We start from the raw sequence: 57056 nt of genomic DNA, 5'->3' as shown, positions 1-57056 counted from the left end.
CGACACGTGGTCCGCACTAGGGCCATGGGTCAGGTCAGGTCAGGTGCGTGGAGTCAGCAGCAAAGCCGTCGCATCGCGTCCGCGTCGGGCAAAGGAGCTACTGTAGCTGTATGTGCCGGTCGGGGCACATCTCTCGCATGCAATGGCAACATGGCCAAGCCGGCTTTATTAACTGTATGTAGGCAGCACATGAAACAGTGGGGGCCAGATAGAAGTAGTTGCGATATGGAGCTACGTACCATCGGGCTCTACACAGTACTCCTACTCCAACACATCTAGGTTGTGTTTAGTTCAGCGTAAAGTTTGGATTTTGGTTGAAATTAGAGATGATGTGACTGAAAAGTTGTGTGTGTATGACATGTTGATGTGATGAAAAATGACTGAAGTTTGTATCCAAACTTTGGATCTAAACACAGCCCTACTTTTACTGGCATTTTCAAACATACTACTATCTTGTTATAATTTGTACACGTAGTACACCTCTTTAATATAATCAGAAAAAATAAGTTTATAATGAAAGAGGTATAGATCATTTATATATGTACATCATCCATAAAAGTAACAGTAAGCCATTTCAGTTTTCCACGGTACCAATTTTTTGACAGTGCCTTTGGAACATACGTAAGGTTTGGCGTCACATATTATTTGGTAGCATAGGTAGAATTCTTAATTTGTTTGGATTGCAGTGTGCCAAATCTAACTGGATTGAGTTGGTGAAATGTCGCGCTTGAGTATAGTTACAATGATTTGGCTCCAATCCAAATATGCATGTTTACTTATTCGAAGCTACTAAATATTTGATAGGGTACATTTTTTAATCAAGACAAAATGGTCCTATATATACTTCTTTTTTATATTGTGTATTCACTAAATATTTATTGATTTATTCGGTTATTCCTAACCGCGAGTTCAATGGCAGACATGTGAAATCATATATGTTCCCAGAATGAAGCACATAAAATGACACCAGACGTGCATCGATCTATATCATTACAATTAATTCTTGTTACAAACATGCATGCGTGCCTAGCTAGCTGAACTGCACTTCATTTGGTCTACCTAGCTGTTAATAATTAATTAACTCGTGCAAATACACAGTTCAGATACTCAAGTTTCTTGTCTTTCAGCTTCCTTCCAACCGGTCATCTAGCCGGGAGAGTTAAGCTCTTGTCTCCCTTCCTTTCTGGGGTTTGGATCAAAATGGCCATAAATTGAAGCTATCATTCCGTCTTAAAATATAGCAAACTAAAATAAGGTTAGACATAACCTAATACAATAAATGTGGATATGTCTCATATCTAAATTTGTAGTATAAGGATGTATCCCATCCGGTACTATGGTTTTTTTATATTTTGAAACAAAGATAGTAATATCTATATATCTTTGCAGTTTAGACTTTTCTGAAAACTTATTTTACAAATAGACATTTGAAAAAACTTATTCTAGAAAATATACCTATTTGTGATAGAAAATATTTACAAAATAGATCCTTGGCGCCAATAACACCGACACAGAAAACCTATTTTTAAATATAATTTTTACAAATAAGTTCTCGGCGCTAATATTGTTGGCGCCGTCCTAACTTTACCACTCCTACATTATTGACTTAGCTTTTCCGGAGAGAGGAATGGTGTCGGCATGTTGGACCATGACACTAATGACGTTGGCGCGGTGAAAATGATTCACTTTTGAAGTAAGTTTTTTTTTTAAGATCTACTCCATCCGTCCTAAAATAAATCAACTTTTATAGTTCAAATTTGTTCCAAAATAAACCAACTTCTACCTTCTTTCCTACTTACCCCTCACCTACCCATCATTCAATATAACATTATTCACATTAATTAAGGGTATTGTGGTCTTTTATTTCTCTCCTTAAAAACTCCTTGGAAAGTTAGGGCTTGGGTTATTTAGGGACAGAGGGAGCATATGTGAAATAAGTTTTCAAAAGAAAAAAAAAGTAAAAAACCCTGTAGTAATACCGATTGGATTTTCACGAACGGCGAGAAGCGATGTGACGCGAACGTATCTTGCACATCGTCCCAGCAGAGACTCGAGAGCCCAGTGAGCCGTCGACACGTGCCCCCTACGTTACCCCACTGCTCAGCACACAGCAGCGAGGAGCACGTAGCCGAGTCACTGACATGTGGGCCGCTCGACCGCTGGGTCCCACGCAGCCCTGAGATGGTAGCCGGCGACCAATCGCGGGCGTCGCCAACACGCTGCCTTTTCTCAATGCATGGCGTGGGCCCCACCAGGGGCCATTTTTCTCTCTTTAAAAAGGAGAAAAGCAACCAGAGTTGAGACTTCCGAGCGCGAGACCCAACATCTATCCCTGGGCCCGCCCAAAATCCATTTCCAGGTAGTTGTAGCCAAAGAATCAAGGATACTCCGATCGTTTGAGTGGAAATAATAACTCCTACATGTAAAATTAATTAAGGCCTCTATTTGTATGAAAAACATAAAAAAAGGATTTTTAATCTTATTGAAAAAAAATCCTAAGGATAACTTCGAATAAATGATTAAATCTTAACATTTTCTTTGAAATTCATATGGAACAAACAATGCTATAGAGACTTTGGAGGAATTAAAGTTATTAAGAGCTCTAACCTTTTAAAAAATTACCAATGAGTCTATATCACTCATTCAATTCCTACGTTTTTCAAATGGTCTACATACTCAAATGGTTGTTCTTGTATTTTTTTTCTCTCTTTTGCAATTACAATGGACCTGTTCGCAACTTTTGCAATTTGTCTATGTTTTTTTATGTTTAGCAGCTGCGCTGCTGCAGCTGAAAAAAAAACATTGTGACGATTGGCTGCAACACAGTGGAAATGAGTGCAGCTGAACAGAGCCAATATCTTCAAAATCTTGTTTTTTTCATCTTCCATTTTTCAATCATTTATTTTAAAGGAGCCCTTAATTAATGGTTAAGAAATTTTATATCTTGCATTTTAAAGGATAATGCTGATAATCAAATAGACTACGGTGAAAAAAACTTTAAAACTAAATGTAAGATTAAATTTCACACTTAAATTTTACTAGCTACGGCTGATAATTAAGCTAACAACTTACTGTGACTGACTTGGTCATAGGGAGAGAGAGAGACACACACACAGAAAAGAGAGAGAGAAAAGAAGGCAAGGAGCACTCCGGCCAGCACAGCCGATGGTACGAGAGCATGGCTAGCTAGCCGAGCTACTTAGCTACTACATCCATGATCCATCCATCCCCAACAAACGGAGCAAGACTGCAAGGGAGAGGGAGAGAGAGGGAAGCTTGCAGGCTGCAGCTAACTAGCTAGGCAAGGAGAGAGAGGAGATAGATCAAGAAGAGATTTTGAGACCGAGAGAGAGCTAGAGAGAGATCGATGGGGCGAGGGAAGGTAGAGCTGAAGCGGATCGAGAACAAGATAAGCCGGCAGGTGACGTTCGCGAAGAGGAGGAACGGGCTGCTGAAGAAGGCGTACGAGCTGTCCGTGCTCTGCGACGCCGAGGTCGCCCTCATCATCTTCTCCACCCGCGGCCGCCTCTTCGAGTTCTCCACCTCCTCCTGGTACTAATTAATAATTCTCTCTTGCAAGCTCTCGCCTCTTGCAGAGAATTCATATATATCTCGCCCTAATTCTAATGCAAAGTTAGTTAATTTGGCTAGTTTTCTCGTTATGAGTTTTTGAAGCTCCTTGTGATTTCTGGGCTTGCTACTGCCCACCTAGATACCATGTTCTAATAAATCATCAGTCGGTGTGTTTAATTAACATCTCACGTTTGTCCAGGAAGTTCTTACACCCAGTCTTTTTCCTGCTGCCTTGTTTGTGTTTAAAACATATATATACCAGTATTTCGTTTGTATTTGTTGGAATTTTTACCAATCTTTATCAAAGATCCTGTTTTTAGTTAATTTTTACCACCTCGTGATCATAGACATGCTCATAGCTGATTAACTAACATGTTCCTGTTGCTGTTTTGGTTAAAGAAAGAGAGAGATAGGACAGCCGTTTTAGTCACCTGCCGGTTGCCGATCTGTGTGTGTTTGCCTTCTACTAATTCCTCTTTACGGTTTGCAGTTGCCATAGAGACTAGTCTGTCAACAGAATCGAGCATGCAATCTCTCCATGTCAGCGTCAAAAAAAAAATTTCTCTCCATGTTTGCTTTCATTTGTAGGCTAGAGCTGCATGCTAGATATCTCTAAGCTGATCTCTTCCATGCTTGTCTCTCTCTTTCATTAGTGCATGCAATTTTCAGAGTGAAGTGGATGAGACCCCTCCAGATCTGCACAAGAACATGGCATATACTACTAGTACGCATATTGCATCTTAATTCTCATATTGCACAAGCACATATACTACTCCCTCCGTCCCAAAAAAAAAAGGCAAACCCTGGTTTCCGTGTCCAACGTTTGACCGTCCGTCTTATTTGAAAAAATTATGAAAAAAATTAAAAAGACAAGTCACGCATAAAATATTAATCATATTTTATCATCTAACAATAATGAAAATACGAATTATAAAAAAATTTCATATAAAACAGACAGTCAAAATTAGACACGGAAACCCATAGTTTGACTTTTTTTTAGAGGGAGGGAGTAGGCTGCAGCGACTTTTCCAATGTCAAGTTATTTTTGTCAGATCTTAATTAGGAGCATCTTTTCTCCGTGATCGATCTGTCCCAAGTTGGGAGGGTTTCTTGCTCTGGTTTTACTGTTCCATTGGGAACTACAAGATAGGCCGGGGTTGTTCTTGGGTTCTACTGTTCCATTGAGTCTCTCTCTCTCTCTCTCTCTCTCTCTCTAGCTAGGTAATTTCTCTCTCTGCGTCTTGTCAAATGTCAAGCTAGCATGTTCGGGGCTGTACTAGTGTGCATGCGACTGCAGCTGCAGAAGCAGGAAGAAAAGTAGTAATGCAGCAGCAGGAGGAAAAGTCGTAGGAGTACTCGTGGAGATAAGCATCTCTGTATCGATCGTCTCGTCGGTTGTTATCCTCCTAGTTGTACTCCTATGCGAAAGATCGAATTGATTTCTAGCTAGGCGTGGCCGGACACACACCCAAGTTAATTCACTGCATTTGTAATTTCATACTCCTATGCGATTCATAATTTCACATGCGATGATGCGAATAGATTGATTTGATCATTTGAACATTGTCATATCGTATGCAAACAACTTATCGTGCGAGAGGCGTGCGTGTCGATTGCCAAAAATTTCTGTCAGCGCACAGTACAGGCTAGCTAGTCTGGAACGAGGTTGTGTCGATTTACAAGGCACAGTTACTAGCTAGCCTACCGCTAGGGTATGTAGTAGGAGTACTTGTGTACCAAGGATCTCTTTAGATCCAAAGTTTGATCCAAACTTCAGTCCTTTTCCATCACATCAACCTGTCATACACACACAACTTTTCAGTCACATCATTTCCAATTTCAACCAAAATACAAACTTTATGCTAAACTAAACACAGCCCAAGAGTTTGGATTGGTTGAATTTTCCAAGCTCCTGGTCACAATGTACTCCCTCCTTTTCCCTCCCCAAAAAATATACTCCTTCTATCCAGTATCCACAAAGAAATAATGTAACTCTAGCATTTAAAAGACAAATTAGCAAGAAGTAAAATGATTGGGAGTGAAATTGTGGTTGGGGGTAAAAAAGGGATCATAATTTGAATGAGGGGGTGGTTGTAGGGAAAAATAGTACTGCACTCCTTTAGAATTGCACTTATTTTGAAACAAAATCTGAATGTTAATTACAATTGTTTTTTTCTAAAAAAACAGAGGAGTACAATTTTCTAATAATTTAACACAAATCAATCAAATATATACATGTTTGTAAGTGATCGTGTTTATAGCTCCAAACAGGGTTTGAAATTTCGTCTCGAAATTTCGGAAGTTTCGCCCCCACCGAAATGCTCATATCTCGCCCGAAACTTTCGGTTTTTTGGAAATTTTTGTGAATTTGGTAAAATTTTATTCAAATCCATTCAAAATCAGTCAAAATTTCAAAAAAATTCGTACGGAAAAAATCCAAAATTTCGGTTATATCGCCCACCTGAGGTAGAAATCCTTCTTTCGAAATTTAAAACCCTGGCTCCAAACTTTGGGTGCGCTGTGCACATACCCTAGAAAATATAACTGATATATGCTCCATTAATTATGAAAGGCAAAATAAACTGATCATACATATGTAGGAAAATCAGGTTGTATATACATGCATTTAAACAACAAAGTATAATATAACAACTCTAACTGATACTACATTGAAAATAGTTTTGTGGTCCACTGATTTTCTTTTTTGTAACAGTATGTACAAGACACTGGAGCGATACCGCAGTTGCAACTACAACCTTAACTCATGTGAAGCATCTGCTGCACTGGAAACTGAACTAGTAACCATCTGATTCTGAATATGATTGCTGCATATGCAATTCGATCACCTGTAATAAACTATGGTTCTTTAAACCTTTTCAAAGAATTGAACTTAATTTGGTTATTAGTTGAAACATGATCAGGATCTATGTGGCCGAGCATATTTATAGATCTAATGAATCATCTCTATCTGTGCAGCAACTGCTGCTAGCTGTTAATAAAGGAGAATCAGGCTTGTTTTGGATATAAGTTATGTAATTAACACAGTCTGGTATACGTTGTGGTAGGGGCTACAATTATTGTTTACAAGGAAATATCGATGTGTACACTGCCAGACATAATATTTAATAAAACGTATGTGATGTCTTAAAATTTTGCATAATTCTCATGTTCGTGCATGATAGATGTATAATATGCTAGACATGATAGGTTAATTGATGTATATTTTAAACAGACTTGTCTTTAAAATTACATTTTAAAAGTACATTCTGCGCAGGGTATATTCCCCTTTTGAACTGCAGCTATATATGTATATATCGAGGACGAAACAAGTATTATCCATGCATGCATGCTACATATCTACTCCATCTGTTCCATATTATAAGACTTTTTAGCATTGCCCATATTCATATAGATGTTAATGAATCTAAACTTATTTATGTGTCTAGATTCATTAACATCTATATGAATGTGAATAATGCTAGAAAGTCTTATAATATGAAACGGAGGAAGTAACAAATAAGTTATGTTGTCAACTAACACAACAATTAGCAATATGCAGTATGTATATACTTCATGATATGCCATTACCATTTTAAGTTTTGTCTATTAATTAATTAATTAATTTCTCATGTCCAATTTAATTAGTTCTATGCCAGGCATATTCCAACTCATCAACTTTTACATAGTAATCATGATTTTTTTCAATTAATATTTGGCTGCTAATTTGGCATTCATATAGAGCAATTACCAAGAGTACTTAAAGTTAAAGACAAGAGTTGAGTTCCTACAAACAACTCAGAGGTATGCACGTGGGATCTTCTCAGAAAGCTTTTCTACATGTTACACACATGGACTAACTCTGATCTTATGCAGAAATCTTCTTGGAGAGGACTTGGTTCCACTTAGCTTGAAGGAGCTCGAGCAACTTGAGAACCAGATCGAGAGATCCCTCATGAATATCAGGTCATCAAAGGTAATTACATAGTGAAATGAATCATATTAATTTCGATACATATTTAGCTTGATTCCCGCTTGACACAGTACTTTATACATCATATACACCATCTTATATGTTATATATTACCTATGCTCTGTTTTTTTTTTTTTTTGGTTTTGTTACGCAAGTATTACATGAAACATCAAATTTTAACTTGATCAAACTTTGCTGGTAAATCATTTGTATGTACATTTTTACAGAATCAACAGTTGCTTGATCAAGTATTTGAGCTCAAACGTAAGGTAATCCGTGTGTGTGTGCTGTCTTTGTTTGATTGGGTACGTTTTCGTTAATCTTTTGACTACTATCTAGTCCCCAGAAATAATAACTGATAAGTTTTGCAGGAACAACAACTTCAAGATGCTAATAAAGACTTAAAAAGGAAGGTAATATATACAGATTAGTATATACTCCATATGTGATAAAACTCCAAACGTTAATTATATTACTCTCTCTCCGGAGCTGCTAGCTTGAGCATGAGTATGTTACATAATTTCCATGTGCCTACGATCGAGTCATATCCTACATGTACAAACACATAGAAAAAAGATGTGATAATTTTTTTTTGAGGGAAACTATTTGTAGCTTCAATAAGAATGAACAATAAATTTCTCTTAGCATATACTCCATCCATCCCCAAATATAACAACTTCTCCACCTAAATTATCTTCTCAACATTTTCCGATTTAATTTCCTTACTTCCTTAATACCCATATCCAACCCTAAAAATTCTTATATTTTGTGACAGAGGTATTATTTAATACATCAAATGTATTTATGAGGTAGAAAATCCAACTAATAAATTAAGAAACTAATTACTCTTTTCTCGAACTAGCTCCGATTGCTGTCGATCTGAAGGCTCACATGAGCGCAATATAATAATCCTTTGCTGCTCGGTTACACGTTATTTATCTAAAGAAATATAGACGGTGCAATCAAATTAATAATGGCCTTGCTCAAATTCAGTGGTATTGTGAATCCCCATAGCTGTTAATTTGATATTAATATACTAGTCCTAATAATATTCTTAAATTTTCAAGGCAAAGGGATGTGTAGTGTTCTTAAAAATTCATGGTTAAATATTGAAGTGATCTGAATCATTTCGGTTGTTTGTGTATATACTTAAAAAGGGAATTGCAGTTCTTTCAGCTTAACTATAAATCTTTTTTATTGCAACAGATACAAGAAACTAGTGGAGAAAATATGCTTCATATATCTTGCCAAGATGTAGGGCCCAGTGGCCATGCTAGTGAAGATAACCAAGAGTTTCTCCATCGTGCAATTTGTGACCCTTCCCTGCATATAGGGTAATTTGTATAGTTCAGCTCATACAAGTTATGATCTAATTTGTTATTGACCAACTATCTAAATCAATATTCACTAATTAATCAAAGTTCAATGTGAGCTACATATGTTTCGCTTCCTATATTGTGGGGGCAAAAGGAGACAAGGCACTATTATAAATTAGTAGTACTAGCTAGCTTCAAGTTTAACTCAGAGTTTAATGAACTAAATTTGGCAAGTTAAAAAAAAAAGTAGTTCGTCATACTGTTAGGGACTGAAGAACGATGATGTGTACTAAAACTTTGTCCAGAACTTTAAAAAGCATTTTCTTTTTAGTTGGAGCTTGTTAGATACTTAACATAAATATATGTGTTAATTTATGTTGGAGTTTGTTGGAGAAAGGCCCTGGGTCTTTCCGGCTAGCAACGCAAGCTGCGAACTAGCCGGTCCGGGTTTGAGCCTCACCCCCTCCTTAATTCAAAATCAATCTACTCCTTCCTAGATTGGTCCCATTTTTTTTATTTTAAATATATGTGTTAATTTCGTCGTCATTTCCCTCTCCATGCAGGTATCAAGCTTACATGGATCACCTCAACCAATGAATGAATTGCTTATCACATTAATGGACATCTCCTATGTTGGATGTGGTGTTTGACGTAATGCTCTCTTTTACATGCGGGTTTTACCTTAAGTGTGCGCGCTAAATTTAGTGCGTTTGTTTATGCTCTTTTGAACTGAACAAAGGAATGATCCCGGTTTGATTGATGAATGCTGCAAGAACATAATCTATATGTTAGTCTGAATTCAGTATGTAATGAAGTTGTTTTGTTACTAACTAATAAATACGAAGTAAACAATTAACTGACCACTAATCATGTCAGCTTAGATATATGCTTATAATTATGTTGCCTAGCTAATTCTTACCTTAATTGGTCTGTGTTCAATATATGTGAGTATACCACACTAATTGTTTCTCAGCACGAACTAATTAAGTGTGAGTAGATAAAACGAGTAAATTGGAATGTAAGAAAATGTAAAAATAAAGTACTTATTAAAGAGAGTGTGCATGCCAAAAGTACAAAAATAAAAGAAGAGAAAAACTTAGAATATTAGTTATTACAATATAATATATAATCAAGTGCTTCGTTCGAACACATACATGTTTGTTTTTCTTATTTTTCTAATATTTCTTCACCATATAGGTTCCCCAGGTTGCACTCCGAAAGGTCGTGTAATGTGTATTTAGTAGCACACATAGTTACATCACTGCTTATTTTCTCATCCACTAGCCACAAGATTGTGTGCGTGTGACCATCTCAATTAGATCCATCTCCTCCTTCACATGCACGGTATTGATTTGTGCTAGACCTGCCGGTGTCTCCAATGGTGATGAGCCGGCTGATTCATCGTCTTGGAGGACATCATCGTCCCATGCCATTTCCATATCTATCTCATTGCCAATCTTGTTAGCATATTCAATATGGTTGAAGATGTAGTTCATGTCAACATCATCATCTATGTTGTAAACCTGGTACGGCGCCTCGTCCTTTGTTTCGAACAAATGATCACACATATCAAGGCATAAATCATCATAGATAGAGACCAGGAGTTCTTCACAAGAGTTAGTCTGGATGTAGGTGTTCTCATCCATGGTGAGTATTCCCTGGGTGTCCATTTGGTTGGATGGGTTGGAATCTGGCCAGATCTTACCATTCACCTCTGATAATTTTTGTGTGGATGCCGGTGAGGAAGATGACACTACAGTAGATTCTGATGGAGCTTGACGAACACTTGACTTGATTGGACCAATTCCAAGGCTTTTGATGTAGTTTTGCAGAAGGGTTCCAGATTTGGGGTTCTTGGAGCTAGCGCGGCTCCTCCTCCGTGCGAATTGCCTTCTCTTTGTTGCATTCCAGTGATTCTTGATGGAGTTTTCTGTTCTACCAGGCAGGTGTTTAGCTATCTCTGCCCATTTGTTACCCACTTCTTTGTGTGTTTGGATTAGAACTATGTCTTCCTCTTCACTCCATGTATCTTTCTGCATTTTTTTTTGTTACACAGAAGGATTATTCCAAGCATGGAAACTCTATAAAAAATGTGACTGTCATGAAAACTAACATGTCAGTTTTTTTAAAAAAAAGAACATGTCATTTTTTTATATGAATATCCGTTCTTATAGATTTATTGGTTTCTCCTTGATATTAACAGTAGCAAAATGATATTTAGCTTTTCTAATTCTCGTCTACTGTGATGTTTCCTAAGCGTTTTTATTCCTAATTTCGGTGGCTTCCTTTCTATTTAGAACACCACCTTATCCTGGCTCCCTGCTTATCAAGAAGAAACTGTCCTTGAGTACTTGTGAATATTGGGCTAATCAAAATGATCGAATGCTATAGAGGAAAATATTTAGGGATAGTTTATAAGGTCAATTTTTTATTAGGATTGATTTAAATGTATTCAAATCAATATTCAATGCTCTCTCTTAGACCATTTTTTAATCTTTGACTAGCTTCAAACATTTACTGTACACATATTTAATACATTGCGTTCAGATTCCGTGACCTTCAAAATAGACAGTATTCTATTGGGGAGTTTATCTCAAGGTCGTGAAGGGAGAATAAATGTATTGGGGAGTTTAATAGCATTGATATGAATGTATCAAAATTGGCTTTTCTTGAGGAATTTCGTTCAAACAAGCAATAAGTAAAACAAGGAAATATCGAACAACATTGAAATGCAGGGGCATTATTCACAAGAGCATTTTCTTTTCTGTGCACTGAAAGCATCGAAATAGACAGTATTATATCCTTTTCAAATTAAGAAACAGTACTTGGACAAACAAAATGCAGGAGCAGAGAGTACCTTGATGTTAGGCCTCAAATGGTTGTGCCATCTTTCTCTGCACTGTTTGCCAACTCTTCCAGGAAGAATTTGAGCAATGTGAGACCACTTCCTTAGTCCAAACTGTTCGACTAATTTCACAAGCTTCCTGTTTAAATTTCGCAAGAATCAATTCATTTACATTTGTCAATTGCTAGGGAGAACATGAACAATCCTATGTCCTACTAACTATGAACTCCTTTAGGTGGACATACAGAGGTTAAATTAAACAGAACATGCATGAACAAATTTAGTTTAGTTTACCTGTCTTCTTCCAATGTCCACTGGCCTTTGACAACATTAGCCTTCTTCAGAGACTTACCCGAAGCCCTTTTGCGCCGGATAAGCCTAGAATTCATCTCAAATGCCTTGTATGACCCAACGACACCACCTCCTATGAGGTGAGAAACCTCAGATTTAGGTGTGAAGAGAGGCAGGTGAGGCGAAGCTTTACGAATAGTCGGCGAAGCCCGATCGACGACGACAGCATCCTTTTCTCCTCCTTGATGGTAGTACTCATGGCCAAGATCATAGTAGGTTGCAAAGGGAAGAAAGGATCCACCAGCAGATGGAGAATAGTATTCATGGCCGTCAGTGACATTGTTGAATGGATGATCAACAAGATGGATCTCCTGATGGCCATTGTGCTGCACATAGGAATCAAATGGCATGACATCACAGCCTCCTGAATGTGGCTGGAAGCAACTGAAATCCATGGTGGATTTCAGAAGCTCGAGTCAGGGGGTGGGGAGAGAGATTGAAAAATATGGCCCCTCTTTGCCTGCATCTTTCAGGGGAGGAGACACAGGCATAACATGTCATAATATATCTAGACAAGAACGTATTGGCCCTTAAACTTAAACACCATGACTAAATAGAGTTTAATGTTTCCATTAATTGGCGAGTTAAGGTGCCTCATTTAGTTTCATTAATAGATTACTTCATGCAAGAGAGAATTAAGCATGCATTACTCCCAAAACGTGGCATACCCACCCATTGCAACATGGTAGTCATGCAGTAAAACTGGATTGCATGCCATGTGATGCAGATATACTAAACGTCTCAATTAAGGTGTGCAAAGACTTGTGAAGTGAGACCAAAAAACATATAGAACCGGTCAATAATCAAGCCTACACATAATCATGTTTCAACACCAATAACATTTCCAGGTACCAGGTACCATTCTAAACTGAACTTGACACTTCGATAAGGACGTCAGATTAAGCTATCAAACTGCAAATTCATGACACTAGCTTGCACAAAATTGTTTCAACTATTCAACTTCGCAGGGACGACATATTAATCTATCGAATTGCAAATTCATGCCACTACCTTCCACAGAAATGTTGCGAAATTCACCTTGCAGGGACAAAAGATTAGCATCTCAAATTGCAAATCCCTGCCATTTACCTTCCACAGAAATGTTGCGAAATTCACCTTGCAGGGACAAAAGATTAGCATCTCAATTGCAAATCCCTGCCATTTACCTTTGCACTGAATTGCTTCAAAATTCAATCGGAGAAAAAATAGTCGGATCCCAGTTCAGCAACTTCCCAAGCCGTCCCAAACCTAGACATCAAAGCTTATCAATTGCCAGTTCGAAACGGAGGAGAGAGCACAACGGCGAGCACATCAGGACGGAGAACTCACCTCCGGCATCGCGCGGCGCGAACTCCACGCCGCAAAAAATCTCCCACCCCGCGGCGCCGCGCGAGGTGCAGGAGGCCGATCGGCGGTGGCGGCGGCGGCGGCGGCGGCGGGACGTTTCGACTCCACCGCCCGCGCGGCCCATTGTATCGGCCCAATTATCCAGGAGGCTTGTATAAGCCCATTCACTCGTATTAGGCCTTCCAATCCGGCCCAATACCCAAAGTGGCCCAATCAATGTAGTTGGGCCCATTAGAGATGGGCCATGTGGGGCCCAATCTTCCGGTCCCACCCGCGCCGGCCCTAAGAAAAAGGCAAAGCCTCGCCGGCCCGGCAGTGGGGAGATAGAGAGAGAGCTCCATCTTCCACGGCGACGACGGCGGCGGCGGCGGCGAGGGGAGGAGGAGATGAAGCTGAAGCAGCTGGAGGGTCTCCTCGGGGACCTGCAGCAGTTCACCGCACCCAAGGTAAATTACGCCGCCGCGCACTCACTTTGCCGGCGTCTTGTCTTCCGATTCGCATCGCCGCCCAAAGTGGGTGGTGGCGGGAATATGTCTGACCTTTTCTGTCGCCGCCGCCGGTGGTGGTGGTGGTCGGTGGGTGCAGGTGGAGCTGGAGCAGTACGCGACGGGCCCTCACATCGCGTCGCGGATGCTCTACACGGTAGTAGTAGCATCCTGTTCCGATTCCCGTGTAGTTTCCTGCTTTGATTTTGTGCTTTATACTAGAGTGTAGATTTTTTATCTTTTGCTTTGGTCTTCGAATACGATCCTGCTGTTTTTTTTTCTTCCTTTTGTGATGTGAGTGGAATTGGGCGACATCAAGTGCAGCAGCTTTGGTTCCATGTCCAAACCGACCAAGCAACATACCAGCAGTAGTAGGTTCATGGCTAAGAGTAGAGTGGCTTTTCCTCTAGGCATGTAGCGATTTCAGACTTCTTAGTGCTTTGAAATTCTTAGAATAGTTGTTATTCATGTAGTTGGTCTTTCGAGCCTTTAGTTTTGATAAGTCACCACCGAGTGTAAACTTTGGCGATGTCCATCGAAGTAGATACTTTGGAGGTTCTGGTGTTTTGGCAGATCGCCTGTATTTGCAGGTTGCAACTATTTGCACTGTCTAGTTTTGTGGTTTGTCAGTATCAAGTTGACAAATAGTAGACGGCTGGCGTGTGCGCTGTTCAGATGCTAACATTCAAGTTGTTCTGGTGTGTTTTTATCTCGCTCATAGTGATTCCATGAATCCATCAGGCGGAGAATAGTTTTGATGACATAACTGGCAAAGTGGTGGCTGACTTTGGCTGCGGGTGTGGCACCCTGTCTGTGGCAAGCTCTCTGCTGGATGCTGAGTGAGTATGTTTAAGATCTTAAGATTTGGACACCCACATCCTTGGGTTTTTTTTTTTTCTTTTGACCAACTGGTTTCTTCTGTGTTGATATTTGTTAACTGTGCAAAGGTGTTGCCCTTTTATATTCAATTCAACTGAACATCATGTGACATTGTCGCATATTAACACTCACTGACCTAAAATGGATAATGGTTGTATCTAAAATGGAGAACTGTATGGTGACTGATTGTGCTGTCTGGATATGTAAACCCTTGTTTAAGCTTTACCTAATAAGTATATCTGTCCATGATGCTTGTGTGTCGATATACCATCAGTTACAGAACTTAGTGGACAGTAAATCACCACATTACTTCACCTAACCACTTGCCTCGGTGCCTTATCATTTTTCTGCCAAAATAGTGTAACGTTATACAATGATATGGTTTTTGCCATATATATCTGTGAAATACAAAAGTGGTATGCCTATGCTACAATCCTTCAATAGCATAGAGTGAACTCGTTTGCTGGATAACACTTTTAAGTGCTCATCGGTTAGTATTAGAAACAAGAAAATAAGGTTCATCACTCAGTATCTTTATGCCTTTTGTTGTTATTTGTTCAGTTACAATTTCTAATCTTATGTCCCTTTGGTTGTGAAATCACAGGCATGTTGTTGGTATTGATATTGACCCACAATCCCTTGAACTTGCTCAAGAAAATGCTGCCGATCTAGAGGTATAGCATTTTTTTGGTTCCGAATATAACCATTGGTTTAGCCTGAAGTTGAAAAACCTTCACATCGTCTATGTACCCTCTTGTTTTCACCTTTTTCCAGCATCCTCCTTGCATCACCACCAAACTATGCATGTTATTGTAGTCATAATTTTCTGATAGTTCTCATCTGTATGTAGTGCAAATTGTTAATGGTGTCTTCCTGCCAAATAGCATTGTGGAAAGTTGTATGCTTAAATCAGCTTTCTGCAACTACTGATATGCACTACAGGTGTTGATTTTTGTTTTCAGTTCTCCACATCTGAGATGTTTTTTATATTCAAATATTGCAGTTTGCATTTCTTTATATGTACTACTGCCATGGATTATTTTTATCAATGCATCATACAAATTTCATAAATGGCTTAGTATCCTTCCCTTGTTTTGTAAAGATGCAATAATTTTGTTCTGTTCAATTGATCTACTATCTGTCTAGATTATCCTTTTAAATATAGGTTTCACTGTCTCTGTCTCTATTCATGTTCTTTAGTATTAGTGGTCAAATTTGCATGGTTAAGCAAATGTTAGCAATGTAGGGCTGAAAGTAAAGACTCAGATTTAATGTATCACTCCCTCTGTCCCAAAATATAGTAGCCATAAACAACTATATTTTTGGACACAGGGATAGTTATTTCTAGGATCAGTAACAATACTTGACTATGTGAATGACATGTTTCTTTTGTTAAATTTTTTATGTGCAGCTGGATATCGATTTAATTCAGTGTGATATAAAGAATTTAAATTTGAGAGGTATTGTTCTTAAATGATGACATACTCTACCTAGTTTAAATGCACCTTTAGTTTAGTTTTTTTTTAAATTTATCTATATAACCTATTGCTTCTGATCTTCTCATAGTTTTTTTTCACACTGTTTTTTTTTTCTGTTGCGTGTTATTTATTTGTTGTTTCATACATAAGTAGATAGAGAAGATATCCAGAGTAGTATCCTAGCTGATGCAATACGAGCCAGCTATTTACTTTCTCTCCAGTACTTCAATAGCCTGGTTCAGGTCAAGAAAGATAATATAGCATCACAAAAAAAATTGTGAATGGTTACTGAAACAAAATCATATATTTATACACATAAGCGTAGATGCTTTAAACATTGAAAAGCTTCCCTGACCTTTTAGCTACCTGTTGTAGTGTAGGCCTTCTTGTTGACTCTGTTGTCATGAATCCTCCCTTTGGGACAAGCAGAAAAGGAGCTGACATGGAATTCATTTCTATGGGCTTGAAGGTGAGGGCACTGGGCAGCAGTTGCCATTATACACATGACTGAGATTATTGCATGATGTTTAAAATTTTTAATATCTATTGCTATTTGCAGGTTGCCACTCGAGCTGTCTACTCTCTACACAAGACTTCTACCAGAGAAGTAAGTGTTCCTCAAGGGGATTACAAATGTCAGAAACAATCTCTCTTTTATTTTATTAGATTCTGGTGATAGATGTTTGATTCTTCCCTTCTCTATTTGCAACAGTATATTTCCAACAAGTAAACCATATTTATCGATGTTCCATCTTGTAGTTAGCATGGAAGTTTTATTAATTGATTTTTTGTCCACCTTTTTTGTGTCTGATCTTTAGCACATCAAGAAGGTAGCTTTGCGCAACTGCAATGCCATCAGTGCTGAGGTTCTATGTGAGGTAACTAAATAGATGCTAGGCGCTTATCATTTTGTATTGTGCATCTACCCCCTAAAAATGTTGTTCAGTATTTCAATGGGTTAGTAAATAAATTATCTTGTTAATATTTTTTTTTGTTTTCTTGCTTCCATTTAGACTGAGTTAGACATTTGGGTATGAGTAAAGTTTGGAGGACCAAATGTATTCAGTACCTGCTAGCTATAGGAAATCTGGGCAAATAGAATGGTGAAATGCGATATTGAGCTACCTATGATTTTTTTAAACCATTTTCGCACCTGTTTTCTTTATATTATTTGGAATACCGGGATATAACACTGACTAGCAATTCTAGTTTTGCTTGAAATCCGGCAAAAAAGTTGATTGGTTTTTAGATGAGTTTATTCTGCATTTAAGGCTTTACGGGTCAAGAAAACATATGTTTTCTGTTTCCAGTTTTGTTCCTGCTATGATAATCTCTATTTCCCTCTGTTCCAGCTCCGCTACAACCTACCACGGACATACAAGTTTCACAAACAAAACGAGGTTGATATCGCCGTCGATTTTTGGCGGTTCGTGCCACGAGCCCGAGACGAAGGTAGCACCGCATCCTCTGTTACCAACCTTAAACAGAGAAGAATGCATAGATGATCCTAAAACATTTTCGTAGCTGTTTTTTAGCGGTTCAGCCGTGTTGTGTCATCTCTCGCGCAGTTGGCCATGTGATGAACTTGGATCTTGATTGCGAATTTGTGATTGCAAGGAAGGTATATGTGTTCGTACAAGTACAATGCATTCTTTTTCTTGTCTTTTGAAAGTGATGGTTTAACATTTTGATGATGCGTAATAATAGTCCATCTCTCTGAGCATTGGGAATGTACGCGGCAGGCCGATTCTGATGGGCTGCCTGGCGAAGGGAAGGCCCGAATAAGTTTAAGCCCATGTGGGCAGCCCAGGTTGGGTCGGTCCAATTACCCTCGGTTTATGTGGGCTTTTGGTCCACTTGTGGTGGTGGGCTTTGGTCGCGTGGCTTCTTTAGGCCACCTTGTGAATCAACGGCCCGACTAAGATTTGGAAGTTGGAACCCATCGTCCATCACGATTCGCGCATGGTCCAGATTTGACTGCTATCACCGGTTCTTGTGAACCTGTATATACGTGCATGTATATACGTACAAAACCAAACTCTTACTGTATTTGCGAATGCCAAGTACAAAAAAAACCTGCATCTCTTCAGTTTTTTGGGGGCTTACACTGCAATTATACCACTACCTTCGTATTTAAATATAACGATAGTATCTAACAAAATTACAAGGAAAAATGGACCCATATGATTTTTATATTTCCACAAACTAATAAAATCAACAATGACATGTTTAAATACGGAAGGAGTACATATCGGCGCCTCCATTCCTTGTCTCCCAAGAGTGATTAGACAACAAAAAAGCCAGCCTAATTTGAACTACTTCCGTAATGAAATTCCATGTGGTACAACTTGTCCTGATTTTACTTTAAAAAAAGAAATTGACCTAATGAGCGGTGTGGTGATTAAAAAAGAAATGGACCTGATGAGCGTCGTTGTGATTAACACGTCCTGATTTTACACCAAAAAAAGACATTGACCTGATGAGCGTCATTGTGATTCGCCACTGGTGTTCCTTCCATTCACGAGCTCATAGCACCGGAAAGAGCTGCCTACCCAGCAGCAAATCAATCACAAAGTTCGCATGTCACAAATCACGATCTACATGAGTAAATCAAAGTCCTAGTTGCACTTGCATCCCTTGTTGAGCTGATTCCAGACTGATTTCTGCGACCATATATTCATCAACTTGTTCTTGATTAATTAATCCTGTCTTCTTGCACCCACAAACCATCAAGAATATGCTGCCTATCTACTGTAGTGTTTGCTCCTAAGCTAGTCTGAACCAATCAGACCATTTTATTCCTCCCCATGGCCGATGCATAGCAAGGGATAAACCATATTTGTCTGTGTTCTTGCATGCCTTGCTGGCTTACTGCTCCTCCACTTTATAATGCAACCAGCTCGAACCAGCAGGCATAACATCTAGTAACAGTTTACAACTGACAAGAGAGGATCGAATCACCTGAGGAAGTCAGGAAGCCATGTTCAGAGCTGGAGGATGCAGCTCTCAGGTCACTAGATGCATTCATCTAGGGAAGAGGCCAACTGATCAAGCTTCCTCATTGTCTCCACCTAATGCCGTCAAGGTAACTAATCTGGAAATAATAATGGTTTATTAACTTGATGTCTCCAGACAAACCAATGGATGGAACATGCCTGCCTACATGTATCCAGCAAGCAGTTCAAGTACTAACTTTGAAACGTGTTGTAAGTTTTCCCAAGAAAAAAACAAAGAAACTTTTCGATGTGTTGTAACAAGTTTGTGTTCTTCAGTTGAGATAAAGCTACATCTACCTCAATAGGACCTTCAGATCTCTGCGTTTGTTTTTGTTAAGTCAATATTTTGTGCAATATAAGAAGGGATAGGTTACCTCAAAATGTACCATCCTTCAGGTGCAATCTTCAGTTACTGGGTGGAATAAGCAGCCACTGATGCAGGAATTGACAAAAGCTCTGAAATCAGTCTCTTCAGATCTGCTGGACCGATTCATCGACTCCGTGTACAAGTTTTCTGAGCAGCCTTATCTGAATGAGGTAAATATAAAGATTATTAATGTATGCATGTGCTACTATATAATTTGCAAACATGACATTGTTCAGCATCAAATTTGTGAAGTCGACAAGCAACCTTTTTTTCATCTCCTTTGTAGTATCCAATTTTTCTGACTCATCAATTTGGCATAATTTTCATCTGAGTCTTCTACAGGGGAATTTTGGACCTGTAAACGAAATTGGTGATGAGGTTTTTATTGACAATCTCAATGGAGAGGTTCCAAAAGATTTTCCTGAGGGTGTCTATATAAGAAATGGTGAGCTCTGATACTTCTAGGCTCACAAGCTTATATACATCTTTCCAACCAAAAAAAGTTAATAATGAATCAGATTTATGCTAAACTTCTATGCACGTGTAACATTGATCTATTTGAACAGGTCCAAACCCTCTTAATGCATCACAGACAGCTGCAGAGTCCATCTTTGGCCCAACATCATACATGTATTATGAAGGACATGGAATGTTGCATGCTATCTACTTTAGCAAGAGCAATTTAGGAGAATGGAGGATTTCGTACAAGAACAAATATGTGGACACAGACACTTTTGAATTAGAGAGAAAGAAGAACAAAATAGCTTTCCTTCCATCTGCTGAAGGCGAGCCATATGCAACACTGGTTGCTTTTCTTCTTAATACCGTAAGTCTTCCTAATTTTAAATAGTTTAGTATTAGATCAAGTGTAAACACTAGGTGGATAGGATAATTGAGCTCTAATATGATGTGCAGATGCCCGGCGAAAATATGATGTGCAGATTAAATCAATATCTAGAACAGATTAACTACTGGATGTAGAAAATGTATTGACATAAGCATTGCATAAGAAAAGGCAGTCCAATATACATACCCAAATAAATAAGAAACAGTCTTTTTCTGCATAGTAAAAAAAATATTCTTATTTCAATACAAGAAGAATCGACACGAGAAAAAGATGTAAAAATTCCACTGTTCTCCAGTGGAATAGATTTACATAATATCTGAAACTCAACAAATTAGTTGTTTCTCCACAGTGGAAAAAGCTGAATGCCGCTGTTGAATCATTTTCTCATGGAATTTGAGTAGCTATATAATTGTCAGATGCACATGATTTTTTTTGTTTAAACTTGGTCTTGAGGATGGTTAACACTACATATCATCTTCGGTGATATTTATAGGTGAGATTTGGAAAGCCTGTGAAGGACAGTGCAAATACTTCCATATTTGAGCATGCTGGACGAGCTTTTGCTGCCACAGAAAATCATCTACCTTACGAAATTGATATCAATAATCTCCGCACCCTAGGACCTTACAACATTAATGGAGCTTGGGACCAACCTTTCACTAGCCACCCAAAGGTATTCTATTATGCAATTACAGCTTGCTCATTATTTCTTTAAATGTGTGTTTGATATTTTAGTATGAACAGTAGGCAAGGCCAGTGATATATTATTATTATTATTAAATAATTTTCAGTAGAGATCTTTCATCAATTAATCCATCAGCCACCATTTCTTAACTTCACAAATTCACATGGTGCATGATTACCGAAGCACGGATCATCAACTCAAAGTTCAAACACATAATGTTCTTGGAATATTTTTAATGCCAACTAAAGTTACTCAAATTGTTCATAATGTTCTGTTGTGAGCAGCATCATTCATCTATAGCAAGGGCTTACATGTATATGATTTTATTTACAGAAGATTTGTGGAAGTGGAGAACTCGTGACGATGGGAACTAATATTGAAAAACCCCACTATGTGCTTGGAGTAATTTCCTGTAAGTTGTGATTTGGTGGAACAAAATGCAATCACTAGATAAGTGTAAAACAATACATGAAAATGGGCTACCCCCTCCGTAGTCCTAGGATATGTCACATCCACCCAAAATCCCTTACATTTTGGGTCAGGGAGAGTATATTACACCGACCTTTTGTAGCATTTGTTATATGCAACTCGTATTTTTAACTAGCACATGCCCTCAGATCCACCATGTTGAACCTTGTTTGATAGCGCCTGTCCAGGCTGGGGTTTTGCAAATTATCGAGTGGCATATAAGTAATAAAAATAAAGTGTAAACGGAACACAATATTACTATAGTAACTGGCAATAGTTACATAAAAAAAAAAGACCGCTAGATAAGATTAGAAATATCAACAAACACTGTATCAAAAGAACCAATATAAATTTCTCAACCACACACGTGTCTTGCTTGCTATTATTGTGGGCAAAAATGATCTTTTAGATTTTATTACAATATTATTAAGTGATGTTCTTTCACATGAACTAGCTGATGGTGAGAGGCTTCTTCACAAGGTCGATCTCAAATTCGAGGAAGGAAAACTCATTCATGACATCGGAGTAACTGCACAGTATGCTAGCTTTTATTTATGAGATCTTATATTGCTGTCAACAATATGTTTTCTTGTAACTACTAATTATTATATTGTAGGTACAATATTATAATGGACTATCCTCTCCACTTCGGCTTAATAAGGACAATTTTACGCAAACCGTGGGTCCCATACATATACACCATCTTTACTATGACAACCACTTCTGTGGGAAATATGCATACTGACTTAATAATCCATAATAATGTGGTTATGTTTCTCTTCAGATTCATCCAAAATGATATGGGCGGGATATCGCGTATTGGAGTGATGCCTAGGTTTGGTGATGCTGATTCCATCATCTGGTTTGATGTGGAGAATCATTGCAGTTACCATTTATTTAATTGCTTTGAGGATGGAAATGAGGTGATTGTTCAATTTTAACAAAAGACAAAATTAAGGATCATGAAACAGCTTTAATGGTCATTGGAAGTTCAGAACAGACATTGCTTTTTTTTATAACACTACAGATAATGTCATACTAGAGGTGGGATGAGTGGATCTGGTGCATGAGGCATGTAGCTGCACTTGTATATATGTTCACCATACTGAAATCGTTTTTTTAAAAAAATCTGTAGGCAACTATAATACACATTCTGGATTAATCTTTCTGCTATTTCAATTGATGGTCTTATTATTTTTGACCAGAGAAATATATAGATATGATTAGCTGTTATCCAGAAAAAGCTTTATATTCTGCTGTAGTTTTGCCTTATGAATCAAAATTGTAGTGTGCAACATGCTAACTACCTAGCTTTACTTAGCAATGGACTGCCTATTTGGCTATTTTTCCAGTATTTTCGCTAGAACCTTTACAAAATCAGTATTCATGTATTAAATTATCACACGAGATCCAAAAATCCTATCAATATTACGCTTATTGAAACTTCAGATGGACCTAGTTATGTAATCATTAATTTACCATAGATGCATTTAGAGTACAGAAACAAAATCAGAAATGTCAATCTAAGAGAACAATTTTTCTGTGTAATTCTTGTGGTTCAAACATTCTAATTTTCCCAACATAAAAGGGTTTATGTCACGTACATGAGGATAATCTCATAGAAAATATAGATTAGCGATGCTTTTTTCCGTCTATTTATACTCATTGGCAAAAGCCTGTAAACAGGTTGTTATCAGAGGTTGTCGAACACTTGATTCGGTACTGTCTAGTGCAAGTCATGATGACGACAAATCAAAATGTTCTGGAAGAGCATTTCTCCAACCAGATAAGAATTCAGAAGGTTTTGATCCATCAGTAGATGGCACTCTCTTTTCTCGTCCATATGAATGGAGGCTAAACTTGAAAAGCGGGACTACAAAAGAAGGTTATCTTACAGATGAGAAAGTTGCAATGGATTTTCCTGTTATCAATGAAGACTTTGTTGGGGTCAAAAACAACTACGGATATGCACAGGTTGTTGACTCAGTAGCAACCAGTGAAATAGGTAATTGCCTACCAGTGAAGTTGCAGAAAGACTAAAAGAGACTTATATATATAATTGTTTTCGACAGTTTAATTGCTTATGTCATGTCATGTTACAGTATGTGCTTGTTCATTTTAAGTTACTCATGCAATCTTCATCTGCTGAATATGTACGATTGTGTGTAATGCTGCAGGTTTATTTAAGTATAATAGGATAGCAAAGGTACACTTCGACAGGCAAGATAAGGTCAGCAAATACTGCACAAGTATCAACTGTTTTTTGTCTATGACTTTACTTGGACTGAAGTTTCAGAACAACCGCAGGAGAACAAGCAACTGAAATCAGTGGAGTACCACGTTTTAAAAGAGAAAACCTTCTGCTCTGGAGTTCAGTTTGTTGCAAAGGAAAATGGAATAGATGAAGATGATGGATGGATAATAACATATGTCCATGATGAATTAACTAATGTGTCTCAGGTATTTAAACCTCATTAGATGATTTACTGGTAAAGGAAGCACATGACATGACTTCACCCTGTTTTCCATGCATATCCTTAATTATTGAATATCATTTTTGTAGGTTTACATTATTGATGCAAAGAGATTTGCAGAAGAACCGGTATTGAAAATCACTTTACCTCAAAGAGTTCCATATGGGTTCCATGGAAATTTTTTCTACAAGTGATCGTATATGATATAGAACTTATAACAACACATCAATGAAGTGTAAGAAGTATTTACATTATTAGAAATAAGCATGAGAGCAGTACTACCTCAGCGATGAATTAGGAGCTTGATGCTGTTGGTGACTGGTGATTCCTGAGTCCTGAGAGGCTGCAGCATAATGGCACTGATCCCAAGAAGAAACATACTACCGCCAGCTGACCAGCTAGCAGTGCAATACTCCCACTACCACAAACTTAGCTACTGGAGGTGAGGCTCCAGGAAGCTGGGAATTACTCCACAGCATGATCATATTAGCAAGAAATAGATGTTAAGAATCAGTGTCTTTTCCTCTTTCCTATGTTCATGTCATGTTGTAATATGATGGTCAGTTGGTCAGAAATCACAATTGTGAGCTTTGCTTCAAGGGAAGTATTGATAAGAATCATAGAAACTTCAAAAACCAGGAACCATTCATATGGTACAATGTTATTCTCTTTATTAATCAAGATCGGCAATCTTGGACAGCATCGCAACACGCATGAATGTCTCTATTCTGTCTATATAATGCTGCCTCCGGTTCTATTGCTCGATCAGGAGGGCATCAATGTTGCGCTTGCCCTCTGGGCCTTTGCTATACCAAGATGAGACATAGTCACCATATATCACATCCCGGTACTTCTGTGGATGCTCCTTGCAAACGAGCTGTGGAGCAGTACAAATTTTTCGAGATTTGGATGGATCGTAGAATGTTGCTACTGACAAGCGGGCACGATCAGCATTGACAATAGCTCGATGCACAGCACTCTTGTATCTTCCATTGGTTATGATCTAGAGAAAGGTAAACAACATTAGTAGCATTTGGATTGCAGTAGCCAAATTATATGGAAAGAACGCATTGGTACCAGCTACTCGGAATACAACAGTAAACAAGCTACTCGAAACAATACAAGCAGGATGAGTAGCAAGAACAAGTATCACAGGACCATATTCTTATCTTAAGTTCACAATGAAACTAAAATGAATTGCAAATGCCAGATTAATACTACTTAAAGAGTCAAAAATTACCTAACAGATAATTTGTACCATAAAAATAATACTTGAATAAAATCATCTGGAGTAGCAAAATGTATTTTGGTAGTTTGGAGCATATTGATTACACATTAGATAGCATTAGAAGGTATAGCATATATTAAAGCATGTGAAGGAATATTACCTCTGTCTGGTCAGCCAAAATTACAAGGATTCCATCAGGCAAAGAAGGAACAGGTATCCACAACCCGTCCTTCAGTACTTCAAGCCCACCCACATCATCTTGTATTAGAAGTGTTATTGCACCCATATCAGAATGAGATTGCAATCCAAGAGCAAGATCAGGTTGTGGGCAAGGAGAATAGTAGCTAACAGTAATATTCTGATAAACTTCCCCCACTGCTTCTTCTATATACGAAGGTGGCAGGTTCAGACTTTCAGAGACAATGCGCAGCAATTTTTGAGCGAGATCTTTCATGCTGTCACTGTATTTCACAACAGTATCCCTGCAAACATTAAGTTATTAGCTCATCTGTTAAAGGCGCAGCTCATGCGAATATGTGATGAACCATGGATATGTCCACTATACAATGAGTCAATGACACTAGATGTTTTGAGTCAATTCTTTTCTCAATGCAATGACCACACACAAAAATGATGCAATGATGCCAATGCAACAGCATTCCGAAAAATCCTTCACACACGCACAGAACTATCAGGCTTCAAATGAAGGTACAAAATTAAGTCTCATAATCATATCATCTTCATGATATAATATTCCTCCACGGTGAACCTGAACCTCGAATCAACAACAGAGGCAACCCAAAATGTAGGATATATCGGTGTTTTCCTTGCCCACTTTCTACTTGTTATCATCTCTGAACATTGACTCTCATTTTTCTCAATGATTTCAAGCATGCAAAAGATTTGTACCAGTTGCAGTTATTCCAGTCACGAACTGATCAAGCAAATCACCTGTAGCCGGGGACGAAATCGGGCCACCGGGTGGGATCGCGGCGGGACTCCGGGAGGGTGTGGTGGTCGAAGTAGTCGCGCCAGTCGAGCACGGAGTCGTCGTTGGCGAGCATCCGGCTGCCGTACCCCTCGGCGGCGGCGCCCCTGGCCTGGTCGCAGGCGAACCGGAGCTTCTCCTCCATGGGGGAGCGGAAGAAGGCGAGCCCCGCCCCACGCATCGCGTCGAGCAGCCCCGGCGCGACGCCGTGGCCGACCACGTGGAAGGCGCCCCACTCGGCGCACGCGCGGCGGACGGCGTCGCCCGCACCGGAGGACGAGAGGTCGACGACCGGGACGGAGAGGGAGGCGGCGGTCGGGGCGCGGCGGTGGGTGGTGGTGGGGTCCGGGCGGAGTTCCGGCGGCTGGACGTACTGCGCCGGGAGGAGGGAGACGCCGGCGTCGGCTAGGGCCTGCACGCGCGGCGGCGGCGCCGCGGCGGTTTCCATCGGAGCGGCGGCGGCGGCGGCACACAGACTCGCGCGTTAGGCGGAGCAAGTGGCAGTCCAAGCTTGAGAGGCCTGAACTTTTTCAATTGCTAAAAAGAGATGAACTGATTCCGTGATTCAGTATAAAATTGCGTAAAATTCAAATCCAGATGAATTTCAAAGGCTGACTCGTAAGATAATTTGTGAATAGACATGATCAGGAAAATTCTACATGATGAAAGTACAAAGTTGCAACAAAGTCAGCACTAAATGAAATTAGGAAAAAAAATGAACTGATTCCTTGATTCATTATAAAATTTCGTAAAAATTCAAATCCGGATGAATTTCAAAGACTGACTCGTGAGATAATTTGTGAGTAGACATGATCAGGAAAAATCTACATGATGAAAGGACAAAGTTGCAACAAAGTTAGCACTAAACGAAATTAGGGAGAAAAATAAAAGAGGGGCGTTGCGAGAATCGAACTCGCGACCTCTCGCACCCAAAGCGAGAATCATACCACTAGACCAAACGCCCTTGGATGATATTTTTCCTCTTCAACAAGTTTAAGGACAAAATACTCTTTGTTACTACTGTAGCTAGAACGACAAGAAATACACAGGATGATATCTCTGTGCTGAGCTTTTGTTATACATGATGTTAACTACGATCCACATTCTATAATTCAAATCCAACTTCGAAAAATTGACTGCGGTATTTGATTTGTCAAGCAGCCATATTGAACCTCTGAAGTAGAAACTAGTAAGACATATGTTCTTGCTATCAGTCAAAGAGATGATGGTGAAAACTAGTATAACCAATACCACTGCACAGTTGTTCAGGCATATGTTCTAGTAGTACCTAATGCTGTCAGCACTCAGCAGTCTGCAAGTTTCAGTACATGAAGGCCAAAACATACACAGCTTCTTGTCAGGGAGAAACAGCACCAAGGATAACAAATAGATGATTTGATGTCTGCATTGAAGCTAACAACCAGGAAACACAAGAGTTGCTCCGTTTTTTTAGAACATATACCTACGCAAAAGTAAGATATTCAGTAAGCCTACTCTAAATCTGAAATTGAAAACCTGCACCCAAATGGCTCTGAAATTTGAGGCACAATTTTCTACCAAAATGCAAAGCCAAGAAAATTAAGCCTTGTTCTTTTGGCACATGAATACATTGCCATACACAAAACAGTACATATGTATGAAAATACAGGGAAAAGGCCATGAAAAATATGCATTCATACTTGAGCATAACATTTCACTCTGCAAAACGATGATCAATCGAATCATGCACTTCCATGGAAACTATAGCAAATGTCAGAACGCATAATTGTTCAGGCACACGTTCTACTTAGTTGCTTACAGCAGTTCATAACCTTCAGAACAACAGTGAAACAGAAGGTTTGACGCTTTCCCTTTCTGAACCTATATCAACCATAAAAAAGAAGACATCCAGTTCTCTGTCATTCGATCTGAAGCAGCGAAAAGCTCTGAAGAGATTAATGAAGAAGTGATTGTCACTTTGTCAGAGGTTTTGCTCCTGTTGTTCTGTCTTCCTCTAGGCAGCATCAACATTGGGGTATCTCAACCGATCAGCAGCTGAATTTGCAAAGGACCAAACGAAACAATAACACAAGTTAATACTGATACTACAACTCACAAACCGTTCAATATTCACTTATTCAGATATCATCTAAAAACATCTGGGGTCATCCTTTAACAAAAAATCAGACGACTTTTCTTCCGCCGGCCCAGCAAAAACAAAAAAAGAGTACACACAATGCATCTAAGGTTATCTTAAATCAAAAACCATTATTCTTAGACTGAAAAGAGCTGACTGAGATGGTCTGGGCTTAAATCCCTCAACACTGCTACCAAGACAAAATGACAAAAGGAGCACGAATACGTATGCAACTAAAAAGTCATTGTTCTGAATCAATGACCTAGCTTCAGGATGCCTAATTCATTAATAAAAGAGGAGTTTTACTGGGATGCCTGAAGGCACTGAACTAGCTTCAGGTATTTTAGCATATGTACAAAGACTGAAAATCCACAATCCAAATCTGAACAGCTACTTATTTTCAGCTGATTTCTTTTTCTTATGTACAAGAATTTCCAGATTATGACTGATCTAGCGCAGTTCATTAGAAAGGAATCAGTACAGAATTTGTCATGAAACATGCAACAGCATTACGACTGATGTAGCGCAGTGCAATGTGCACGAGAGATTCAAGACAAAATGAATACCATGAACATGTAAATATGTAAATCTATCACTATAAAAGGATATCTCACCACTCGTCCCGGCGGTGATAACGACAATGTCCAAGTTCAACAACATATTGTTGTGAGGCAGATTAGTAACCAGAGGAGTCAGCCGTCCAAAGAAGCCCGCTCGAACACACAAAATGGCGTCGGAGGGCCTTCTGATGCCCAACTCAATCGCCAGCAATGCACTTAGATTGCGCACTGACCTCCCGTAGAATAAGAACAGCCTCCAGTTGTTTGGGCAGATAATCCCATCAGGATTTGCTCGCACGTACCAGACACGGTACACACCGGATAAAGAACTGGGCGACTGCAAAGAACACACCAGTCATTGCAAGCACTGGCTAAGGACTAAGAACATATGAGTAGTAAGGAAAAAAAAACAGGAATTGTGATCTCGCCAATTTCAAGAACTGGAGCAGAGCAAATGCAGAGGGGGCAAGAACTGAAGAAATGACACATGGAACCAAGAACTGCTCCCAACATACAGAATGGATACCTTGAGCTAAAATGCTACTAACAATTACTTTCCCATGAACGCAGAATGTACGTTTAGCAAATCAGCACAAGAGAAGGAAATATGGCAAGAATGGAGCCAAGAATTGCACACAAGAACGGAGCTAACACTATTTGCAGAAATCTGACGCAAGAACAGATCACGAATTGGTCCCCGAAGGACCCAGTAATGCAATCGTCTCTCACCGAAGGATCAAGAAAAGATCAAGAATCAATTCTGCAAGCATCAGGAAAGGAAACAGGGCATGACATGCTCACCAAAGGATCTGGAAGGGTAGGTACGGACTCTCTTGGGGGTATGGCCTCCACCACCCACTGCATGGTCGTGGTGCCCCGGTCCATCGCGCAAAGGCCGACGCCGCCGCTATTGCTGATACGATCCCTCCTGAAAAGAGCTCGGAGGAAGAACATGCTCTTGAAGTGACGCAGCAGGACGTCGTCCCCGTATCTCGACCCCAGAGCGTACCAGCTGAAGGTGAGCGACGGCAGCCGGTTGAGGTCGCGCCGCTCGACGTTCCACGATCCCTCGGCCCTGTAGGCCGCGAGGTACCGCCCGTTCGCGGCGCTGTGGAGCATGAGGACGTCGCCGCCGTTGAAGTGGAGTATGTGCACCGCCCACGCCGCGTGCGCGGACGCGCGGTCCTGCTGCAGGGAGACGCCGCTCCTGTCGTCGTCGGCGCAGAGGTACAGGCCGTTGGCGCGGCTCCGCAGCCACACGTGGTGCCCGTCGTGGAACTGCTCCATTGCCTCCGGCGAGCGGCGGAGGCGGCGCGCGGTTCTTGGCTTCTTGCCGCTCCACTCGGGCGAGCGGCGGAGGAGGCGCGGGGCTCTGGTTTCTTGCCGCTCCGATCGGCGAGAGGCAGGGGCGGCGCGGGGCTCTGGTTTCTTGGAGCTCCGATCGGCGAGTGGCAGAGGCGGCGCGGCCTCTTGGTTTCTTGGTGCTCCGGCGAGGGGAGAGCGGAAGGAGGAGAGGAGTTCGCTTCGACGGTAACGGCTCGGGGTTCTAGGCGCCAAGGCGGCCGCAATTTAAAGGAGTTGTCCCCCCTTCGCTGACAGGTGGGGCCGCAGTCCCCTCGTTCGCTGACAGGTGGGCCTCCGGGCCCACATGCTCGATGACGTCATGTGCTCGTTGCGCCGGAAGCAACGAGAGCTAGCTGCCGGCTGCACCCGGCCATGGCGCGCTCACCAAGGTCCATGGCGCCACGGCGACCAGGCCAGAGTCGTCGTCCACGACTACTGGTAAGAAGAGGAGAAGGAAAGCCATACTCGATTGTCTGTCTGCTTCCCTGTGACAAAAAAACAACAACCAGATTAATAGCAAGCGAACGACTCCCAGTCATTTCAACGAACACCTCGTGCGCGAGTAGAACGGAGCGGAAGAAGATGCGAACTCGTCCTGTCGCGGCGACGGCGAACAGCTGTAGTAGAGGCCTCAACAGAGGCAGCGGCCACAGGTCGACGTCCCCAATGCGTTTCTGCGACGTGCCGACCTCGCGCGGTGGCGGTGGTGGTGGCGGCGGCGGCGGCTCGGGGTTCGGTGTGTCCAACGCCGCGACGGCCGGCGGTAGAAATGGCTTGTTTGGGGAATTTGCAAAATTGCGCCCAAATGAAGGTTTCGCTGAGAGAGGCCCAAGCCAGCATTGGCACTTTGGCAGCCAAATTTCAGTAGGTCCAAGAAAATACATGATGTAACTACGATCCAAATTTCATAACCCAAATCCAAATTTCAAAATTAACTGCGGCAAATTTGAATTGTCAGTCATGCACCCCATAGTGAACTTCTGAAGCCCGGCGAATAGTGAACTTCTGAAGGAGCAGCTTGTATGACATGCTTCTTCAGGGAAGAAAAACAACTGGATTGATCGTCTTTTTCGTTTCAAAAGTTTTCATACCTTATGTTCGGCGAGGCCTTCGTCTTCTTGGGTCCGCTTCGTTTCTTGTGGTGGACGTCACGCTCTTCGGTTGTTTCTATTGATGAAGTCGGAGCTGCTCGCTGATGGGGTGCAGCGAAGCTTGGCAACGATGACATGTTGCAGTATCTTCCTAGGAGTTATGGTGCTGGCCGTGTGAAGGAAGTGGCTCTTCGGTGGCTTGGCTAATGTCCATTGTTGAATGTCAGAGCTGCTTTTCGCTTTGGTGACTTTCAGGCTTCAGTGTCGCCGCGGTTGTGAAGTCGCCGTTGCTGTGTCGCTTGGGCGGCTAGCTCGGCAACGATAACACCTCTTCTGCGATATGGGAGCTGTTTAGTCGCTTTTGTGTTTAGCTTGGTGGCGACGTCCTGCGTTTGGGCTCCGCCGTAGTTGTTAGTTGTGTAGTGCTGGTTTTCAGCTGGTTTTTCTGTAATTAACCGTGCAGTTGTATGGTTTTCGGGTCCGGTTTTCCTTATAAACTGGGTCAATTCTCTTCTTCTAAATATAAAAATGGAACAAAGTTCCGCCATAGGTTTTTTAAAAAAAACAACTAGAAATATATTATTCTTGCTATATATCAGTCACAGAGATATGTATTTGGTGATGGGCATTCTATTTGGCCAATGGTTGGTGAGTGATATGTATTGTCTTTTATGAATATATATTACATATCGTGTGTATATTAATGGGAGGTTATCAAATTTATAGAAAATAACATTTTCACGATTTTTCCCAATTATCTAACATTTTTCTATATTTTTCTAATGAAAACAAATTTGGTTTTCTTCTTGTTTTTTCGAAGATACCGGTCGGCTTTTCGATAAAACCGGTTAGTTTTCAGCACACCTTACCTTCTGGTTTCCGATTGAAATTTCGATGGTTTCTATTGGAATTTCGCAGAAGCTGACCGGCTTTCGTGAACATATCAGTAAGCTTAGGGATTTGTATTGAAATTTTGGTCCGCGAAATTTTTTCAGAATTTGTCGGTTTTCCGCCAGATAAAACCCTGATTCTCATACATATGTACTGTACGGTGGACCATGAACACCACCCACTGGATGATCGTGGTTCGGTTGTCGAACACGTGAGTCCTTTTCTTTTTAGAACCGGCCAATACAAATCCTTTTCCTTTGGGACTCGGAGTCGGAGTCCATGTCCGAACCGTGCATGGTCTGCGCGCGTGCCAATATAACCGGACCAACGCTACGTCTCAAATTCTCAATCTCAATCGACTCAATCGAACCACCGTATCAGCCATCGTCGTTGTCGCCGAACGAGCCAAGAATCGCCATGGATGAGACTGAGACTGAGAGGGAGGCGTCGGCGGTGCAGGTGTCCGAGTTGGCAGATCCGGAGCCCAGATGCATGAGCCTAGAGGAGACCAAGCAGCTGATCGGCTACATGAACACCATCGTCGACTCGCTGCTCAAGATCGTCGACTCCGGCTACTCGCCGTACCCCGTCGAGGAGATCCACGAGATCATCCGCGACATCCGGGAGGAGGGATGCGCCGCGGTCCGCCGCTCGTTGGATCAGATACGCAGGGACCTCGACGCCGACGACGACGTCGGTGGCGGCGAGAATTGCACTGCCACCGGCGATGAGGAAGACGGCGGCGGCGTTCGGCAGCAACCGGACACCACTAATCCTCAATCGCGCATGTAACCAATTACTGAAGGAATTGATTTTTTTCTTCTTTTTTTTTTTAGTTTTGATGTCAAATTTACTAGGTTAGACGACAGGCAATGCCTGATGTGAGTTAATTTAAAATTGAAGAATCGAGCATATATCTCACTTCTGAAATTTGTGGATGATCAATTGCATCAATTATCATACACAGTAACCATGGAAATTAACTACAGCAAATATCAGAACGCAAAATTGTTGAGGCGCACATTCTATTTACTAGTTAGAAATTTCAGCAGTTTGTAAACTTCACAGCGTTAGGCCAACAGCTAGCAAATGGAAGCAAAGAATCACTCACAGGTTATGAAAACGAGTTGCCTGTTGTATTCAGACTTGAGTATAACATTGCACTCTACAAAAGGATGATCAATCGAATCATACAATCGAATCATAGAGAAAACCATGGAAAACTACAGCAAATGTCAGAACGCATAATTCGTCAGGCACACATTCTACTTAGTTGCTTACAGCAGTTCGTAAACTTTCAGGGCATAATGGCCTATAGCTAATTAACAACCGGGAAACAGAAGTTTTTTGACAGTTTCCCTTTCTGAACCTGAATCAACCAAAAAAAATGAAGGCATCCAGTTCTCTGTCATTCGATCTGAATCAGTGAATAACTCTGAAGAGATTAATGAAGAAGTGATTGTCAGAGGTTCTGCTCCTGTAGTTCTTCCTCTAGGCAGCGTGAACATTGGGGTACCTCAACCAAAGAGCAGCTGAATTTTGCAATGGAGCAAACAAAAAAAAAATGACAAGTTAATTACAGATACTACAACTCACAAGCCGTTCAATATTCAGATATCAGCTGAAAAAAAAATCTGGGGTCACCGTTTTGAGAAGAAGAGAATGAACAGCAAAATAAAAGGGGTGACTCATCTAGAAACCAGGACAATGAGCATAAACTGGTGTCATGATTTAACGGTAAGTCAGCAACAGTGTTGTCTATTGTATATTTGTATGATACAACTGTACAACTGAACCTTTTTTTTACAGTGAATTCACAATGCATGTAAGGTCGTCTGAAAGTCAAAAACCCTTTTTATTAAACATGAAAGAGCTGACTGAGATTATCTGGGTTCAAATCCATCAACACTACTAACAAGACAAAATAACAAAAGGAGCATGAATATGTATGCAACTAGTAAGTCCTTGTCCTTGTTCATGAATATGTGAGGTTAAGTCGATGCCCGGAGGCACTGAACTAGCTTCAGGATTGTCTAATTCATTAATAAAGAAGTTTTACAAAGATCACTGAGCTAACAAGTCATTTTATTTTTTTATTTTATTTACAGATGGATGCCCGGAGGCACTGAACTAGCTTCAGGTATTTTCTCTCTTTAGCATATGTACACAGACTGAAAATTCACAATCCAAACTCTGAATTTTCACTTGATTCCCTTTCTCATCTGCAATAATTTTCAGATAAGTTTCTCTCAACAAACCATGTATATATTTTCCTTGACGACAAGTGGACAGAACTATGTTAAAAGCAGTTCATTAGAAAGAAATCAGTACAGAAGTTGTCATGAAACATGCAACAGCATTATGACTGACCTAACGCAGTGCAATGTGAACTAGAGATTCAAGACTAAAGAAGTAACATGAGCATGTAAATATGTAATCTATCACTATACAAGGAAATCTCACCATTCGTCCCGGCTGTGATAACGACAATGTCTATCACCAAAGTGTTGCGAGGCAGATCAGTAACCAGAGGAGTCACCCGTCCAGTGGAGCCCGCTCGAACACACAATATGGCGTCAGAGGACTCTCTGATGCGCAACTGACTCGCCAGCCTGTTCCTTAGATGGAACACTGACCTCCCATGGAACAATAACGAACGCCAGTCTTCTCGGCGGAAATTCCCTTGAGGAGATGCTCGCACGTACCAGATGCGGCACCAGCTGAAAGCTGTGGGCTGCAGCAAAGAATTAGATGGTATATAAGAAGTCAAGTTTCAAAACAAAAGTATACAAGAAGTCATTGCAAGCACAAGTGACTAAGAACATACGAGTTGTAAGAAAGAACAGCAATAAAGATGTCGCCATTCTCAAGAACCGTCCTAGGAAATGAACCCTGGAGCGAAGCAAATGCAGAGCAACCATGAACTGAAGAACATAGAGAACTGCTCCACCTACGAATGCGCACCATAGAGAATGGACACCTTGAACTATGGCAAAAACAGAGCAAAGAATTGCATCCAGGAGAAAGGAATTAACACAATTCGCAGCAATCAGACACAAGAAAAGATCAAGAACAAGAATTGATCCCCGGAGAACCCAGTAATGCAATCAATTCTGCAAGCATCAGGAAAAGAAACAGGGCATGACGAGCTCACCGAAGGATTGGGGAGGATAGGCATGGAATCTCTCGGGGGGATGGCCTCCACCACCCACTGCCTGATCTCTCTGCGGCGGAAGTCGAACATGTCAACGATGACGCCGACGCTATTGCACAGGAGGTTCCCGCCATCAGCTCGGAGGAAGAGCCCGCTACTGTGACGCAGCATGACGTAGTCCCCGGAACCCGCCGTGACGGCGAACCACCCGACGGTGAACGACGGGAGCTGGTTGAGGTCGCGCAGGTCGACGCTGTTCCACGACCACCCAGTCCTGGGGGCCGCGAGGTACCGCCCGTTCGCGGCGCTGTGGAGCATGAGGATGTCGCCGCCGTCGAGGTGGAGTATGTGCGCCGCCCACGCCGCGTGCACGGACGCGCGGCCCTCGTGCAGGGAGACGCCGCTCCCGTCCTCGCCGGCGCGGAGGTACGTGCCGTGGACGCGGCTCCGCAGCCACACGTGGTGCCCGTCGTGGAACTTCTCCATTGCCTCCGGCGAGCGGCGGAGGCGGCGGCGCGGGTCTCTTGATTTCTTGATTTCTTGGTTTTCCGGCGAGGGGAGAGCGGAGGGAGGGTAGGGGTTCGTTGCGACAGTTACGGCTCACAGCGCCAAGGCGGCCGCAATTTGAAGGAGTTCTCCCCCTTCGCTGACAGGTGGGCCCGCACCTGCACCTCCCCTCCCCCTTCTCTGACAGGTGGGCCATGGGGCCCACAATGCCGATGACGTCATGCTCGCGCAGCCGGTGGCGTCGAGCAGAGGAGAACGAGAGCTATTGCTGGCTGCACCCGCTCACCAACGTGCATGGCGCCACGGCGCCCAGCGTCGTCGGTTCGTCGAATCGTCGGTGATAGGCAGAGGAGATGTGTTCGATTGGTTGTTGTGTGCTTCCCTGTGACAAAAAAAACAACCAGATTAGCAAGCGAACGATTCCGAAGCATTTCAACGAACACCTGGTGTGCGAGTAGCAGCAGTGCTGAGGCGTCCGGAACCGAATGTCAGATCCCCATCCTGACACCGAACCCGTCCTGTCGCCGGCCGCCGCGGCAGAGAACACCAGTGCGGAACTGGAATCCAATCCAACGGCGAAAGTGGCCACAGGCCGATGTGCGCGGCGGCGGCGGCAGTTGTCCAACGCCGCCACGACGGCCGGCGGCGGCGGTGTTCGCGACCGCCACCGCACTATACTTCTGCCGCCGCCGTTCCACGCGCCGTGGACGACTACGCTTCTGCCGGTGATTGGAGTGGCACCGGCGATTCGGCGGCGGCGGGACACAGCACCAGATGAGCCGTGTTATTTGTGGTTAAGTATCACTTAGTACAGTACTGAATTGATTTTTTTTTTAGTTCTGATGTTATACTCTTTGTAGTACAATGCACTGTATCTAAGTGAATGAAATTAAAATAGTTTGTTTTTGCTCAAAGATCCAAAGTCTGAAACACTGCAGCTGCTAATATTCATAACCAATCACCAATTGTTCATCTGACTTCATTTTTGGTAGAAAAAAAGGGAAATCAAAAGTTCAAAACAATCATTCTATACAAAACACACAGGAACTACAGAGTAATACTCCCTCCATTTTTTAATAGATGACGCCATTGACTTTTGAACATATGTTTGACTATTCGTCTTATTCAAAAAATTTTATGTATATGTATAGATATAAATCATACTTAAAATACTTTGAGTGATAAAACAACTCACAACAAAATAAATTATAATTACATAAATTTTTTGAACAAGATGAATGGTCAAACGTGTGATAAAAAGTTAACGACGTCATCTATTAAAAAACGGAGGCAGTATATCTGAAAGAGTTGCCTGATGTATTCAGATTTGAGAATAACATTTCACTTCTGATTGGGATACAGAAAATGTTTCATGTTGTGATCCTCTATGATCGCATTGAAGACTGCGAAAACTGATCAGAACAGTAAATTCATACTCCTATCTGAAAACCGGGGACAGGAAGGGAAGCACAAATACTGCAGCTCCCAAGTCTGAAATACACTGCAGCGGTAATTAGTAATCCTATATACTTATACAAATCATCCCTACTACTGAATTCTCTGCATTCTGGTGCCTCCACGTCATCATTCTTTTCCTAACCGTTCGATCTAATCTCGCTTCTCCGGCCCCACCGCATCGCTCCTCCGCGCGAGCGCTCCCGCTCCCGCATCAACGACTTCTCAGCCGTGCGAATGGCCCCACCGCATCGCTCCGACTCCTCTCCTCTCCCGCATCTCCCCTCTCTTCCCCACGTTCCTCTCGCGCCACCGGGCAGGGGAATCGCCGCCCTCCCCACCTCCCACCCCCCATGCAGCGCCCTTTCCTCCCCCCACCACTCCGCTTCCTCTACATTGGGTCGGCCCCACCTCTCAGGAAACTATCGACGTCCACCAATGTTATGGCGCCACTTCCTCTCCTGCCATCTCCCATCTTCCTATCCCGTTGCTTCCCGGTATACTCGCCTCCTCATTCGATAGATGATAACGTTTGCCATTAAAATGGATTGCTTCATATCCTCTCCTACATATGTGATTACATCTTCCATGGGCATATACCTGCATCATCATCACTCTTCCGTTTCATTGGCGACCTGGCAGGTGGCATTTTTATTCCTCTCATCCTCATTTCCTCGCATACCGTTTCTTATTTGTGTATCTACTTTACGCTCCTTCGTTTTATCAGAATTTTCTCTTGCTGTTTCTGTTGTTTGTTTGGTTCGGAATGTAATGTGCCTGTGGAAATTTACTTGACATTTTATTTGTTGGTTTGTGTGCAAATTATGATTATGATGCCCAAATTTACAGCAGGTGGAAGAAGCATCACGCGGAAAGGCATATATATTGTCCCGTTCTGGATCAATCGATCAAGCAATTCAGTACTTTGGGGTTCCATCTCCTTTTGCGGAGCAAACGATCTGGTAATTCAGTACTTTGGGTTCCATCGATATATGTATGTATGAAATTGCAATTTATCAAGCTGACCATCATTATTTTATTATATATTCAGATATATAGAGATTTTGTAAAAACTACCTTATCCATCTTTGATGGTTAACTTTTTTTGGGGGGATCGAATCCGTTTTTCATTACCCCAATCTACTATATATGTGCACTGTTGTTTATTCAGCTAGAACTTGAATCGTTTCAGTCCAGCACCAGACCATTGGATGGAAGACATGATTCAAATTCAGTCCCTTCAGACTAAGGCCTTCGTCTTGCATGAGCTAACTGATATAAAAACTTGGTTTCATCTTATAAATAGAGTCAATATATGTTTTCTTAATGTTTACAGCAAATCAAAGGGAACATCACTATCTGGTATCATCAAGCTTGCTCACGGTATGGATTGGCACACCTTCAAGTAATTATCAGTTCACTTTTTTTGAAACCTAATTATCAGTTCACTTGCCTATGCACTTCCTGTACCAGATTAGCAAGAAGCATTTTTCTTTAATCTCTGATAAACAAACCATACAATTTTTTTTTCTTTCCTACAGGCTGTATTGTATATGTAGAAAATTATGAGACGCCACACAACCCAACGTGGGGGGGAGGGGGCGATTATATTTATATAGCCAAATACAATAGAGATTACAACAAACTCTTAAATAAGAGATATATACATATACGAGAGATACTTAGACTATACAAATCTAATCTAATTCTAATACCCGCCCGCAGTCGAAGCGGGATTATCACGGGCGCAAAGACTGGACCGAAACTTAGTGAATAACTGAACTGGTAAGCCTTTGGTCATAATATCAGCAAACTGATGAGAGGAAGGAACGTGTAAAACACGAACCTGTCCCAAAGCAACCCTTTTCTCGGACGAAATGAATATCAATTTCAATATGCTTTGTTCGGCGATGATGAACCGGATTTGCAGTCATGTAGACAGCACTAACATTGTCGCAATAAACAACGGTAGCCGAAGTAAGCGAAATATGAAGTTCGGAAAGAAGTTGTCGTAACCAACAACACTCAGCAATGGCATGTGCTACAGCTCGGTATTCAGCCTCAGCACTAGAACGAGAAACTGTAGTTTGACGCTTATATGACCATGAGACCAAGTTGTCGCCGAGGAAAACACAATATCCTAATGTGGAGCGACGAGAATCAGGACATCCAGCCCAATCAGCATCAGAGCAAGCTGTCAGAGAGTCAATTGGTGTAGTTCCAAGGTGAAGACCAATGTGAAGTGTGCCCTTAATATAACGCAAAATCCTTTTGATAAGAGCAAGATGAGGCTCACGAGGATCGTGCATGAATAGACACACCTGTTGAACAGCATAAGCGAGCTCAGGGCGAGTCAGAGTAAGATACTGAAGAGCACCAGCAAGACTCCTATATTCTGTAGGATCAGAAACAGGAGCACCATCTGTAGCAGACAATTTAGACCGAGCATCAATTGGTGTCGCAGTAGAATGACATTCAGACATACTAGCTCGCTTCAATAAATCAACTGCATACTGTCGCTGAGAAAGGAATAAACCATCAGAAGATCGTGTGACAGAAATACCCAGGAAAAAATGTAAGTCACCAAGATCTGTCATGGCAAATTCCGAGTGAAGATGAGTAGTAATATGATGAAGTAGAGTAGCGGACGAAGCTGTGAGAATGATGTCATCAACATACAGCAGCAAATATGCGATATTGTCTCCATCTTTGTAAACAAAGAGAGAAGTGTCAGAAGCCGAGGATGTGAAACCCAACTGACGAATATATGTCGCAAACCGCTGGTACCATGCACGAGGAGCCTGCTTCAATCCATATAGCGACTTCTGGAGCAAACAAACAGCATTAGGTGCAGAGGGATCTACAAATTCAGATGGTTGTTGACAATACACAGTCTCCTCGAGGTTGCCATGGAGAAAAGCATTCTTGACATCCAGTTGATGTATAGGCCAAGAACGAGATGCTGCAATACTGAGAACAACACGAATAGTAGCAGGCTTAACAACCGGACTGAAAGTCTCATCATAGTCAATCCCATGCTATTGAGAATAGCCGCAAACAACCCACCGTGCCTTGTGACGAGCAAGAGTTCCATCGGAATGAAACTTATGTTTGAAAATCCATTTTCCTGTAACCACATTGGCACCAGGAGGACGAGGTACCAATCGCTAGGTGTTATTATCAACAAGAGCCTTGTACTCGTCAGCCATAGCCGCACGCCAATTTGGATCGGCCAGGGCACTGCGATAGTTGGAAGGAACCGGCGAAACAGCATCATGAGTGGCTGTATAAGTGAAACGCTGGATAGGTCGGAGATGGCCGGTCTGAGAACGAGTCACCATGGTGTGACCTGTCTGCTGCTGTTGATCTGTAGCACTGCGGAACGCTCGAGAGGAGCGAATTGGGCCATGAATAGTTGCAGGTGCCGGCTGTGATCGGCGCACGAAGGTGTGCCGATAAGGAGAAATCATCGATGTAGTTGGTCCCTCAGATGGAGCTGGTCGAACGACAGAAGCAGCAGGAGGATCCATAACCGGAGAAAGATTGCTTGAAGAAGAGCCATTAGCGGCACCATTAGCACACCCGCCCGGAAGTCGAGCGTCTACAGGCAAGCCGACAAGAGGACGGCTGGCAGCAGAAGACCGAAGTCCAGGCAGAAGCTGGAAAAGTTCGGTGCCTGAGGTGTCATCGTCGGGAATCGGTCGCTCAACCTCAAGGGAGGGAGTCACTGAGGAAAATCGCGGACGCTAAACCTCAGAGGAGGGAGCTACCGCGGTGGAGAAACCCTGTAAAAGAAAATCAAAAGACGAGGCATCCTGGGGAATAGCCGCAAAGGGAAACGTCTTCTCATCAAAAACCACATGGCGGGAAATATAGAGACGATGAGTAGAGATGTCCAAGCATCGAAAACCCTTGTGAGAAGCCGGGTAGCCAAGAAAGACACAAGGTGCTGAACGAGGGGAGAGCTTGTGAGGTGTCGTGGCACTAAGATTGGGATAACAAAGGCAACCAAAGACTTGAAGGTTGGAATAGTCAGGAAGCTTGTTATGCAAGAGCTGGTATGGGATATAATTGCGAACAGAGGTGGAAGGTCTCCGGTTGAGTAGGTATGTGGCAGTAGCTAGAGCCTCGGCCCAATAGGAAGGAGGCATGGAAGCTTGTATAAGTAGGGTGCGGATGGAGTTGTTGATTGTGCGAAGAACACGCTCGGCTTTGCCATTTTGGGGAGAAGTGTATGGACAGGACAAGCGAAGAACGATACCGCGGCTAGCAAAAAAGGAAGAGGTGGCATGATTAACAAATTCGGTACCGTTATCGGCCTGAAAGCACTTAATGGGTAGGCTGAACTGGGTCTTGACATAGGCAACAAACTCGACGAGATGCTGGTGAACATCGGACTTATGACGAAGAGGAAAAGTCCAACAAAAGTGAGTGAAATCATCAAGCACCACTAGATAGTATTTAAAACCAGACAAACTCAAAACTGGAGAGGTCCATACATCGCAATGAATGAGCTCAAAAGGGGAAGAAGTACTAGACGAAGACCTAGAAAAAGAAAGACGCGTGTGTTTTCCTAACTGACACGCATGACAAAGCTTATTATTAGACCTAGTACAAGAAAGAGTAGCTAATTTATGAAGAGTTTGGACTGCGGCTGGACTGGGGTGACCAAGGCGACGATGCCATAAGGTGGATGACTCGGCGAGGAAGCTGTGGGCAGTGATGGCAGGGACGGCAGTAGGTAGAGTGTAGACATATTATATACTCTCTGAACAACATAAATGTCATTTGAACTTATATGGCAGACATATTATATTCCAATCAAACTGTAGAATTACTGTAGAATTCCTTTGGTAGATTGGCTTTATTTTAATATATTCCCTTCGATCATACTATTTGTTTTCACATAATATCCCACAGCAATGCGCGGGGTATCTTCTAGTTAATTTGGAACCTGCACCCAGATGACTCTATAACTCAAGTTTGGGAGGGCTCAATTTTCTACCAAACAAGGTGCAAATCCGATATCATTAACAGATAAAAATTTCAGTAAGTGGATGGATGCATTGCAACAGACAAAAGGAAAAACAGAAAGCAACCCTTCTGCATGAAAAATACAGGATCATCTTTTGCAGAGTTGCCTGATATATATTTCAGACTTGAGCATAACATTTCACTTCTGCAAATGTATGGATGATCATCACTCGTGTCATACAGAATCACAGATAACGATGGAGAAACTACAGCAAATGTCAGAACACACAATTGCCAGGTACACATTCTCCTTAGTTGCTTAATGCAGTTCGTGAACTTCAGAGCATAATGGCCAGTAATATCTAATGACCGGGAAACAGAAGAGTTGATACCAAAGAGAGAGAGAACACATCCAGTTCTCTGTCATTCGATCTGAAGCAGCGTAATTTTCTGAAGAGACGAATGAACAAGTGACTGTCAGGGGTTCTGCTCCTGTAGTTCTTCTGTCTTCCTCTAGGCGGCATGAACATTGGGGCACGTCAATCCCAAACCATCTGAATTTGCAAAGGGACAAACAAAACGATGAGACAAGTTAATTACAGATACTACAGCTCACAAACCATTCAATATTCAGAAACCATCTAAAAACATCTGAGGTCACCTTTTTGTGAAACAAGAAAATGAACAGCAAAATAAAACGGATAACTCATCTAGAAACCAGCATAATGAGCAGAAGCTGGTGTAACGATTTAACGGCAACAGTGTTGGCTATTGTATATTTGTATGATACAAAACACATGCAAGATTAACTTATTGTCTTTTTTACAGTGAGAGTATGCACAACACATGCAAGATTACCGTAAATAAAAAAACAACTACTATTTTCTTAGACTGAAAAGATCTCATTGGGATTTGGGATGGTATGGGCTTAAACCCCTCAACACTACTACCTTCCCAGCCATAAAATTAATTTCAGGCCATATTTTAGCATCTGTACACAGATTGAAAATCCACATGCCAAACTCTGAATACCTACTTATTCTCACTTGAGTCCATTTTCTTATCTACAGGAATTTTCCCTGAGGACAAGTGGATTGGACTTTATTGATAGCATTTCATTAGAAAGAAATCAGTACAGAATTTTTCATGAAACATGCAGCAACAGTATGACTGATCTAGAGCACTGCAATGTGCACGAGAGATTCAAGACTAAATGAATACCATGAGCATGTAATCTATAGAACATTAGCCATAAAACAAGAAGGCGACAGCAAGTCTTGCACAGGTACATATCTCACCTAATGACTCAGGTGGGAGAACGAATATCACCATTGTCGCATTGTTGCGAGGCAGATCGGTCACCAGAGGAGTCAGCCGTCCGAAGGTTCCTGCTCTAACACACATAGTGGAGTTGGGGTCTGGTTCGAAGCCCATGCGTCTCGACAGCTGGTTCCATAGATGGAGCGCAGACCTCCCAGTGAACCAGATCCAAACCCATTGTAAATCATTATGTGTTAATCGCCGGAAAAAGATGCGACGCGCAAAGAAACCGAATGAGGGCTGCAGCAAAGAAGATCGTTACAAACACGAAGTAACTGAGGACCAAGAACTTAGTAAGAAAGAACAGCAGTGGGGATGTCGCCATTTTCAAGAACCGAAGAACATAGGTGGCAACCTGACAGATGAAACTAAGAACTGCTCCTACCAACGAATGCAACATAGAGAATGGACACCTTGAGCTAAAATGCTAGTAAGATTTACTTTCCCGGGAACACGAGATTAGAAAATTAGCAATAGAGGCGGAACTAACAGAATTTCGCAGCAATCACAAGAAAAGATCAAGAACCCAGTAACGCAAATTGCAGCAATCACAAGAAAAGATCAAGAATTAGCCTAGCCCCGAAGAACCCAGTAACGCAATCGATTATGCAAGAATCAGGAAAGGAAACAGGGGCATGACGTGCTCACCGAAGGATTCGGAGGCCTAAGTATGGAGTTCCTCGGGGGGATGGCCTCCACCACCCACTGCCACCTCGCTAGGCGGCGGCCGTCGATCATGTCGGCGATGACGCCGGTGCTATTCCGATTCCAATTCCATTTCCTGTCGTCAGCTCGGAGGAAGCGCCAGCTGCAGTGACGCAGCAGGACGTCGTCCCCCCACCCGGACCTGACAGCGAACCAGCAGGCGGGGGGGAACACCTCCTGGTCGAGATCGCGGAGGACGATGCTGGCGCGGTTGCCGCTGAGGAGGCGCCGCCGCGTCCACCCGAGCCCCGTCGCGAGGTACCGCCCGTTCGCGGCGCTGTGGAGCATGAGGATGTCGACGTCGCCGGCGTCGAGGTGGTGCGTGTGCACCGTCCACGCCGCGTGCACGGACGCGCGGTCCTGGCCCATGGAGACGCCTCTCCCGTCGTCGTCGGCGCGGAGGTACGTGCCCTGGCCGCGGCTCCGCAGCCACACGTGGTGCCCGTCGTGGAACTGCTCCATTGCCTCCCTCCGGCGAGCGCGCAGCAGAGGCAGCGGCGGCGGCGGAGGGGCTCTTGGTGTCTTGCCTCTCCGGTCGGCGAGCGGGGCGCCGCTTGGTTTCTTGCGCTCTCCGGCGAGAGGAGAGGAGTTTGTTACGGCTCGGGGCGCTCAGCGTCAGCGCCAAGGCGGCCGCAATTTAAAGGAGTTGTCCCCCCTTCGCTGACAGGTGGGGCCGCAGTTCCGGCTCCTCTGACAGGTGGGCCCGCTGGTCCCACATGCTGGACGACGTCATGCCCGTTTCGCCGGAAGCAACGAGAGCTAGCTGCTGTACCTGCACCACACGCCACGCACGCGCTCACCACGGCGGCCGGCGTCGTCGTCCACGACCACCGCGCCCGTGAATGCCATGCTCGATATGTGTGCTTTACTTTCCCTGTGACATCAAGAAGCAACCTGATTAGCAAGCGAACCGACTCCGAAGCATTTCAACGAACACCTCGTGTGCGAGTAAGAACAGAGCTCATCCTGTCGCCGCCGCGCCGCGGCAGCGAGAAGCGGTGGAGGCCCCAACAGCGGCAGCAGCGGCCGCATGCGCTCTGCGACGTGCGACGCCTAACGGCGGCTCGGGTTTTGTCCAACGCCGTGACGGGCGGCGATGGCGGCGGCGGCGGCGCGCGCATCCGCCATCGCCGGTGAGGAAAGGCATCGGCAGCAACAGAACACAAACTCCAGATCAGCCGCATGCAGTTTAAGACTTTAAGTACTGAACTGATTTTGGTTAGCTTTGATCTTATATTTACTCTTATGTACAATGCATATAAGTGAATGGAATTAAAATAATTTGCCAAAGTCTGAAACATTGCAGCAAATCTTTATAACCAACCACCAACTGTTTATCTGGATAAGATGTGTACTGCCTTTTGGTGTAGACTTAAGGGAAATCAAACACAATGAAAACACAGGAATCACAGCAAAAAATGTCAAAAAATGTAGTATTATATATGAAACAGTTTCATGTGTATTCGGACTTGAGCACAACATTTCACATCTGCAAATGTATGGATCATCAGTCATATCATACAGATGACAATGGAAACTACAGCAAATGTCAGAACGCGATGTTCAGGCATTCAAGACATCAGAGCATCCCATAGCTAACAACCGGGAAACAGAACAGATGGTGGTTTCCTTTCTGAAGCCTATTCCATTGATTTCTCCTGTCATTCGGTCTGAGCCAGCAAAAAATTCTGAGAAGATGAATGGGGGAGTGACTGTCAGATGTTCTGCTCCTGCACTTCTGTCTTCCTCTAGACTGCACCAACATTGGGGAATCTCAACTCATTGGCATCTGAATTTGCAAAAGGACCAGACAAAATAATAAGGCAGTTAGGCACAGATATTGTAACTCGCAAGCCGCTCAATTCAGACATGATGTAAACATCTGGGTCACCCTTTTGTTTAAGAAGAAAATGAAAAACTCATAGAAACCAGCATAGTGAGCAGAAACCGGAATCATGATTTAATGGAAACAGTGTTTGCATTGTATCTTGATATGGTACTAATGTACAAGTGAACTCTTTTACAGTTAGAGTAGGCGCAAGGCATGTAAAATGTCTTAAATCGAAGGCCCCATTTCTCATAATGACAAGAGCTGACTGAGATGATCTGGGATTAAACCCCTCAACACTAATACCAGGGCAAAATAAAGAAAAAAAAAAGCAACCGAGTTATCCAAACTGAGGATGCATAAAACCAGTCTTATCCATGTCAAGATTGAGCATGAGTATGTACTATGCATGCAACTAAAAAATGGCTGTTCCTGATCACATGACTAGTTTCAGTCCATATTTAGCATCTGTACACAGACTGAAAATCCACAAGACAAACTCTTAATAACTACTTATTTTTCACTCAACTTCTTTCTTTCCTTATCTACAAGAACATTCAGATAAGTTTCTCCTTACTATACATGTGCACAGTTTCCTTGATGACAAGTGATAGAACTTTATTAAAAGCAGTAACAGTAGTCAGTAATTTCTCCTTAACTAGATGATGTCACTACAAAAGTTGTCAGGGAAAATGTAGCAACAGTATGACTAACCAAGACTATGGAATACCGAGCATGTAATCTATAGAACTGTCATAAAAAGAGAAGGCGATAACTAGTAATACACAGGTACATAAAAACGAAATCTCACCAATCGTCCCAGCCGTGACAACGATGATCTCCATGGTCACATTGTTGGGAGGCAGATCGGTGATCAGAGGAGTCAGCCGTCCAAACAAGCCCGCTCGAACACACATAATGACATCGGAGACCACTGCAAAGTTCAACCTGCGCGCCAGCTCGATCCTCAGATTGAACAATGACCTCCCGGTGAACTCGAAACAAGCCCAGGCGACATGGGGAAAAGTCCCATCAGTAGATGCCCGCTCTGCTCGCACGAACCGGATAGCCCGTGCAATGTGTCCTATACCCTGCAGCAAAGAAGATGGCACAAAGGAATTCATTACAATTTGCAAGAATTCATCACACACAGTGTGACCGAGGACCAAGAACATATTAAGAAAGAACGGCAATGGTGATCAGGTGGTGTTGCCATTTTCAAGAACCGTACTGAAATAATCTTGGAAAAGGAAAATCCATAGAGCGGACAGAAAATTTAAGTAAACGGAACCGAAAATGGAATTTGTGACCCAAGAACTGCACCCTGGAAGGAAGCAAATGCGGACAAGCAAGAACTGAAGAACCAAGATGGCAACCTGATGGAACCAAGAACTGCTCCCCACTACGAATGTATCATACAGAAATAGAATTGACACCTTGAACCCCAAATGCTACTAATGATACTAAGAATTACTTTCCCATGAACAACTCAGGACGCACGATTAGCAACAGAGGCAGAAACAACGCAACATCAGAACCAAAGAATAGCGCCCAGAAGAGCAAAACTAACTCAACTTGCCACAATCTGCAAGCTCTGGTTCAAGAAAGCATCAGCAATTGATCCCCAAAGAACCCAACTCATGCAATCAGTTAAGAAAGGATCGAAAAAACAGGGCATGACGCGCTCACCACAAGATGTGGAAGGCGAGGTATGGAATCTATCGGGGGGATGGCCTCCACCACCCAGGGCGTGTTCGGTCTGCGGCTGTCGGACACCTCGACGGTGACGCCATTGCCATCCCCTCTGTCGATAGCTCGGAGGAATCGGTCGCTAGCGTGACCCAGCAGGACGTCCCCGGATGCCGACACGATGGGAAACCAGCCGGCGGCGAACATCGGCAGCCGGTCTAGGTCGCGCAGGGTGACGCGGTTGCCACCGCCGAGGCCGAACCGCGCCGCGGTCGCCGCCCACGGCGAGGTCGAGGCCGCCAGGTACCGCCCGTTGGCGGCGTTGTGGAGCATGAGCATGTGGCCGTCGAAGTGGTGGAGCACGTGCACCGCCCACGCCGCGCGCGCCGTCGCGCGGTACGGGTGCAGGTAGACGCTGCTCCCGTCGGCGAGGTCGGCGTGGAGGTACAGGCCGTGCTCGCGGCTCCGCAGCCACACGTGGTGCCGGTCCTGGAACCGCTCCATTGCTTCCGGGCTCCGCTCCGGCGAGCGGCGGAGGCGGCGCCGGGGGGGCTCTTGGTCTCTCGGCGCTCCGGCGAGGGGAGAGCGGCGGAGGAAGGGGGAGGCGTTCGTTGAGGCGGTTGCGGTTTTGGGGCTCGCGGCGCCAAGGCGGCCGCAATTTCAAGGGGTTCTCCCGCTCGCCGACAGGTGGGCCCGCAGATGCTCGATGACGTCATGCTCACGTCCAGATAGTCGCTGGCAGGTGGGGCCGCACTTTCCATTCGCTGACAGGTGGGGGCCAAGGGTGGGGGCCACATGCTCGCCTCCCCCGGAGGCGGTCGCACGCGCTGCTGTTGCTGCACGCCGCGCGCTCACCGACGTCCACGGCGGGCGGCCAGCGTCGTCGTCGACGGCTACGGCGCCGGCGATCAACAGGGGGAGAAGACTAGGAGAACGCCGTGTTTTGGTTACCTGCTGCCCTGGGACATAAAAAACAAGGGTATCAGATTGGAGTAATTAGCAAGCGATGACTCCCAAGCAAGCAATTCAACGAACACCTCGTGTGCGCACGTAGAAGAGCACCCATGGCGCAAGCAAAGCAGCGCATGCCGAGGCCTCAGGTCGGAGCCGAACTCGTCCCTGTCGCGAAGGCAGCGAGCGGCAATGTGGCGACGCCCATCTGCGCTCTGCTAGTGCAGGGTGAGGGCGGCAGGCGGCGGCAGGTGCTCGTCTCGCCGGCTCGGGGTTTGTGGAGGAGGTGGCGGAGGCGCCGCACTAGCTCGGACTCCGCCCAATTGGGCCGGCCCTTGTCATTCGATTCTGTAGGAAAAAGTTCACTTGAGGCCCCTCCTGTTGTCATCGAGTTTCAAAATTATCACCGAACCACAATACCATAAGTTTTAAACCTCCAACTTGCAAAATCGGATTAAAGTTGGTCCTCTTGCAGTATAGATGCCTGGTTTCGCTGACATGGTGAGTTGACCCGGTCCACTCGTACTAACTAGACGCTTACGTGACAAAAGCAAGAGTAGGTCCCACATATTATCCTCACTTTTCTCCTCTCTTCTCTCCCCTCCTCTCTTAGTCTTCTTTCCCTTTTCTCCCTATCTCTTGCCATCTCACGTGAGAGATGGGCGTTGTGGCTTAATGGAGTGGCGGGAAAGGGACGCAGCCAGCAAAAGAGGGCAACATGACTATGGCATCACCAAGCGGTGGGGAGGGGACGGCGACCGGCGGAAGAGGGGAGCGGAGGTCTAGGCGTTTGGCTGCGAGGGCCCTCGTCGGTGGGCTTGGCAACGGTATACCAATTCCATCCCCTTTGGCATCGAGTCATTGTATGTCAGCCATGGTGTCTTGTGACGATGACCATGATAACGACGGTGGTGGCAGCAACAATTGTAGTAACACCACCAATACCGAGGAAGGCTTGTCGCGGCAACAATGAAGTTCATATATTAACCTCATGCCTAGGAATCGAGAAAAGGATCTTATATATTCTTGGAATAAGTTTGTTTAGAGATTTATTTGTAAAATAAGTTTTTTAAAAGAGTAAAGTCCATCACCGGTCTCTAAACTTGTACCGCTGTGTCATCCCGGTCCCTAAACTCGCAAATCGACCATTCAGGTCCTCAAACTTGTCCGACTGTGTCATCCCGGTCCCTAAACTTGCAGATCACTCGTTTAGGTCCTCCAACTTGTTCAGTTGTATCACCCCGGCCCCTAAATAGGACGGTCTAAGAACTTTATATCAAAAAATAATTTATAACTTTTTCATGTTAACTCTAATGAAGACAAACTTTATATCAAAATTGTAGCACTCGACGCACCCTACAACTTTGTAGTTGAAAAGTTTTTGAATTAAAATTGTTTAGGGTCCCAAAATATTGTTGCATGTTTATAGATTTTGAAATTTTAATTTTAAAATTACATTTTGGGACAAAAAATGACTTAAAATAAAAAAAATTCAACTACAAAGTTGTAGATCGCGTCGAGGGCTACAAGTTTGATATAAAGTTCGTCTTCATTAGAGTTCACATGAAAAAATTATGAATTATTTTTAAATATAAAATCTTTAGACCGTCCTATTTGACCCAGATGATATTCAAATCCAAGTTTAGGGACCGGGGTGACACAACTGAACGAGTTGGAGGACCTAAACGAGTGATCTGCAAGTTTAGGGACTGGGATGACACAGTCAAATAAGTTTGAGGGCCTGAACGATTGATTTGCGAGTTTAGGGACCGAGATGACACAATGGTATAAGTTTAGGGACCGGTGATGGACTTTACCCTTTTTAAAATGGTCAAAGTACTTTAAAAATAAAAAAGGTATCTGCTACAGTGCTAATGTCGGCTGTGCGCGGCAGGGCATGTCCAACGCCGTGACAGCAAGCAGGCATTTGCCATCCGCACTGCATTTTTTTGAGCGAAAACCACATTCCACGTAGTACAATATTCAGGTGGCATGCAACAAACGATAAGATACCTCCTTAAAAATTCATCTTCACTTTTCGGAGGAAGCTACCTATCGGACGTCCGATGCTGAAAAAAATTTGGATGGTCAAATGTTACAGTTGACCAACAAGTGAAACATTAAGTTATATAGGGTGAAAAAAAAATCAGCAACTGAAACATTTAAATATTTTATGAAACATGGTGAAGATACACGTTGAAACATGTCGTTGTCACGTATGAAGCAACAAGTATTAATGGATTGAAACATGTATTTTTCTTTTAACAAAATATAATCATGCGATATCTTGTTGTAAAGATTTAATTAAAACGAATACAATGGTGTGATCGGATCATGAATTGGATAAATAATTTAAGAGAAAAATCATTTTGAAGCTTGCTAAAATACATGCATGTGTACATAGATGAGTTAGAGAGAGAGTAGTAGCAGGTAGTTTTAGGAATTTTATGAAACACACTGAAGACGCATATTGAAACATATCACTATCACGTATGAAACATTTTATTTTAACGGTTTGAAACACATGTTTTTCTCCTGACATAATATAATCATATGATATCTTGTTGTAAAGATTTAATTGCAACGAATACAACGGTGTGATCGGTTCTATATCGGATAAGTAATTTAGAAGAAAAAATATTTAAAGAGACGAGGAAAAAATAAAAAAAACAGTTGCGTATGTATGATGCAGTGATTTGGTTCGTTCATAGGATAGATGAAGTGTCCGATATTTCTGTTTCTTCGGACGTTTGGTATAAAGCGTTTTCCTATTTTTCCCCTTCTCTTATAGAAACGGCCCAACACAATCCGTGGTAGAACTCTCTAGCTCGTTCGTTTCGGACACGGATTCCCTCTCCGAATCGTGGCCCGTCTCGCGTTCTCGCCTCGCTCGCCGAGAGCCTACATAAAACCAGACCCCAACTGCGTACGTCTCGTCGAACCATCCAAGCAGTCATCGACTCGTCGTCGTCATCAAAATCACCAACAATACAAACACGTAGCAGGAGGGGGAGCAACTAATCTAGCCAGCCAGCTAGCGCAGTGGCCATGGATGCGAGGGAGTCGCTCGCCAAGTCGCTGGAGGCGCAGGTGTCCGATTCGACGAGCGGCGCGCTGCTGCTGCGCTGCACCCAGCTCCACATCGCGGCGACCAAGCAGCTGATCGCCTCGCTGGTAGCCATCAACGACACGCTGGAGGAGTTGGTCGACGCCGGCTTCAAGCCGCTCCCCGTCGACGAGTTCCTGAAGATGATCCGCGACATCGGGGACGCCGGAGAAACCATGGCCGCTGAGTCCATGGAGCAGATTGACGCCAGCCTCAAGTTGCTACTAGCGTCACTGCCTCAGGAGGACGATGACAATGGCGGTTGCGGTGGCGCCGCCGGTGAGGAAGACATCGCCGGCGAGGGGACACAGCTGCAGATCAGCCGACTCTAGTTTGATTTGGGTTTGTTTAGTTTTGATGATTTATCTTATTCTCATGCAATCATATATCTAAGTGATGGAATTAGTTTGTGTTTTGCCAATGCTAGCTCCAAAGTCTGAAACTCGGTAGCTATAGCCGTTGTAACCAACAATCACAAGCTACTATTTATGTGGAGAACACATGAACTGCCTTTTAGTGTAAACAAAAGTGAATAAAAAACAACCGTTCTGTATAAAAAATACAGCTAACTACGGCAATGGTTTTAATAGTAGAGGAGTTGGATTATTCGAAAAAAAGAGTAGAGGAATCGTTATATCCAATTTTATCGTCGAAAGATGCAGATGAGATTCGACATATATTTGAGGCTAGAATCAAATTAGACTTTGTTTATTATTTGCACGTTCCAGCTCAAATCGGCCGCTGGAGTCCACACCCAATCAATCGACTTTGTGCCCCATTTTTATACTAAAATATAAAATGAATTTTATTTAATCTATTTTTGAATATAGTCTATTAATATATTTGTTTTATGTTAAAAATAATAATATATTTACTATAAATTTGATTAAACTTTAAAAAGTTTGATTAGAAAAAAAAAACTCAAATGACTTGTAATAAGAAACGGAGAGAGCAGTAGAAATGGGGCCCAAGACAATCCAAGCTGAATTCACCATCACTTCCGGTTCCGACATGGGCCCGCTCCGAATAACCAGGAGCACGTCACGTCACGTCGTCGTCGATGATCGTCGTTCGTAGTACTCCCTCCGTCCTATTTTAAGTGCAGCCATGATTTTCCGTGCACAACTTTAACCGTCCGTCTTACGGTGTGTTTAGTTCACGCCAAAATTGGAAATTTGGTTGAAATTGAAATGATGTGATGGAAAAGTTTGAAGTTTATATGTATAGAAAAGTTTTGATGTGATAGAAAAGTTGGAAGTTTGAAGAAAAAGTTTGAACCAAACAAGGCCTTATTTGAAATTTGTTTGAAAAAATTAAAAAACATTAGTCACATATGAAGTAATATTCATATTTTATCATCTCACAACAATAAAAATACTAATTATAAAAAAACTTTAAATAAGACAAACGGTTAAAGTTAGGATGGTTGTACTTATAATGGGACGGAAGGAGTAGCAGTCGATTGATCGATCGATCGTCATCAGCTAGTCCACACGCAGTAGTTAAGCAGGCAAGCACACACGTACGAGTACGACCATGGACGAGAGAGAGGCGATGGCCAGGTCACTGCTGGCGAAGCTGTCGCACTCGCCGCGGCCGGGGTGGATTCTGGAGCGCGTCGAGAGGACCAGACGGCTGCTCGCCAAAGCCGAGGCCGTCTACGAGACGCTGCTCGGGTTCGTCGACTCCGGCTGCTCGCCGTTCACCGTCGACGAGCTCAACGGCATCATCTGCGAAGTCGATCTCGTCACGTACACCGTGATATGCCCCTCCGTACAACAGATTGACACGGACCTCGCGGCGCTACTAGCATCGCCGCCGCCCGTCGTCGTCGTCGACGCTTCTGTGCCTCAAGGCCAGCTCATGATCATCATAGTGGCGGCAGCGACGGCGACGGGCTGCGGCGGCGAGAGGCAACTCCAGATGAGGAAGTCATAGGCGGCGCCGGCGGGACACAAGTGCAGATTATGAGCCGCGTGTAGTTTAATCAATACTAAAATGATTTTGTTTAGTTGTTTATTAAAAAATTTATAAATTGTGGAAAGCGAAAATCAAAGAAATAATTAACTATTTGCCACTATTACAAGTAATGATAACAAATTTGTCACTGGACTCACATATCATAGACACTACATGTCATATACAATGAGTGATAAATCTTTTATCATTACATCTTAAAAGTGACAAATAGTTAAATACGCTAAAAATAAAGGTTGCCTGCACAAGGGTTTATTAGGGCATGAAGACGTTCACACTAAAAGACAGTTATGCAGGTAATGTGAATTTCATTATTATTTGCCCTCAGCCCGAAGACGCTCACACGTGAGCGCAAGGACGTGAAGCCATACTTAAAAAAAAAAAAAACTGGACCGGAGGTCGACCTGCTCAGGCTGAAGCACGTATAACCTAGATAACCACTCTCCCAGATTGAGGTGTCACCAAACTGTGGATTATGGAGTAGGCTTTTCCATGCCAGCATGATACTAAGGTCTTGTTTGGCTTAGAGAAGATTGAGGGAGAATAATTATATATTATAATAGGTGTTGAATAAATCTTCAACTGAATAGCAACTTCGTGTCCACCAAATTCACCTGACGCATCGAATCTGTCTAATGTCCCTAATTCCCAATATCGGAAATCTTCACATCTAAACTATGCAAAACCATGCAATTTCGATCCCATGGCAGTATGAATATCTAGTTTAGCTGATGTGTCATCCTAGTCAGAAAAATAAAAAATAAAAAAATTATAGGGCCCACATGTAAGTGAGAAGGAAAAAATATCGCAAGCCTGGCCGAGCCATTTTTTCCTTCTCACTTATATATGGGCCCCACATTTTTGCCTTCTCACTTACATTGTAAGTGGGCCCATAACTTTTTATTATTATTATTTTGCTAACTAGGTTGTCAGGTCAGTGAAACCACATATCCATACTGGCATGGACCGAAATTGTACGGCTTTGTATAGTTTAGGGGTGAAGATTTCTGGTATTGGGGATTAGGGACCTTACACAAACTCGACATAAAGTTGAGGGACGTTAGGTGAACCTATGCCCCACCAACCGCACTGCACTGGTCTGTGAATTCGGCCTGTTCCACGTGCTGGCTCAGCCTGGCTGGGCTCGGCCCAATGCAGCCAACAGCCCTTTTCCTTTTTCTTCTAGAAACGGCCTAACAGAATCCCGTAGAAAGAATTCACCAGATTCCGAATCGTCTCGCCTCGCCGCGTGCCTACATAAAGCAAACCAAGACCCCAACCGCGTACGTCTCGTCGACTCGTCGAACACTCGAACCATCGTAGCAGTACGTCGTCGTCGGGCATGGATGCGAGGGAGTCGTTCGCCAAGTCGCTGCAGGCGAAGCTGTCCGATTCGCCGAGCGGCTCGCTGCTGCTGCGCTGCAACCTGCTCCACCTCGCGACGACCAGGCAGCTGATCGCCTCGTTGAGAGCCATCTACGATACGCTCGAGGAGTTCGTCGACGCCGGCTTCATCCCGCTCCACTCCGACGACTTCTTGGAGATGATCCGCGACATCCGGGACGCCGGAGAAACCTTGGCCGCAGACTCGCTGGACCAGATCGACGCCAGCCTGGCGGCGCTATTTGCATCCTTGCCTCCGGAGGACGATGACAATGGCGGCGGCGCCGGTGAGGAAGGCATCGGCGGCGAAGGCACGAATCACGGGACACAACTCCAGATCAGCTGCCGCCTCTAGTTTTAAGAACAAATTAGTTTGTTTTTGCCCAAAGTTCCAAAGTCCGTAGCTAATTTATGCAGCTAATTATTTATGTGGAGAAGATAAAGATATGGACTATTTTGGTGTGAATAACATCATCATATCCTTATTGTCCTACATAATGTGCTTCATGTATTATTGTATCGAAAACTATATACCTACTTAACTATCATGGAGGTCCATATTGTCGTGTGCATCTTCTTGTAGTTATCTAATAATCGATTACTTTTACGGTACTGTTTTGTATTTCAAAATGGATAAAAGCTCTCCTAACGATAGGACGGCAGTTTGTACTTTGGGGAAGAAGAAAACAGGTAATTCCTCTGTTTCATAATGCAAGTTATTCTAGCATTTCCCATATTAATATTAATATTAATGAATCTAGATATCTATATATATCTAAATTCATTAACATCAATATGAATGTAGAAAATGCTAGAATGACTTACATTGTGAAACGCAGGGAGTAGCATGTTTGACACAATCAGAGTTACAGAGCGATCACACCAGTGGCGGAGACAGGATAAAATTATAGTGGGGGCTAAACCAAAATGACAAAGAGCAATTAAGAGAGATTTAGGGTTGGGTTAGGATTTTTTGGGCCTTCTTAGCCTTTGGGCCTTCTAACAACCTCAAACAAAGTCTATATTAGCCCCTCATCTATAAATATATGGATTAGAATTTGAGGGGGGGTATTATGGGGGCTCTAATGGTATTTTAGGGGGTAGGGGGGTCTCAAGACCCCCTCCGCCCCCACGTTGTCTCCGCCCCTGGATCACACAAAAGAAATCCAACCTACACAATCTACACAGTCAACTATGATGGATAAGAGGATCTGAACCCGTCCTTTCTGTGAGACAGTACATGAACATGTAATGGAGGAGTTGTTAGAGTTTGTGTCGAATATGTGTACATAGTCGGTTACAGTTTAGGACTTGGAGTTGTACTATGTATAGGACTAGAGTAAGAGTCGGACTCTGTCCTAGGATCTCTCATAAATAGAGGGGCGTACCTGCTGTAACCGCATAGTGACTCAGCATAGCGAGAGGCAGCGGCGACCGGCCGTGAGTCGTTGTAACTCTGATACGCTGTAATATGCTGGATCGGGGAGGAGCGCCCGTAATCAGTGCCCCGGAGATGTAGGCCTCGGCTGAACTCCGTTATCAAATATCGTGCCTCGGTGTCGTCATCGTGTTTGGATCTCCTATGGCGTTTTCTTCCGCTTCCGCGTTTAGCTACCGATGTCGATTTCGGGGCTAGTTTTATAACAAGTGGTATCAGAGCCCAAGGTTTGGAACCCGGAACAATTTCCACGGGTCACAAGGTGTAGCG

The 57056-nt window shown here is 42.9% G+C and overlaps 9 protein-coding genes and 1 non-coding gene across 10 annotated transcripts; 3 read left to right on the top strand and 7 right to left on the bottom strand.

The window, feature by feature from the left end:
- Nucleotides 1-3136: 3136 nt before the first annotated feature.
- Nucleotides 3137-9664, top strand: LOC127776255 (MADS-box transcription factor 5). Its single transcript, XM_052302622.1, has 8 exons — nucleotides 3137-3552; nucleotides 6287-6371; nucleotides 7313-7374; nucleotides 7447-7546; nucleotides 7771-7812; nucleotides 7915-7956; nucleotides 8750-8877; nucleotides 9423-9664. Exons 1-8 carry the CDS (start codon nucleotides 3368-3370, stop codon nucleotides 9454-9456), a joined length of 678 nt encoding a protein of 225 aa, XP_052158582.1. The 5' UTR covers nucleotides 3137-3367; the 3' UTR covers nucleotides 9457-9664.
- Nucleotides 9665-9928: 264 nt separating this feature from the next.
- On the bottom strand, nucleotides 9929-13512 carry LOC127776253 (transcription factor MYB119-like). The gene is made up of 4 exons (XM_052302620.1): nucleotides 13385-13512; nucleotides 11999-13303; nucleotides 11717-11843; nucleotides 9929-10892 (listed from the first exon to the last, which is right to left on the bottom strand). The coding sequence occupies exons 2-4, from the start codon at nucleotides 12448-12450 to the stop codon at nucleotides 10140-10142; spliced, it is 1332 nt and encodes a 443-aa protein (XP_052158580.1). The 5' UTR covers nucleotides 12451-13303; nucleotides 13385-13512; the 3' UTR covers nucleotides 9929-10139.
- Nucleotides 13513-13703: 191 nt separating this feature from the next.
- On the top strand, nucleotides 13704-18257 carry LOC127776254 (uncharacterized). Its single transcript, XM_052302621.1, has 9 exons — nucleotides 13704-13848; nucleotides 13988-14044; nucleotides 14629-14726; nucleotides 15371-15440; nucleotides 16178-16226; nucleotides 16625-16713; nucleotides 16804-16851; nucleotides 17063-17122; nucleotides 17597-18257. The coding sequence occupies exons 1-9, from the start codon at nucleotides 13789-13791 to the stop codon at nucleotides 17747-17749; spliced, it is 684 nt and encodes a 227-aa protein (XP_052158581.1). The 5' UTR covers nucleotides 13704-13788; the 3' UTR covers nucleotides 17750-18257.
- A 391-nt stretch (nucleotides 18258-18648) lies between these two features.
- On the top strand, nucleotides 18649-24306 carry LOC127775544 (carotenoid 9,10(9',10')-cleavage dioxygenase 1-like). Its single transcript, XM_052301801.1, has 13 exons — nucleotides 18649-19329; nucleotides 19637-19777; nucleotides 19950-20052; nucleotides 20174-20433; nucleotides 20948-21127; nucleotides 21473-21551; nucleotides 22062-22143; nucleotides 22224-22286; nucleotides 22392-22530; nucleotides 23294-23612; nucleotides 23785-23837; nucleotides 23915-24067; nucleotides 24171-24306. Exons 1-13 carry the CDS (start codon nucleotides 19225-19227, stop codon nucleotides 24273-24275), a joined length of 1782 nt encoding a protein of 593 aa, XP_052157761.1. The 5' UTR covers nucleotides 18649-19224; the 3' UTR covers nucleotides 24276-24306.
- A 361-nt stretch (nucleotides 24307-24667) lies between these two features.
- On the bottom strand, nucleotides 24668-26831 carry LOC127775545 (jasmonate-induced oxygenase 4). Its single transcript, XM_052301802.1, has 3 exons — nucleotides 26261-26831; nucleotides 25470-25791; nucleotides 24668-25084 (listed from the first exon to the last, which is right to left on the bottom strand). Exons 1-3 carry the CDS (start codon nucleotides 26743-26745, stop codon nucleotides 24836-24838), a joined length of 1056 nt encoding a protein of 351 aa, XP_052157762.1. The 5' UTR covers nucleotides 26746-26831; the 3' UTR covers nucleotides 24668-24835.
- A 358-nt stretch (nucleotides 26832-27189) lies between these two features.
- TRNAP-UGG (transfer RNA proline (anticodon UGG)) lies at nucleotides 27190-27261 on the bottom strand. The gene has a single exon. It is a non-coding gene; the product is annotated as a tRNA-Pro (tRNA).
- Nucleotides 27262-27956: 695 nt separating this feature from the next.
- On the bottom strand, nucleotides 27957-30260 carry LOC127778080 (uncharacterized). Its single transcript, XM_052304729.1, has 3 exons — nucleotides 29775-30260; nucleotides 29028-29310; nucleotides 27957-28331 (listed from the first exon to the last, which is right to left on the bottom strand). Exons 1-3 carry the CDS (start codon nucleotides 30258-30260, stop codon nucleotides 28291-28293), a joined length of 810 nt encoding a protein of 269 aa, XP_052160689.1. The 3' UTR covers nucleotides 27957-28290.
- Nucleotides 30261-33444: 3184 nt separating this feature from the next.
- Nucleotides 33445-36733, bottom strand: LOC127777382 (uncharacterized). The gene is made up of 3 exons (XM_052303962.1): nucleotides 35454-36733; nucleotides 34763-35033; nucleotides 33445-33831 (listed from the first exon to the last, which is right to left on the bottom strand). Exons 1-3 carry the CDS (start codon nucleotides 35937-35939, stop codon nucleotides 33791-33793), a joined length of 798 nt encoding a protein of 265 aa, XP_052159922.1. The 5' UTR covers nucleotides 35940-36733; the 3' UTR covers nucleotides 33445-33790.
- Nucleotides 36734-42712: 5979 nt separating this feature from the next.
- Nucleotides 42713-44876, bottom strand: LOC127777559 (uncharacterized). Its single transcript, XM_052304166.1, has 3 exons — nucleotides 44358-44876; nucleotides 43688-43949; nucleotides 42713-42943 (listed from the first exon to the last, which is right to left on the bottom strand). Exons 1-3 carry the CDS (start codon nucleotides 44874-44876, stop codon nucleotides 42903-42905), a joined length of 822 nt encoding a protein of 273 aa, XP_052160126.1. The 3' UTR covers nucleotides 42713-42902.
- Nucleotides 44877-45876: 1000 nt separating this feature from the next.
- LOC127777856 (uncharacterized) lies at nucleotides 45877-49079 on the bottom strand. The gene is made up of 4 exons (XM_052304475.1): nucleotides 48969-49079; nucleotides 47932-48890; nucleotides 47054-47333; nucleotides 45877-46203 (listed from the first exon to the last, which is right to left on the bottom strand). Exons 2-4 carry the CDS (start codon nucleotides 48433-48435, stop codon nucleotides 46163-46165), a joined length of 825 nt encoding a protein of 274 aa, XP_052160435.1. The 5' UTR covers nucleotides 48436-48890; nucleotides 48969-49079; the 3' UTR covers nucleotides 45877-46162.
- Between the last annotated feature and the right edge of the window lie 7977 nt (nucleotides 49080-57056).

The sequence above is a fragment of the Oryza glaberrima genome, chromosome 6 (genome assembly GCF_000147395.1).
Source record: "Oryza glaberrima chromosome 6, OglaRS2, whole genome shotgun sequence".
NCBI classification, from domain to species: domain Eukaryota; kingdom Viridiplantae; phylum Streptophyta; class Magnoliopsida; order Poales; family Poaceae; genus Oryza; species Oryza glaberrima.
This window is presented reverse-complemented; position numbering and strand designations above follow the sequence as displayed.

Coding starts and splice junctions, on each gene's coding strand:
- LOC127775545 (XM_052301802.1), bottom strand. CDS start 26,745: ATGGAAACCGCCGCGGCGCCGCCGCCGCGCGTGCAGGCCCTAGCCGAC. Junction 25,792..26,260: donor GATTTCGTCCCCGGCTACAG/GTGATTTGCTTG, acceptor TAATGTTTGCAG/GGATACTGTTGTGAAATACA. Junction 25,085..25,469: donor TTTTGGCTGACCAGACAGAG/GTAATATTCCTT, acceptor ACCTTTCTCTAG/ATCATAACCAATGGAAGATA.
- LOC127777559 (XM_052304166.1), bottom strand. CDS start 44,876: ATGGAGCAGTTCCACGACGGGCACCACGTGTGGCTGCGGAGCCGCGGC. Junction 43,950..44,357: donor TTAGGCCTCCGAATCCTTCG/GTGAGCACGTCA, acceptor TCTTTGCTGCAG/CCCTCATTCGGTTTCTTTGC. Junction 42,944..43,687: donor TCTCCCACCTGAGTCATTAG/GTGAGATATGTA, acceptor TTGCAAATTCAG/ATGGTTTGGGATTGACGTGC.
- LOC127778080 (XM_052304729.1), bottom strand. CDS start 30,260: ATGGAGCAGTTCCACGACGGGCACCACGTGTGGCTGCGGAGCCGCGCC. Junction 29,311..29,774: donor CTACCCTTCCAGATCCTTTG/GTGAGCATGTCA, acceptor TGTTCTTTGCAG/TCGCCCAGTTCTTTATCCGG. Junction 28,332..29,027: donor TATCACCGCCGGGACGAGTG/GTGAGATATCCT, acceptor TTGCAAATTCAG/CTGCTGATCGGTTGAGATAC.
- LOC127776254 (XM_052302621.1), top strand. CDS start 13,789: ATGAAGCTGAAGCAGCTGGAGGGTCTCCTCGGGGACCTGCAGCAGTTC. Junction 16,714..16,803: donor TCATTTCTATGGGCTTGAAG/GTGAGGGCACTG, acceptor TGCTATTTGCAG/GTTGCCACTCGAGCTGTCTA. Junction 16,852..17,062: donor ACAAGACTTCTACCAGAGAA/GTAAGTGTTCCT, acceptor TCTGATCTTTAG/CACATCAAGAAGGTAGCTTT.
- LOC127776255 (XM_052302622.1), top strand. CDS start 3,368: ATGGGGCGAGGGAAGGTAGAGCTGAAGCGGATCGAGAACAAGATAAGC. Junction 3,553..6,286: donor GAGTTCTCCACCTCCTCCTG/GTACTAATTAAT, acceptor TTTTTGTAACAG/TATGTACAAGACACTGGAGC. Junction 7,813..7,914: donor TATTTGAGCTCAAACGTAAG/GTAATCCGTGTG, acceptor TAAGTTTTGCAG/GAACAACAACTTCAAGATGC.
- LOC127775544 (XM_052301801.1), top strand. CDS start 19,225: ATGTTCAGAGCTGGAGGATGCAGCTCTCAGGTCACTAGATGCATTCAT. Junction 22,287..22,391: donor AGGACAATTTTACGCAAACC/GTGGGTCCCATA, acceptor GTTTCTCTTCAG/ATTCATCCAAAATGATATGG. Junction 22,531..23,293: donor GCTTTGAGGATGGAAATGAG/GTGATTGTTCAA, acceptor GCCTGTAAACAG/GTTGTTATCAGAGGTTGTCG.
- LOC127776253 (XM_052302620.1), bottom strand. CDS start 12,450: ATGGATTTCAGTTGCTTCCAGCCACATTCAGGAGGCTGTGATGTCATG. Junction 11,844..11,998: donor TGGACATTGGAAGAAGACAG/GTAAACTAAACT, acceptor AAATTTAAACAG/GAAGCTTGTGAAATTAGTCG. Junction 10,893..11,716: donor ATTTGAGGCCTAACATCAAG/GTACTCTCTGCT, acceptor AAAAAAATGCAG/AAAGATACATGGAGTGAAGA.
- LOC127777856 (XM_052304475.1), bottom strand. CDS start 48,435: ATGGAGCGGTTCCAGGACCGGCACCACGTGTGGCTGCGGAGCCGCGAG. Junction 47,334..47,931: donor CTCGCCTTCCACATCTTGTG/GTGAGCGCGTCA, acceptor TCTTTGCTGCAG/GGTATAGGACACATTGCACG. Junction 46,204..47,053: donor TGTCACGGCTGGGACGATTG/GTGAGATTTCGT, acceptor TTGCAAATTCAG/ATGCCAATGAGTTGAGATTC.
- LOC127777382 (XM_052303962.1), bottom strand. CDS start 35,939: ATGGAGAAGTTCCACGACGGGCACCACGTGTGGCTGCGGAGCCGCGTC. Junction 35,034..35,453: donor CTATCCTCCCCAATCCTTCG/GTGAGCTCGTCA, acceptor TCTTTGCTGCAG/CCCACAGCTTTCAGCTGGTG. Junction 33,832..34,762: donor TATCACAGCCGGGACGAATG/GTGAGATTTCCT, acceptor TGCAAAATTCAG/CTGCTCTTTGGTTGAGGTAC.